The 72089-nt window shown below is 40.1% G+C and overlaps 2 protein-coding genes across 5 annotated transcripts; both read left to right on the top strand.

Moving 5' to 3' along the window:
• Positions 1-3513: 3513 nt before the first annotated feature.
• Positions 3514-42707, top strand: RASSF1 (Ras association domain family member 1). Of its 2 annotated transcripts, XM_070738744.1 has the most exons (6): positions 3514-4282; positions 16631-16752; positions 38606-38710; positions 38975-39272; positions 40399-40514; positions 41337-42707. In XM_070738744.1, the coding sequence occupies exons 1-6, from the start codon at positions 3952-3954 to the stop codon at positions 41481-41483; spliced, it is 1119 nt and encodes a 372-aa protein (XP_070594845.1). In that variant the 5' UTR covers positions 3514-3951; the 3' UTR covers positions 41484-42707. The 2 variants fall into 2 exon arrangements, with proteins under 2 accessions (XP_070594845.1, XP_070594846.1); XM_070738745.1 differs by lacking the exons at positions 3514-4282; positions 16631-16752 and adding an exon at positions 21860-22529.
• A 2568-nt stretch (positions 42708-45275) lies between these two features.
• On the top strand, positions 45276-54576 carry TUSC2 (tumor suppressor 2, mitochondrial calcium regulator). Of its 3 annotated transcripts, none has more exons than XR_011557985.1 (4): positions 45276-45554; positions 49088-49208; positions 51355-51897; positions 53555-54576. XR_011557985.1 is itself a non-coding variant. In XM_070738750.1 (4 exons), exons 1-3 carry the CDS (start codon positions 45409-45411, stop codon positions 51418-51420), a joined length of 333 nt encoding a protein of 110 aa, XP_070594851.1. In that variant the 5' UTR covers positions 45288-45408; the 3' UTR covers positions 51421-51444; positions 53555-54576. The 3 variants fall into 3 exon arrangements, 2 of the variants coding, with proteins under 2 accessions (XP_070594851.1, XP_070594850.1); XM_070738750.1 differs by having other exon boundaries at positions 45288-45554; positions 51355-51444; XM_070738749.1 differs by having other exon boundaries at positions 45316-45554; positions 51355-51414; positions 53555-53694.
• The last annotated feature ends 17513 nt before the right edge of the window (positions 54577-72089 follow it).

Here is a 72089-nt window from a genome sequence, read left to right on the forward strand (position 1 = left end):
AAAAAGTCTGGAGAAGACCTTAAGGCATCTCATATAAGAGCCGGGGTGGCGCAGCAGGTAGAGTGCTGTACTGCAGGCCACTGAAGCTGACTGTAGATCTGCAGGTCAGTGGTTCAAATCTCATCACAGGCTCAAGGTTGACTCAGCCTTCCATCCTTCTGAGGTGGGTAAAATGAGGACCCAGATTGTGGGGGCAATATGCTGGCTCTATTAAAAAGTGCTATTGCTAACATGTTGTAAGCTGCCCTGAGTCTAAGGAGAAGGGCGGCATAAAAATCGAATAAATTAAATAATTAAATAAATAAATAAACAAACAAATAAGTAAGTAAATAAATAAATAAATATGATATAACCATGATGCTGAATCTAAGGTACACCTGCCACAGGTGGCCAGTCTGCGGACACACGAGCCATCGTCCCAGCTCAGCTCCATCATGCAAGTGCGTGTGCCTCCCGCCAGCCAATTGTTAGATTGCTGTTGCGCGGGGCGCATGAGGGAGAAACACATTCGTGTGCAGGGGTCATGCACGTAAGAGTGGGGGGAGTCATGAACACATGCAAGGGGAATGTGGGGGTTGCACGTGCATGCATGGGGGCAGAAGCACGGGTTGCGCACAGATGCAGGAGGTGCAGGGGAAGTGGGTTGTCACATGTGCATGTGCGGGGAGTGTATGCATGCGTGGGGAGAATGCATGCGTGGGGGGTCATGCACACGTGTGTGGTGCACCAGGGGGATTCATGCATGCATTGCATTATGGGTGCAGGGGGGAGCATTCACTGTCAAATGCTTCCGGCACATGATGACAAAAAGGTTAGTCATCACTGCTATATAATATTGGGTATTCTTCATAACCATGGACTGGCTGCTGCTGTGTGCCCGCACTTATTACTCTGATCCGATTTGGGATTGGAGTTTAAAATAACTTCTGTCTCAATTGTTGCAGTCACATAAATGCATTGCCAATACATCATTTATTTATTTATTTGGATTTGTATGCCGCCCCTCTCTGAGGACTCCGGGCGGCTCACAACATATATAAAAACATAGTAATGAATCTGATCCAATTAATGTAATTAAAAAATACCTTTAAAATCCTAAAACACTTTAAAACGTTCATTATCATTCACTTGGTTAATCACACTAAAAACACTCGTTGGTCAGGGGTAAGAGATCTAATGGCCCCACACTTGGCGACAGAGATGAGTCTCTGAATTTTTTCAGAAGGCAAGGAGGGTGGGGGCAGTGCGAATCTCCGGGGGGAGCTGATTCCAGAGGGCCGGGGCCCCCACAGAGAAGGCTCTTCCTCTAGGTCCCGCCAGCCGTCATTGGCTGATGGGACCCTAAGGAGACCAACTTTGTGGGACCTCACTCCGCAGACTGCATTGGTTGCCAATTGGTTGCCGGACACAATTCAAAGTGTTGGTTATGACCTATAAAGCCCTACATGGCATAGGACCAGATTACCTCCAAGACTGCCTTCTGCCGCATGAATCCCAGCATCCGCCAATGTTAATCTTGTTTTCCATTCTTCTAGCTGGGGTTGGTCTCAATGGAGCCAGTGGAATCAGAGCTTGTGATGATATCTCAGGACTGTAGCCTAAACTGAAAAATTGAGAAAACATCTTTGAAAAATGGCAATGGTAAACACCACTGTTACCAAGAAAACTACACGGATGTTTTTATGAAGTCATTAAGATTTGAGCGAGATTCAAAGAAGAGTTTACCTTTAGTGGAAAATAGGAAGGAAGTTAATAGGAGACCTTATTTATATACAGTATACAGCAGAGATCCTTTCATATAAGACTGAAGAGAGACTGAGGGACAACATGTGCATGAAAGGAAAATACTTTTGAGCAATTATTTTAAGCAAAGACAAAGCTTTGTTTGCAGGCGGGAAGTATTAATAGCTAGAAGTAGATGTGGTTTCTTACCTCTTTAAGCAAGCAGCTACCCTAAACCACTGTGATTCTGGTAATCTGTTTTAAAATGCAGCTTGCAAGTAATCCACTAGCAACCATTACTTTACACTTAAAAGTTAGAAGTTTGGTTTTTAAGACTACAATACATATGTAGCCAATTCCTGTACCAACTCACAATTCTGAAAGCTGTAGTTCCAAGCATCAGGTAGACCCCAGTTTAGGAAAGACTGGTTTGGAGAACATTCATTCATTCATTCATTCATTCATTCATTCATTCATTCATTCATTCATTCATTTATTTATTTATTTATTAGATTTGTATGCCGTCCCTCTCCAAGGACTCGCCTTTGTGCCTGAAAGAAGTAATGTGCACACAAAAAGCGGTATTTCATCTGTTTAGGTGCTCAGGTGCTCCACACAAGTTGGTCTCTGGAATGCATACCTCCCAGAGACCAATAAGAGTACACAGAGTTGGCTTCCTCTAGGTCCCATTGACTAAGCAAGGCAGGTTGGCGGGGCCATTGGGGAGGGCCTTCTCTGTTGCTACCCCGACTCTATGGAATCAACTCCCCCCCATGTCCATACTGCTCCCACCCTACTGGCCTTCCATAAGGCCACAAAGACCAGGCTTTGCCGGCAGGCCTGGGGAGCATGAATTAACAACCATCATGGCCAAATTGTTTGAAAGGTTATGTATGCATGTTGTCTTGATTGTTTAATTATGGGGGTTTAATCAGGGTTTTCTATTTGCATATTCCATTTATCTTTTTTTGTTTGTTTTTTGTTTTTTGCATTTATATCCTTCGGGATTGGGCAGCATAGAAGTCTAAATAAATAAATCAAGCAAGCAAGGATGGTGGCCATCTAGCCAGCAACTTGCAGTCTAAAGTGGCCGCCCTAGGAGAAAAAGTGACTCCTTATCAGCTCAACTCCAAACCAATAGTAGAGTTTGTTTTTAACAGTATCTGCTTGGTCATACCAGGTGGGCACTTTGCCATCCCGATTTCTCCCAGGGCCATATCGCTGGCCCCCTCTACCCATAGCTGACATCAGGCCCCACCCGTTCCCAACTTCCACCCAGCAGCAGAAGTTCGCAGACGAGCCAAAGTCCAGCTTAATGACCATCAGAGAAAGTGCAAGAAGGGTGGGATTATGTCGCGACTGGAGGAGGGAGACTACAGCTTTCCACTTTCTCTATTCAATTCCCTCTTGCTAAAACTTTTTCTCTGTTTTCAAAGCCAGCCGTGCCTCCGCCTATAAACCGCGGCGCTGTTCCATGAGATTCTTTCTCCCCTTCGCGCATCTACGCCACCCTCCCGCCTCATCAAGCGGGGGGAGTTGCCTCCTTGCTGCGAGACTCCCGCTCTCCTCGGTCCTGCGTGGGACCGGTTCTTCTGCGGGTGCAGTCACTTCTTGTTCCGGAGGTGCCTTAAAGGCGGGAAGTGAGGAGGGGGGGAGAGAGCGTCGGCCCCAAAGCTTCCGAAGCTAGGCACCGCCCGCGCTTCTCTCTCCACTCCCCTACTCCCCCTCCATCCCATTGCTGGGAAGGGAGACCCGAATGAAAGAAAAGAGGCTTTTCCTCCGATCGCTTGCGAGCAAAAAATAAAGTTGCTGAGCAGCCCTTTTAAAGACGCAGCTCGAGGGAAACACAAACAGCCGCCGCCTTCCTCTTCAGACTTTTTACCCGCGGGACAAGCGCGTAAAAAGCCCTCTCCAAACTTTTTACGCATCGCAATAAAATCCCGGAAAGCTACCTCGTTTGTTGCAAAGAAGAATGGGGTGAGAGAAGAAGAAAGGGACGAAGCTCCGCTGACTGACTCCCTGATCCCCCTGTGATTTTTCTTCGGGCTGCTTCGATACGAGAAGGAGGCGAGCAGAGAGCTGGAGCGAAAACACCGCGCGGGAGGCGAGGATTCCTTTCCAACGAGCTCCGAGGTGGAGAGGATGGATACGTCCGCCGGACCCCGATGAGGATTCCATGCGGGTCCCCAAGCTCTTCCTTCCTTTCCGCCCTCGGCGCAGGAAGGGGCCATGAACCGTCCCACCGGCCAAGAGATGATCGAGCTGCAGAACCTGGGGCTGGAGGAGCAGCTGGACCTGACGCGCGGCCCACGGGGCGCGCCCGACCGCCCCGTCCGCTTAGAGCGCGCCAATGCCTTGAGGATCTCGCCCGGGAAAGTACCCGAGCTTTTAAGCCGCGTTCGCCAGATCCGCCTGCTGGGCGGCCAGACCGATCCGAACTTAACGGAGGAGCTCGGCGAAGGGCACCTCTTCCGATCCTGCACTCAGAGCCAACCCACCTGGTGCGATCTGTGCGGGGAGTTCATCTGGGGCGTCTACAAAAAACGTCTGCGCTGCATCTGTGAGTAACCGGATAAGTAACTATGCATCTGTGAGTAACCGGAGCTTAAACTTTCTCCAAGTCCCGGTCGCAGAAATTTTGGTGAGAAACAAATGGAGGGGATTGGGGTGTAAATTATGCCCAGTGCAGGATGCATAGAGTGGTACCTTAGCATCTTTACAGTTGCTCTATCTATCTATCTATCTATCTATCTATCTATCTATCTATCTATCTATCTATCTATCTATCTATCATCTATCTATCTATCTATCTATCTATCTATCTATCTATCTATCTATCTATCTATCTATCTATCTATCTATCTATGTTACAGTATATTAACACTGTTGCTCCTTTTCCATGCAACACACACACTCAGGTTGTTACCTTGTTTCCGGCTGAACTTTTATAACAATTGAGTAAGGCAAGCACAGATTCAGCAGGGCAAAATGATTAACTTTTTAAAAAAAGAAAAGTAATTTCTTGTATTAAAAGTGCAGTTTAAGAGCTGTGCAAGGGAAAAACAGATGACAGATCCCCTGAAAATATACTGCTAAAAAAATTAAGGAAACACTCAAAGAACTCATTCTAGATCTGAATGAATGAAATATTCTCATTGAATACTTTGTTCTGTACAAAGTTGAATGTGCACAACAGCATGTGAAATTGATTGTCAATCAGTGTTGCTTCCTAAGTGGACAGTTTGATTTCACAGAAGTCTGATTTACTTGGAGTTTATATTGTGTTGTGTAAGTGTTCCCTTTAATTTTTTGAGCAGTGTAGTATTTTGCATTGGCTCAAGATTTCCTTGAAAAAGCTGTGGGGGGGGGGAATTGCATTTCCTACAGACTCTGTATCCAGAGCAACCATTGAACATGGGCATGCATACAATTACTGGTAGGTCTCCTCCCCACCCCCCTTTAATTTCTTTACCCACATGGGTGATACAAGATGCCTGTGTGGTGTGTGAAAGATAGTAATACTATGGGAGGGTGCTGCTGTATTTTTTGGAGTATAAGATGTACCGGAGTATAAGATGCACCTTAGTTTTGTGGGAGGAAAATAGTGAAAAAAGTCTACCTACCAGGCATTCATCTGGCTAGCATCCTTAGCCAGCACATTATTTCAGAGGGAGTATAAATGAAAACAAGCTTGCAAGCAGGGAAGAACAGGGAACATTGTTAGCACCTCATTGGGGCTTGGGGGAAAAAAAGCTTCCAAAAAGCTGCATTCAGAATATAAGATGCACCCAAATTTTCAGCCTCTTTTGGGGGGAAAAAGGTGCATCTTATACTCAGAAAAAATACGATAATTAGGGTTTGTGCAGATGTGTCACAGTGTGGTCTGTGAGGGTCTAATGGGAGGACTGTGGAGTAGTTTCTGCTCTTCCATTGTGTGTTTGTGTATTTGTGCATTGGGACACCCAGGGTGGGCAGGATACCCTGTGCTATGAGTCATAGGATTAGGAGAGAGACAGAGAAGGGTTTAGAATGGAGAAGTCAGAACATTTCAGAGCAGATGCCCAGCTGTTTCTCCTATAGAGGTTTCTTTTTTTATAAAATGTTTTGCCACAACTCCTGGCTACATGTGGCCCATATTTAAACTCAGTCTTCTTTTTGTAGGCTTTTTGTACAAAATTTGGTCCGGTTTTGTATGGATTTGGGAGAATAATCCTGTTGACAAACAAGTAGTCTTGAGGTTGCTTCTATAATTTCTGTCTAGCATTTTCTTTTATTAGAAAGAATAAAAAATATCAATTTTGCTCTGCAAAAGCATATGAATGAAAAATATGACAGTATTATAATATACTGTAACTACAAATTAGGATTTAGAAATTGCTGTGAATTAGTAAAACCGGAATCTATCTAAGAGTACATGGCAATATATGCCGGTATATTTGCTTCATTTTTAAGCTGGGTCAAGTTGCAATTGGAAAATTGATTTGTGCAGAATTGGAACTACAGTGTTCCCTCAATTTTCGCGGGGGAAGCATTCCGAGACCACCCGCGAAAGTCGAATTTCCGCGAAGTAGAGATGCGGAAGTAAATGCACCATTTTTGGCTATGAACAGTATCACAAGCCTTCCCTTAACACTTTAAACCCCTAAATTATCCTTTCCCATTCCCTTAACAACCATTTACTCACCATTATTACTGGTACTCACCTTTGAATAAGACACTTAGTGATTCTGATATTTATAAACATAATTATTTATTAACAATAATTATTATTTTTTGTTATTTATTTGCAAAAATTATTATTTTGGCGATGACATATGACATCATCGGGCAGGAAAGACCATGGTATAGAAAAAACCCACGAAGTATTTTTTAATTAATATTTTTTGAAAAACCGTGGTATAGACTATTCGCGAAGTTCGAAGCCACGAAAATCGAGGGAACACTGTATTACGTGCTATCAAGTGCAGGAAAAAAAAGCTTTTAAAGTCCAATGAGCTCTGTATTTTTCTATAAATAAAAGTTTCCAGAATTCTGCAATCACTTGCTTCTAAAGTAGTTTTATATCTATAATTTGATCCAATCTGGGTCAGTCAGTAGAACCAAAGGTTTTGTCTTCCAAACTTTGGGACACATGCTGGAGCCCATCTTCAGGGAATTTCTCTCTAGCTAGAGAGAAGTTTATTTTTGTTTGTTTGTTTTGTTATTTATTCATTTATTCATTTATTCATTTGCTTTTTTTAAATGCTGCCCTTCTCCTTAGACTCAGGGCGGCTTACAACATGTTAGCAATAGCACTTTTTAACAGAGCCAGCATATTGGCACCACAATCCAGGTCCTCATTTTACCCACCATGGAAGGATGGAAGGCTGAGTCCACCTTGAGCCGGTGATGAGATTTGAACTTCTGACCGGCAGATCTAGCAGTCAGCTTTTAGTGGCCTGCAGTACCCTACTGTACCCACTGCACCACCTCGGCTCATGAAGTTCCCTGAAGGTGGCTTCAAGTGATTGATCCAGATTGGATCTAACATTTTGTTAAAGCACACACACAAAAAAATAAGCTTTATTTGACAAGAACAGTATGCAAATAAGAGGTAGGCTTGATTATCATTTCTAGGATTTCCCCAGATACAGATATCAAGCTGATATTTTCCCCAGCGCCCTTCCTCCCTCCTCCTCATCTTTCCAAAGATTTAGAGCAACACTGGGACTTCCCCAATCTTCTCACATTTTCCATAAGCTTCAGGAATTCTCATCATTGGTTCTAAGGCCACATTCACCAGATTTAGCCTCCAGGCTCCTAATCATCTTTGTTGCTCTTCTTTCTACGGTATTTCTAGAATCTCAACATCCTTTTTGCATTGTAGTGACCAAAACTGAATGGAGTATTCCCAGGGTGGCCTTACCAAGGCCTTATAAAGTGGTATTAACATTTCACGTGATCTTGATTCTATCCCTCTGTTAATGCAGCCTAGAACTGTGTTGGCTTTTATAGCAGCTGCTGCACACTGCTGGCTCATATTTAATATAGACATTAGAAATTCTTTTTTCTGAAAATGTAGGACTCATATTTTAAAAAAACCACTGTGGTCACTATAATAAGATAGTCTTAGAAAATAGTTGGCATCCCTAGCTTTTAAGAACAACTCCTTCATGATTTCATTACCATATTTTCTGTCAGATTACTATTTTTTCTTAAAACTAGGCTAGGCATTGAATTGTTCTTAGCCTACTCTGTTAACTGAAGTGAGAGCTAAGTTTAATTAAATTAGTTGCTATCCAGTCTGAAATGGAATATAATTGTGTTATACTTCGGTGCTCCATTTCCTATCTGAATCAGGCAAGTACAAGGGAAAATTATTATTATTATTATTTATTGGATTTGTAGCAAGGCAGAATACAGAGGGGGGTTTTTTGGGTGGGGGGGTTGTCCAGGCCAAGATTGAAGGAAGCTGTGAACTATGTCTTGTTACAAAATGATGATACAGTATAAGTAACAATTCTGTTGCAGTTTTTCAATATGTGAATGGAGAGTTTCATTAACAGAGAACAATTAATACATAAAACCCCTCCTAAGAATAACATAATATATTGCCTGGTTCTATTTATTGCACACACAAAAAAGTATGGATATGGACATACTGTCTGGATCCCTAATTTCCTATGACCTTTTCCTTTCTCTAGGTTTTGTTCTTTTTTGTTTAGTAATCGACCACGTCCCCATACCTTCCATTTTGTGAAAACTTGACAAATGTGGTCCATGATAGTCCCAGTGTCTATAACAGTGATGGTTAACCTTTTCGGCACCAGGTGCCAAAACTGGAAGGTGGGTGCACCTGCGCTCTGGACCATCAGAACCCGGAAGAGAGCAACTGGCTAATGTGCATGCACTCAGCAAGCAGATGCTCTTCTGAGTTCTGGCACCAGCCAGCTGATCTTCAAAGACCAGCTGACATGCTGGAACCCGGAAGAGAGCAGCTGGCCGGAGTTCATGCATGTCAGATGTGTGTGGAACCCAGAACAGCAGTGGTGCGCAGGCCCACAGAGAGGGTTCTGCATGTCACCTCTGGCACATGTTTTTTAGGTTGTTGTTGTTGTTATTATTATTATTATTATTATTATTATTATTATTAGATTAGATTAGATTAGATTTATTGGATTTATATGCCGCCCCTCTCCGCAAACTCGGGGCGGCTCACAACAACAATAAAACAGTACATAATAACAAATCCAATGCCCACCAATCTAATTACAGTTTAAAATTAATAAATTTATAAAACAATCCCAATGTATATAAAAACAGACACACAGTCAATCAATCAATGGCAAAACAACATGGGCAAGGGGGAGATGTTTAGTTCCCCCATGCCTGACGGCAGAGGTGGGTCTTAAGGAGTTTACGAAAGGCAGGGAGGGTGGGGGCAATCCTAATCTCAGGGGGGAGCTGGTTCCAGAGGGTCGGGGCCCCCACAGAGAAGGCTCTTCCCCTGGGTCCCGCCAGACGGCATTGTTTGGTCGACGGGACCCGGAGAAGGCCGACTCTGTGGGACCTAACCGGTCGCTGGGATTCGTGCGGCAGGAGGCGGTCCCAAAGATATTCTGGTCCGGTGCCATGAAGGGCTTTATAGGTCATAACCAACACTTTGAATTGTGACCGGAAACTGATTGGCAACCAATGCAGACTGCGGAGTGTTGGAGTGATATGGGCATACTTAGAGACGCCCATAATTGCTCTCGCAGCTGCATTCTGCACGATCTGAAGTTTCCGAACACTTTTCAAAGGTAGCCCCATGTAGAGAGCGTTACAGTAGTCGAGCCTCGAGGTGATGAGGGCATGAGTGACTGTGAGCAATGACTCCCGGTCCAAATAGGGCCGCAACTGTCACACCAGGCGAACCTGGGCAAACGCCCCCCTCGCCACAGCTGAAAGATGTTTCTGTAATGAGAGCTGTGGATCGAGGAGGACGCCCAAGTTGCGGACCCTCTCTGAGGGGGTCAATAATTCCCCCCCCCCAGGGTAATGGACGGACAGATAGAATTGTCCTTGGGAGGCAAAACCCACAGCCACTCCGTCTTGTCTGGGTTGAGTTTGAGTTTGTTGACACCCATGCCGCCCCTCTCCGTAGACTCGGGGGCGGCTCACAACAGTGACAAAAAACAATATGTATTGACAAATCTAATAATTTAAAATCTAAAATAGCAATTGTACATTTTAAAAAATCTAAAAACAAGGAACTCCAATATAAAAAACATACATACAGTCATAACATGCACTAAAACTACATAGCCATCGTAGCGGGCTTATAACATATCCTCCAAACATGTCAATAGGTGGGGAAAGGAGGGTGGAAGGGAGGGAGGGATTAATCCTGATATAATTGTATGATGTGGTTTATTGACATTTCTAAACTGTATTTGCAACATGTGTAAGTATTGGTTGATTGATTCTGATTTACCTTTATTGGCCTCTACTATCTAGCAACCAAGTAAAACAGTGTTTCCCAACCTTGACAACTTGAAGATATCTGGACTTCAACTCCCAGAATTCCCCAGCCAGCATTCGCTGGCTGGGGAATTCTGGGAGTTGAAGTCCAAATATCTTCAAGTTGCCAAGGTTGGGAAACACTGAAGTAAAAGATAACCACATTTTCTTTAAATATACCGCATCTGTACTCATTAGCCGGAATTTTATTCTGAGCCTGTCATTTTTCAGGATGTTTGCTTTGTGTACTCTGAACTTTACCCTGATTTTTTATTCCTCCACCCCCAACTTCCTTCCCTAGTAATATGGGGAAATCATTTTCTATCTCTGGTGCACTATTACACAGTAGATCCTATGCATTTATATCTCACGTATAAAGGCAGTGCTTACACAGTGAGTAAGGTGCCTTGATGAGTTGATATCTTTCTCAATCTCTATACTAATACAGTCATCTTTAATGAAAGTTTTTTGTCCCATTGATCATTTGTGTAGTTAGTAGGCCATAGTTAGGGGTGAATTGCTCCCGGTTGGTTCATGCCTGTTGGTCGTCAGAGAGCCGGCCGCAAATTAATTTATTTATTTATTCAATTTTTATGCCGCCCTTCTCCTTGGACTCAGGGTGGCTTACAACATGTTAGCAATAGCACTTTTTAACAGAGCCAGCATATTACCCCCACAATCCGGGTCCTCATTTTACCCACCTCGGAAGGATGGAAGGCTGAGTCAACCTTGAGCCGGTGATGAGATTTGAACCGCTGACCTTCAGATCTACAGTCAGCTTCAGTGGCCTGCAATACAGCACTGTACCTGCTGCGCCACCCCAGCACGAGGCTCCACCCACCCGTCCAGACACTGCCATTTGGGTTCTTTAATCCTCTGAGAATGCCCAGAATACTTTGCACATGTACAGAGGGTAAAAGAACCCAAATGGCAGTGACTGGGTGGGTAGGTGGAGCCTCACACTGCCTTTGCAATTGGCTCTCTGACAGCTGACAGATACGAGTGAACTGGGAATGTTTCACCCCTGGCCTTAGTCCAGTATAAAATGTACTGAGCATACCAATTATGACATTTACCACATTGAAAAGAGTGTATGTAAATTCCTCTGATATGATGGACGATAGGATTAAGTCATGTAATATCACTGGCAGAGAACATACAATACCCCGCAGAGTCTCTGTTATGTTTGCTGCAAGAGAGAAATATAACTCATTTGGAAGCGATGTCGTTTTTCCATATATCCAATTAAGTAGATACTAACTCAAGACTATCTTCTTGTGGTCTAAAATTTCAGCAGATATAAATAAGTCAGTATGGTATATCAGTGTTTTAAAAGACTATGATACCAAATCAGACCCATGTTAATTGAATTCAACTTTTTATTCTTTCAGTATCCAACCAGATGTTTCTGGAGAATCTATAACTGGCCTAGAATCAAAATATCACCCTCTTAAATTATTCATATTACTCAGTAACTAACATTCACAGTCAAGCTATTTTTATACTAATATAATTATATAAGTATCATGACATTATATTCTTTGATAACTTTATCCGTTATTAATTTGTTTAATTGTCTTACTGCATGGCTATACAGCATTGTGCCCGTTAGACATTTTAATAAAGTATGTACTGTACTGTGTGGCAAGCCAAATATGAAGAATCTGATAGCATATTTATATTTTAAGCTTTCATGAGCTGCTCCTTATTTCATCAGATGCATGGAGTGGCTTGACTAATGTGGTATTAATATTTCCTCTATACTTGGGAGTTCTAAAGCTCAGGAATTTAATTTGTTTTAGGACTCTGCAAGGAATATATATGCCACTTTTTTTTATAGCTAAATTTTATTCTGCATATTAAACAAACAAAACAATGGTAGAATGTTAGTTTTATCAAAATTGTATGATTAGAAATAAAAAAAACAATTGAATTTAGAAAGTTTTTGTAAGAATGATTAGTTTTCCTACTTATGCATAATTCCTGAAATTCCTTAATTTTTCTCTCCATTATTCATCCTTATTTTATATAAGTAACTACGGAAAAACTTGTATGAGCAGGAAATTGCAAATGGATTCAGTATGCTCATAACCAATCAATTTATAAGGTTTTGTTGTGGTGAAAAATTGAAGGAAAGAGTGCTTTTATTTATTTATTTATTATTTAGATTTGTATGCCGCCCCTCTCCGCAGACTCGGGGCGGCTCACAACAAAATGAAACAATTCACAACAAATCTAAATTATAGTTTAAAAATATTTAAAAACCCCATTTACTAAACAAACATACATACAAACATACCATTCATAAATTGTATATGCCCGGAGGAGATGTCTCAGTTCCCCCATGCCTGATGACAAAGATGGGTTTTAAGGAGCTTACGAAAGGCAAGGAGAGTAGGGGCAGTTCTAATCTCCGGGGGGAGTTGGTTCCAGAGGGCCGGGGCCACCACAGAGAAGGCTCTTCCCCTGGGGCCCGCCAACTGACATTGTTTAGTTGACGGGACCCGGAGAAGGCCCACTCTGGGGGACCTAATCGGTTGCTGGGATTCGTGCGGCAGCAGGCGGTCTCAGAGATATTCTGGTCCAATGCCATGAAGGGCTTTAAAGGTCATAACCAACACTTTATACCCCAATTAAAGGCAAAGTAGAAGATTTTGGTTTAGGACAAGCAAGTCAAGCGTTTAACATAGATTTAAATTAGAATGTAGTATAACCTAGAATATGAAACACCACAGCAGGTGGCAGCACCTAGCTGACCCTGTTCTAACATTGTGGGTCCTAATAAGCCAAGTCGGTTTTTTAAAGGGAGCCTTTGTAAACAAGACATTAATATACAAGCAAATAGATGTAATAAGATACAATTCTACATTTTAATAGTAGTAATTTTATTCATACAAAGTTATAAGTGCAGAAAAAAAGGCATAGAATAAAACTAAAATTGATGCATTAATATATAGAAAACTGACAGCAGAAAAAAATCTGGTGGCCCACCAAGTCTGCCCTTTGAATTTTGTTCTTTTCTTTTATTTTATTTATGTTGGGTGATGAACAAATTTACCCCAAGGGTGTTTAAACTCAGTTACTGATGATTGATCCACCATCTCCAAAGGAAGTTGATTCCAAGTTTCCACTATTTTTTCTGTGAAGTAATACTTTCTAACATTACTTTTGAATGGAAAGTTCAAAAGTAATGTTAAAAAGTATTACTTCACAGAAAAAATAGTGGAAACTTGGAATCAACTTCCTCAAATCAAACTCCTGTCAGTTTGAGGTCATGCCCTGTGTTCTTTAATTAATTAATTATAACAGAAATATAATAAGGAACCTCTAAATTAAAATGTTCATGGCATATAATATAATTAATTGCTATACATTCAAAGGAAAAAATAAATATGCATTTATTTTAAAGCAACTTCACAAGAGCCAATATAAAAAAAGCAATTTAATTTTTTTTTTTTAAATTAAGCACTGTAATCAAATTTTAAGGTTAATCCTGGCAGGAATCTACTGCAGTGAAATAGAGCTCCTAAGTGTAAAAGTGGCTATTTTAGTATGTAATAGATTCAAATGACCGTGGCATGATGCTGGGTCAAAAGCTCAGGCACCATCAGCACAAGATTAACCAGTACGGCTTTCAGATACCCAGTGTGCATGTATCCAGAGTACACTCGGTCAACACCATCAATTTGTAGCGGTGTCTTTCTTAAAATCCAGATTTAATAAATGTAATTTTTAAAAGGTAGGGGCATCGTAAGAAAGATACAAAATGAAGCAAAAGATGGAACAAAGTCTTAGAACCCAGTCAACAGGCTGCTATAATACAAATGTGATACAAAAGCTTGACTCTCTTAAACGTGTAAAAACACTGGATTCTGAAAACATTCGTTCTATAAAAATAACAGAATTTTATAATCTCCCCTCCCCATTTCCCCCCCCCCCAATCCAAACAGAAAAGTATGGATAATGATGTATTTCTGGAGCAGCTTTGGGGAACTGAAGGAGAAGGCACAGTATCATGGTGATTCTCTTCCTCTCCCCATGGGTCAATGCCAATTCATTTTTGATTTGGGGACAGGTCAAGCACTAGCCCATTTTTGAATGGGCTCTCAGCACTTTGGACTCTTCTGTCTCCTATTTAATATCTACGTGAAGCCATTGAGCGGAAGTTATTACAAGCATAGGGTGTACTATCATCATTCATCACTGTGCTCTTAGTATCCAGTGGTACTTATCCATCTTGGGATGACCAAGCAATGACTGAGAGTCTGGAAGTGGGACAACAGGCCTCGACTCAGGACAGGAATATGTGTCACTATGGTTTTTAAGTCCCCTTATTCTGGGCATTTTTCATCTTTTGGTTCTGACTGGGTGCATTTCCTAGTCAGAATTGGTGTGCAATTCGGAAATCCACCTACATTCACTGCTCCTGTTCAAAGACCAGATGGCAGCTACAACTAGGAAGATCTTTGCATAAGCTCATCTTGGGCACAGTTTGCACCCCATATTTGGACTGGGAGGCCTTGCTAATGGAGAGTCATATCTTAAGTCATTTTTCATTTAGATTAATGTAATGAGCTATACCACACGTGGGGCTATTTAAAAAAAATATATTTAGATACAGTGGAGCAGCTCAGCAATTTTTGCCATTTCTTGTTATGTTCATATAGCACCACTGCTCTTCATGCTGCACACAGGTTGCTGATTATCATCTCTAAACCCCTAAATAGCATAGATCAAATTATTTGGGAGACTGCTTCCTGTTCATTATTTCTGGTCACCCCACGAGTATGTTCCATGCCCTTTCCATCAAACAGTGTCCTTTTATTGGATACCAGAGTGGCAGCACCAGCCTTATGTAGTACCTGTTTTGTGTCACAAGATTCGGCAAAGTCTACTGTTGGTGTTTTCTTTTTTTGTGTGATTTTTCTTCTTTTGTGGGTTGTATTATTTTATCTTGGGAATCAGGGGGTTTCATTTGTGATTTATAATTTCCTTATGGCATCCGTAGGCATTTTTGTGAGGTGATTTGGCCCTATAAATTTAATAAATAAAATTAATTAAAGGTCTTAAAGATATTCTATTGTTGATTTGGACTCCTATGCTCCTTATTGCTGGACAGATCTGTAACACACAGGTCTGAAAAACAGGAAGAGATGAAACAAGATGACCAGGGTGAGACAGAATAGCCTCTATTTTATCTATGTTCCATCTAAGATAGTGGGAACACGTGCAATCTGAAATCCTGTGTATGAACAGAAAGCTATGCCCACATTGTGTTATGCAGAGTAAGAACATCTAGAAAGTTTCCATGTATATGTGGTGGTGGTTGAATTTAGAATACAAAACCTGAGAGCCAGAATTGGAGTCTATAAAGAGGATAATAAAGGACCCAATGACAACGCTCAAGGAAGAGAGCTTAAAGACTAAAAATAAAATGAGATATTCTGCAACATCCATTTTTAAACACTTAAGATTTTCACATGTGAACATTTTTCATCTGTCTGACTTCTTAAAACACCTGCTATGCATGAATTTCTTTCAGCTTGTTTTTCACAAGTGTTGTCAAATTTATTTTTTTCTGAAAGTGGATATTTCCACATAGAAGACATCTCATAAGTTCACACGCAAGAAACTATGTAAAAATGACATCGTGGGGCAAATTCTACCCTTATATTCTTGAGTACCAAAGTCTGATTGTAGATATTTCTATCAAGATGTGTGTTATATAACTTTTCTCTCTACTCCAAAGTTAATTTTGAACAAGTCTGAACCAGTTTATAAAAGATGTTGCAAACCATCATATATTATAAGATCATAAGAAAATAAAAAGCATATTTCGATGTTAGATTGCAGCCTATTCTGGCTGGTGTAAGATACAAGCACCAACTGCTTAGAATGTACATATTGAGGGGGAGGGGAAAGCAATCAAGGAAGGAAAGCGGTTTTTTTTATGAGGATGGCGCTGTGCCCTAGCACCATGTGATTGGCATTAGACATTCCTTTCAAATAAGCATATCTCCCATGCAGCATTTACAGTCCTTCTTTAAAAATAAGGCTTTTATCTTTGCAGGCAGCACAGCAGCTGCCAAAGAAAGTGATGCATTGGGATACAGAGACTCTTTCAGGCTTTTCATTTAAAGCAAGGGAGATTTCAATCTTTATTTGGCCTGCTGTTTTTCTGCCAATAATTGTCAATGGTCATGCCCTGGAGATTAGGCCTACATGATACCAAAGTATCCCTGTTGAAATGAAGATTCTAAAGATTGTTAAAATGTTTATTAAAATTCTGGGGTGTGAAAATATGAATGAATGATCAAAGAATATCTTTGAAGTTACACGAACTGCTTGCTTGATTGCTTGTGGTTGACATTTCTTCTCTATCTTATTTTGTCCCTTTAACTTCTGTTGTTTTTTAAATTTTCCATAGACTGCAAGTTTATCTGTCACTACCGATGCCGTGCTCTAATCCGACTTGATTGCAGGGGTCCCAGATATAAAAATGAGCAGGATGAAGGCAATGAGCAGACAATAGAAAAAGACACTAATGTGGTAAGAAACTTTTAAATAATAATGCAATGGAAGGAGGAGTTTTCATGGTTATATTGTAATGGCAAGGGAAAATTCCAAAATGAAGCAAAAGATCCAAGAATACATGCTTAATATTTTCTAAATAAAGGATTATATATAGCATGTGAATTTATTCTAAGTTAACTAAGAGCCACCACTAGACTAAATGGGTCCATAGTCAATACAAAGTGACTATATATTGCACTAGGACTAGGTGGCCTCTAGTACTGTTAGTCATGGTGTCTAGGGCTGCTGGGATCACTAGTTTTACAACATCACAAATTACACCTGATTTATAAGCATTTACGAACAACCCCAGTAATAAGCTTAGTAATATAATTCCAGAAAAGTGGGGGAGGGGGGGCTATCATTTTTAGATGACTGTCAATAATCCAATGGTCCTCTGTCTGGTTGAGAGAATTTTTCTAAAACAGAGGGGAAAGCTTTATTGCACTCACAAGCAATAATATTCTATTTTCAATACAATCTAAGACTCAGCAGAAGGCAAACAAGATCATAAATGTGTCAATGTGGTTTCGGAAGGTCGATTTTCATCATGTTATGGTGCTTCTGCTCTCTACAGCTGGAGCTTGATGCTGCCAAAATGACCCTGAGGTCAGGACTTGCAAAAAACAAGCACCTACATAGGCAATATCCCACCAGACCAGCTGGAAAGGTTCACTGCAATTAACACTTTGTCATCTAATGGAGCTATAGAACCATACCACTTAGCAACATCACTCATGCACTGTTCCCAGGGGAGAACAGATTAGCATCCCTTACAGAAATATATATCCAGTGCTCTTATATTTCTGTTATGCATTGTTGTATAACTTAAGCCACTGGCTTGGTCTCTTTCCCTTTCAGTACTACTTTACTCAGATTTAATTGTTTGGGGAACACTACCATTTCAGAATGCAGGTTTGGAATTTTTAAAATTCTCCTTTTAAAAGAACGCTGCGGTAGCAGGCAAGAGGTTATTAGTTTTTTGCCCTTGCATTGCTATTATACAATTATAGCATAAGGAGTAGTCATACATGCTATCAATGCCTGCAATCTGAAATAATGATCTTTCTTCTCTCTTGCCTTAAAATTGAAATTGATAGTCCTTGACTTATGATCAATCTCTTAGTGACCATTCAAAGTTACAATGGACCTCCCCAAGGCTACTAACAACCAGGATTGCAGTTTGGGCAGTTGGCAACCACCTCCCATTTACAGCCAGTTGCAGTGTCCCATAATCATATAACTGCAATTACAATTTATTGCTAGAAGGTAGCATTTATTTAGTTTGATTTTTAAATATGCTCATTGTGGATAATGGATTTGCTTAATGACCACATTTGATAACTGCCACAAAAAGAAGTTAAAAAATGAAGTGCAGTGACATGATATCCACCTAAAGATTGGCGCAACTCGTAACCCTAATTCTGGTGTCACTCTTAAGTTGAAGACTACCTGTATTCAGTATCTGTATTTGTGGTTGGTTAGTTGTAATCCAAGCAACTTTTCTGGTTTTAGTTCTTAATCATAGTGGTTGAAGTGCTGGCTTAGGAAATCCAAAGATTATGGGTTCTAGGCCTTAGGCACAAAAGCCAGAAAGGTAATTCTGGACCAGTCACACTTGGCCCAACCTATCTCACAGGATTGTTGTAGGGAAAAATAGACACGAATATTAGGAATGTTATATTTGCCACCTTGAGTTTTATATATATAAAAAAGTGGGGGGAAAATCTGGGCAATAATATACTGGCTGCCCAGTAATAACTATGGGCAATAATGTGGATTTATAGCACCATCCATCCATTTACAGTGATCCCCCGTTTATTGCGTCCCCAACCATTGCGAATAGGGTACTTCGCTATTTTTCAACCCGGAAGTCAAAAATACCATCTACGCATGCGTGCCGGGCACGCATGCGTAGATGGCAGCGGCTTCCCTGGGTCTTCCCCCTCTTGCTGGCGTCAGCGAGGAGTTTCCCCACCGCCCACGCAAACTCCTCGCTGCCGCCCGCCCTTCGCCCGCCCACGCCGTTCATTCTCGCCGCACGGGCCTGTCCACGCTGTCTCTCGGCGCTTTCCAGCTGAGTCCAGGAGCGAACTCGCTCCCCGACTCAGCTGGAAAGCGCCGAGAGACAGCGTGGACAGGCCCGTTCCTTGGCGCTGTCACTCGGGGCTTTCGTGCTGAGTCCGGGAGCGAACTCGCTCCCCGACTCAGCACGAAAGCCCCGAGAGACAGCGTGGACAGGCCCGTTCCTTGGCGCTGTCTCTCGGGGCTTTCGTGCTGAGTCCGGGAGCGAACTCGCTCCCCGACTCAGCACGAAAGCCCCGAGAGACAGCGTGGACAGGCCCGCTCCTTGGCGCTGTCACTCGGGGCTTTCGTGCTGAGTCCGGGAGCGAACTCGCTCCCCGACTCAGCTGGAAAGCCCCGAGAGACAGCGCCAAGGAACGGGCCTGTCCACGCTGTCTCTCGGCGCTTTCCAGCTGAGTCGGGGAGCGAGTTCGCTCCCGGACTCAGCACGAAAGCGCCGAGAGACAGCACCCCCCGGACCCCCAACCCGGGTTTGGGGGGTGGTAGGAAGCTCCCATTGTTGGCGGAGACCTTTTAAAACACTCGCGCGGCTTCCAGGACTCGGTTTGGAAGCCGCGCGAGTGTTTTAAAAGGTCTCCGCCAACAATGGGAGCTTCCTAGCACCCCCCCCGAGCCCCCAACCCGGGTTTGGGGGGTGGTAGGAAGCTCCCATTGTTGGCGGAGACCTTTTAAAACACTCGCGCGGCTTCCAGGACTCGGTTTGGAAGCCGCGCGAGTGTTTTAAAAGGTCTCCGCCAACAATGGGAGCTTCCTACCACCCCCCCCGAGCCCCCAACCCGGGTTTGGGGGGTGGTAGGAAGCTCCCATTGTTGGCGGAGACCTTTTAAAACACTCGCGCGGCTTCCAGGACTCGGTTTGGAAGCCGCGCGAGTGTTTTAAAAGGTCTCCGCCAACAATGGGAGCTTCCTAGCACCCCCCCCGAGCCCCCAACCCGGGTTTGGGGGGTGGTAGGAAGCTCCCATTGTTGGCGGAGACCTTTTAAAACACTCGTGCGGCTTCCAGGACTCGGTTTGGAAGCCGCGCGAGTGTTTTAAAAGGTCTCCGCCAACAATGGGAGCTTCCTACCACCCCCCCCAAGCCCCCAACCCGGGTTTGGGGGGTGGTAGGAAGCTCCCATTGTTGGCGGAGACCTTTTAAAACACTCGCGCGGCTTCCAGGACTCGGTTTGGAAGCCGCGCGAGTGTTTTAAAAGGTCTCCGCCAACAATGGGAGCTTCCTAGCACCCCCCAAACCCGGGTTGGGGGCTCGGGGGTGTGCTAGCGAGCCTCCCATGTCGGCGGGGATGTTTTAAAACACCCGCGCGACTTTCCAATGAGTCCCGAAGACAACGCGTTTGTCTTCGGGACTCATTGGAAAGTCGCGCGGGTGTTTTAAAACATCCCCGCCGACATGGGAGGCTCGCTAGCACACCCCCGAACCCCCAACCCGGGTTTGGGGGTGTGCTAGCGAGCCCCTCATGTCGGCGGGGATGTTTTAAAACACCCGCGCCGCCCCCAATCTTAGGCTCCTCGCTAGCGCTGCGGAAGTAAAAACACCCTCTGCACATGCGCAGAGGGTGTTTTTACTTCCGCAGCGCTACTTCGCGAAAACCCGCTCGTTGCGGGGGGTCCTGGAACGGAACCCTCGCAAAGAGCGGGGGATCACTGTATATGGTATTAAAATTCTTGTTCCTGTAACTGGCCAAAATAGTACATGATAGGACAATTTTTCAAACACGGTACCACCAATGGCTTAAGTAACAAAATTAGTCCAAAATCAGAGACACAAGATTCCCATGGAATTGAAATTTGGTAACTTGTATGAAATATTTTGTGACATAAGATTGTAAAAGTTCATGACATAGTACAAAATATCCTAAAAAATTTCTTATGACGATGTTTGCTCTATTCCAGTTCAGCATAGAGTAGTTTCAAGACAGACGCAGCTCTGAAAGCATTGAAGAATCTGGTGAGCTCTTGAAAGGATAACCCAAGAGATCATGGGTTATCTATAAGTATTAAAAATATGTATATTTACAGCAACGGTACTTGTGATTTGTTTGTTTTGTCAAGCACGTATTGGTGGTATACAGAGATATAATAATATTTATATTCATGATACTAGTAAAAGAGAAACATTAGGACAGGGGACAGAAGGCACTCTGGTGTACTTATGCACACCCCTTACTGACCTCTTAGGAATCGGGAGAGGCCAACAGTGGATAGTAAGGGCCACGTTTTGGGGGTTAGGTGATGATACTACAGAGTCTAGTAGTGAGTTCCATGCATCAACTACTCGGTTACTAAAGTCGTATTTCCTGCAGTCGAGTTTAGAGCAGTTTACTTTACTGTTGTGTGCTCATGTGTTTGTAATTTCCTATTATAGAAAATCAGCCACAGATTGTGTATTATTACCGCGTTCTAGGTCAGTGTTTCCCAACCTTGGCAACTTGAAGATACTGTATTTGGACTTCAACTCCCAGAATTCCCCAGCCAGCAAATGCTGGCTGGGGAATTCTGGGAGTTGAAGTCCAGATATCTTCAAGTTGCCAAGGTTGGGAAACACTGCTCTAGGTACTGCAAAATTTTCTACTTTTTAGTTTCCTTCTGAATTCTAATTTTCTTTTCTAGTTTCCTTCCGAATGCTATAGTTGGTACTAGACCCAAACAAAAAACAAAATAAAACCCTGCCCTAGGGCTCTGATTCTTGTTCCTAGCGAGCAGAATGGAAACACAATTCGGTGAAAGAAAACAAGCAAGTTTAATGTTATATTTCCCTCAAGCGTGCCGCCGACCATGGAAAAGGGAGTGGGGGAGGGGGAAGCAGAGGAAAATGACTCCTATTCCGGAGGGAGGGGAAAGGCGCTGAAGACAAAAGCCGTGACGCCAACTCGCGCGCGGGCTACTTGGCCGATGAAATCACCCCTAGCCGCCCTCAACCAAGCAGGAAACGGGCGGGGCTCCTGGCTTAAGAAACAGCAGGAGGAGGCGGGGGCTCTTATCTCGTCCAATCAGCAGGCGGGCGCGGCCGCTGTCTACTTTTCAATCCCAACGGCTGCAGGCGGCCATGAAAAAAAAAAAGAGGAGGAGGAGGCGGAGCTTCCTTCGCCGCCGGCTCCTCCTCGTCCTTCAAAGCCGGGGTTGTTAGAGCGCCTTGTGGCAGAGGGCGAGCAGGAGAGTTTAGGCGGTGCGTCTGTTTGTGGGGTCGAAGGGGAAGCTTTGGCGGTGTCCCATTCGCAAGGACTCCTCTTAATTCCCCCCAGGAGTACCCGGAGGAGGTGGAGGCGGTGCGAGGAGAATTAATTTCCCAGTTGTCGGGAGTTTAAATAGTTCGTGGCGTGGCGGAATTTTGTCAGTTGGTAGTCGCTGAGGCGCAGGGACAAAGGGAGGCGGCGAGTGGGGTCGAATAGGAGCCTCTTGAGGAGCCGCGGCAGGGCGAGAAGAGAAGCTCTCTCTCCAGCTGTTGCCCCGCTGCCGTTCTTCCTCCTCCGGCGAAGTACTGTACTGTATATATACAGTATATATATATAGGGCATGAGGGAAAGTGACGCGGCGGCCACTCCGTCCTTCGAGATGACTTGGAGCAGCACGACGAGCAGCGGCTATTGCAGCCAGGAAGACTCGGACTCCGAGCTGGAGCAGTACTTCACGGCCCGCACCTCGTTCATCCGCAAACCTCTCAAGGAAAAGGTGAAAGGCTCACAAACGTCTTTCTCTCTTGATTCCCTCAAGCCATGGTTCTTTAAGGGTATTTTAATATAATGATGATGATAATAATAATAATAATGGGAAGTGTTAAACTTGTCATATTACAGAGTTGGAAGGGACCTTGGAGGTCTTCAACCCCCTGCTTGGGGTTTTTATTCTACTTTATTCTAGCAACTTGAATGTCTGTTTGCACCCAATCAGTTATTTGTTTAACCATGCCAAAATATGCATATGTAACAGCCATGGAGTGTCTGTTTGTGTTTATACTGCTCAAAGAAATATGGGGAACACTCAAATAACACATCCAAAATCTGAATGAATGAAATATTTGCATTGAATACTTTGTTCTGTACAAAGTTGAATGTGTACAACAACATGTGAAATTGATTGTCAATCGGTGTTGCTTCTGAAGTGGACAGTTTGATTTCACAGAAGTTTGATTTGCTTGGAGTTATATTGTGTTGTTTAAGTGTTTCCTTTTTTGAGCAGTGTATTTGCTGCTGCCTAGTAACTGTTAGTTGGATGAGCGTATCATTTGAATGAAAACATATTTATTTTCTATTCTGTAAGTTATATGCCTAGCAGTAAATCTAGGAAATCTTATTTTGTATCTTAGCTTGGTCTGCATGTTTTGGCTTTTCTATGTGCTAATGCACTTATTCTTCTTTCATATGATATCAGTAGAAGCAGAAAAAAGAAAACTAAAAGTCATGAAGATAAGGAATTATGCTTCATTCAGTAATAAATCAGTAAAGTACTTATGTAAGGGCTAAGTGTAATTATAATTATAGCATGCTGCTACAGTGTAGTGATGTAATGGTCATTTGTTAAATGTTTTCTGTTAATGGGTTATTTGTTGATGGAGGACTGGAATGAAAGTACTTTTGATAATGTGATGCCACCAAATGAAATTTTTTTAAAAAGTATTCCTTTAGAGTATTTTTAGGTTATTGGAAAGCAGTTTGCGGGGTCCGTAAGCTTTTGGAGATTAATCTCTCTATTCACATATTTAAATGGTATAGAAGCTATTGACACTGCCATTTGTAGTCTATAGTTGCTCTTTGCATAGTTCTGTCCTGTATTGTTTTGTGCTTAAAGCTTGTAGGAAATACTTTGAGAATATAATGTAGTGGTTTATTGAATTTAGAAGTTTTAAGGAATGTCTTTATGGGATACCGTATGTTCACTTAATATAAAGCAATACATATTCTTGCTGCACTTTCTTTGGGACTAAAGGACACAACACAATATAGAGAATGGTTATTTTGGACTTGGGTAGGAAAATATAGAATATTTCAAATAATTTTCCTTTGTTGCTATGCTGTTGTGCCACAAAACAAAATATAGTATCTAGTTTACCTAAACAGCCAGCAAAAGCCATTAAGTTACAATTATCTGAATTGAAGGACTGTTAGAAGATGGCTTATCTTTACTCATGATAAGGTCATATTCATGTGTTAATTGTGATACATTAGCTCAATCAGACTTGTGGTTTAAAGTATGTGAACCAAGTCTGAGCTGTTCCGTTATAGTAACTGGAGCCTTCCATATAAGGGAAGATCATGCTGCTTATTCCTGGAGGCATAAAATCATTTAATTCTGTTTTAGCTTTCAGCAGATCTCATCGCATTGGCAATAAAAGGAAGCAAAATTATCTGTTACAAGACCATAAATGATGGGTATTGGGCAGCTTCATGTTTAATTGAAATATAAAAGACAATCATAATTAAGGAAATATGCTAGATCAGAGTTGTAATACAGCCTGCCTGAATTAACAAAGAGGAAATTGGTAATACAGTACATGATTCCTTTTAGTGCTCAGATCTAGTAGCAAGTCAGACTGAGAAGTGGAATTACCAACTCTAAATCCACCAGTAAAGCATCAGTGTGACATTCTCACATGATATAATGCTCCATATGAAGTTTAATTTTGTAAATCTCCAGTGATATGACTTACTCCTTCCAGAAAGAACATGTCTATCTTGTTTGACCTGTATTGGATAGAGGTAATAAATGAGAAGTCTGTAATAAAGCCTAAAAACTCTAGGCTGACAAAGAGCTTCCCTAGTGAGTCTGAAAACTGTAGCCTGACAAAGGAGAGGAATGAATAGGATTTTTATTCATGCCCCATTCCTGTTTTTAGGGTATAGTTGTGAAGTTCAAATAATGAATTCTGGGTACACAGCCTAAAAGAGGTGAACGGAGTCAGGATACAGAGAATGGGTGGGTTTTTTATTATAAGGTGCTCTTGGAAGTGTATTTGACTGAAAGCCATAGTTGCATATACAGTAGTAAGTGGTAGGAAGGGATCTGGCTGATACACAATTTGAGTATGTGATGAGAAGAATATATTCTTTGTTAATATTATGGAATTTATTATTAGATACATAAACATGAGTAGTTTCAATTCTAATCAGCCCTAGTGAACATAGCCCTTGGCAAAAAATGTGGGAGTTGTAATCTAAAGCATCTGGAATCATCCCAGCATAAAGATCTTCATAATTCTATCAGCAGTTTCAACTGTTTATCTGGAATGTTTGAGTCTGTATGAAAGCAAAACTATATTTTAGTTTATCAATAAAGTCTGAACTTGTTACAATTTTGACAAGGAAAGTAACGTTCTCCAAATGTTTAGGATTTTCTTTTTCCCTGAAGGGAAAGAATGAATTACAAGAAGGCAGAGATTATATGGCTCAGAGTTAAAAGAGCAAGGAAATGGCAGACCTTGACAAAGACTTTTCATCTGTTTGAAGGTGAACAGTTGCCAAGATGTTTCAATAATCCCAAGCACAAATCACTTTGATTTCCAAGGTAAAATAAATTATATTACATTCTGGCGTACAGTAGAGATGAAAAAAATCTGGTTTCCTTCCTCTTTGCTGGTAAGAGATGGATTTGTTCTTTTTATGCAGAGGTTTGAAATTGCCATGGTGTTAACCAGTGGCAAGAATAACTAAGGATGTCCTTGCAGGGAAAAGGATATAGAATTATCATCAATAGTTTTTCCATCCTACTTCAATCCTGGTTCATCTATTTCCTTGCAATGAAGAGAGATTTAAGTTGCTACAGTATTTAATAGATAAAATTCACATCCACCAGGTCTGCACGACATTGACAGCAATGTCTTCTAAGACCATCTGGAATTATTCTGAGCCAATGATACTTAATAGAGTGGACAGTTCTATATAGAATTAGTTCAGTCAACTAATTAAATTAAATTAAATCCTGAAAATTTAATCCATGCATTTCCTAGCTGCAGCTAGGGAAAGGAATGACAGCATGGTTTTGGACTAATAGCTCCAACTAGACTGGCAAGTGAAGACAACATTTAAGAAAATCTACAATCAGCTATAGTTGATTTACCACTTGTGACTTTTCCTGAACTGAAAGGTACTGATAATAATTCAAATTTGAATTGTTAGACTACTGCAATTCGTTCTGCATAGAGCTGTCATGGAAAATTATCTAGTAGCTACAGATGATACAAAATTTGGTTACCTCCCTCTTACTAATTAAGCAGGTTTCATTAAATGGCACCTATTTTTCAGGAGATACACTGATTGAGCCCAGTCAAAGTTTGTGGTGATTACATGCATAACCTTATTGGACTTATGCACGTTACATTCAGAATTATTTGCTCAAAGTACAATCTAAAGCTGAGAACAAGCATTTATGAGTTCCAGCCAGCAGTGCCTTTACATTCCAACACTCTGTCCCTAGAAATCAGGTAGGCTTCCAGCCATTTGTATTTTGGAAGGAAAGGAAACCAGTCCTCCTGTGCCTCTGAAGTAGTTTAGATATAACATGATAAATAATAATGCTTTTAAAAGAATATCTGTAAAAATGTAAATGTTTTGTCTTTAAAACAGTAGCATTTTGTTTTTTCTGTATCACAAAACATTCAGATTCTTGGATGGTGATTTGTAAAGTTGCTGATCAGTAAAGTTATAGCCATAGTTGTATTCAAAGATTTGAATATTAATGCTAGTGTAATCTAGGAGCATGACTTGCCATTGATTACTACTCCGAGTCTCCGGAGAGGGGCGGCATACAAATCGAATAAATGAAATGAAATGAAATTTGAACAAGCTACATATAAGGATTGTATACTATACAAAATTTACTTAAGTACTGTAAGAAGGTGCAGTTAATTCATGCCATATTAACATGGTCAATGACTACTTTCATAAAAAAGGAGTTCTCCATCTTGGGTCCTAAAGGCAGTTGTGTATTGTGTAAACAGGATGTCCATGTCCCTCACATGCTGTTCTTGTAGATGGGTGGGATTCTCTATCCTATCCAGGTCATAATTTACTTCATTGTCCCACCCTTGTGGGTTTCCTCTTGCTCTTTTCCACAGGATGAAACAACTTCCATTTTGCTCATTAGATCAGATTACTGTTCCTGAGAAATCCTCTTTGCCCTTATACATTTCAGCTTCCTGTAAGTCAGTTGTGATTTAGGCTTTAGTGGATTTCTCATACTTCATGAAAATCTCTGCAAGATAATGAGTTTATTAAATTTATTTAAAAGCTAATTGTTCTCTAATTTCCAAAACTGCAAGAAAACAAGTGGCTAGAAAGTGGCTAGGGCAAATAGTAGTTTTTTTAGGAACTCACAACACTATGCAACATTGTAAAAGTCTTTAAGATAGTTCTATTTTATGAACTGTTTATTTTATTACACCCTTTTACATCAATTTTACATATAAAAACTAAAATAGAATTTTTCCATGTTCTGATTTTCACTGTATGTGGAAAAATATTAACTGAAAGTATTATTAATATACTGTATATTATTTTACTGAGTGAAGAAATGCAAAATGAGGGTTATATAATTCTTAGGAATGATTACTGTAATGCTAAATGAGTAATGGGTTGAGGTGGAAATTTAAAAGAAGCTTCACTGCAACACGTACACACACACACACTGTTCTTTTAGAGGAACTACATAAAACTATGAGTCACTCTAGAAAGATATTGCTTTATTATTTTCCTTAAAGGAGATGTAAAATTGTTTCAGAATCAATGTACCCCTTGCACATTTTATCTAGGTTTCAGTAGCATAAGACTTCCACATTAAGGACATGAGCCAAAACATAGTTGATGAAATATATAGTGAATCTTTTATATATAAATAGGGACACTCCAATCTACCATCTGTGTGCAGTAATGAAGCACATTTCAGCATACTCTAAAGCTGATTGTTGGTTTGATGGTTGATGGTGGTATGATTGTGGTTGCATGTTTTCTTTTAAAAGCTAGATTCTTTTAGTTGTTTGGTGGTTTTAACATTTGGACTTAGGATGTTTTTCTATTGTTTTTTTTTTTAAATAATTTTATTTATTGATTTTTAACAATTTTAAAATCACACAACATAAAACAGTGCGTAGTGAAATGTGAATTGTGCCCACCACCCCGACATACACACATTCCCCACCACCAAATTGGGGGTATTTCTTTTATAATCCACTTAACCCAAGAGCAATATATCTGTCTACATATTATAGAGTGATTTTAGTTTATTTCTTGTAGCTTGGTCTCGGATTCTACTCGTCATATATCGTCTTACCTTGTCCCACCATCCCATCAGCCGTCCCAAATCAGTTTCATTATCCAAATTTATCCTTTTTTCCATAATTTCAAATTGAATATGATCCACCATGTACCTATACCAATTTTGCATTGTCCATTTTGTCGCATCCTTCCAACCCAAAACTATTACTGCCTGAGCACTTTCTATTGCTGCTTTTTTAATTTCTCTAAATTCTCCCATCGCATTGCTTTTTACTAGTACTGCCATTTCCTTAGTGATTGTCCATTGTATATTTAACATTCCATTGATATCCTCTTTCACTTTTTGCCAAAATTCCTGCACTATCGGGCATTCCCAAAACATATGCATAAACGCTCCTTTATCTTGACAACCATGCCAACAATTCCCCCTGACATTCTGCTGAAAATGTGCAAATTGAACGGGAGTAAAATACCACTTATGTAATATTTTCCTTCTCATTTCCCTAATTCTTGTATTTTTAATTTTCCTTATATCTTCTACTATATTTTCCATTTCTTGTACCTCTACTAATATCTCATTTTGCCACCATTTAGTCAATCCATCAATCGTGTCCCCATCTGACTGCACTAGCAGTTTGTATATATTAGTTGCTTGCACCTTTATCCCCTCACTTTTTTCTCTTATTATTTTCTCTAACCCTGTCTCCTCCCGCCATAATACTTCTTTATTCTCCCTTTCATTTAGATATTTACATATTGCATTTATTTGTAACCACCTTCCCTTACCTAACCACCATTCTACACGATTTCTACTTGGCCTGCCATCCTTCTCGTATAACTGTTCTATCTTAGTTATCCCTCTTCCCTTCAACTCTCCTATAACCCTATTTAAGTTAATTTCATTTTCTCTATTTATTACATAAAGCGATGACAGTTTAGATTTATATAATCCTATTTTCCCTTGCCATTTTTTCCAAATTTCCATAGTCCCTTTCATTGGGCCTATTAATTTACCTACATCTCTCCTATTCCACTTCCTAAAAATTAATTCTCTATTATTCATCCCGTTTATCTGTTTTTCCAATTTCGCCCATTTATTTTCACTTAATTGCAACTCCATTAACCTTTCCATTTGAAAAGCTTCCCTATACAGCTCCAAACATGGAACACCCCATCCCCCCTCTTTTTCATTCGCAATTAACCACTTTTTTCTTATTCTTGGTCTCTTATCTTCTTCAATCCAATAATTTAATTTTTTATCCCACTCTTTAACCTTACATACCGATAACCCCCCCGACAGCACCTGAAATAGGTACATCATCTTGGGAGCTATCATCATTTTTAAAGCTCTTATTTTAGAGAGTCTCCTTAGCTTTTTATCTTTCCAGCTCCTCATCTGTTTCAACATTTTCCTCCATGTTATTCTATAATTAATCTCTTCCATTTTCACTGGGTTTTTTAATAACCAAATTCCCAAATATTTTATTTTTTTAAGTCCTAATTTCAACCCTGATTCTTTCCTAATTTCTATCTGTTCTCTCGGATCTATATTTAAACACATAATCTCTGATTTTTCCATATTAACCGACAGTCCCGATTCCTGCTTAAACTCTTGTAAAATATTTATTATACCTTTAATCATCTCCATCGGGGTCTGGGTCAATATAATTGCATCATCTGCAAATAAATTTATTTTCATTTCTAATTCCCCTATTCTATATCCTGCCCAAGTGTTATCTTGTCTTATCTTATTAGCTAAGATCTCTATTGCTATTACGAATAATTTTGGAGACAGAGGGCATCCCTGCTTGGTGCCGTTTAATATTTTAATACTCTGCGTTCTTTGTCCATTCACTCTTATATATGCTTCATTTCCTTTATAAATCTCTTTTATAGTTTCACAAAATTTTCCCCCCATATTTAATTTGTTACATAATTTATATAAGTAACTATGGTTAACTTTATCGAACGCTTTATAAACATCTAATTTCAAAATTCCCAATTTCCTTTTAGTAGCGGTAGCATGGTGCATCACATTCATTACATTTCTAATTGGTTCACTTATTTTCCTTCCCTTCACGAATCCATATTGATCCTCTTCAATTATTTTTGGTAAAATATTTTCTAATCTATTTGCCAGTATTTTCATAAATATTTTATAATCCTGATTTGCCAAACTGATCGGACGGTAAGACCCAGGCTCTCTTAAATCTCGACCCATCTTCGGAATGGTAACAATTTCTGAAAGCTTCCATGTCTGCGGGATATCACGATTTGACAATATATTATTAAACAATTTCCCCAAATGCGGCAGCAAAACATTCACATAGGTTTTATAGAATTCCCCTGTAAACCCATCTGGGCCCGGTGCTTTGGCTTGTTTTAACCCTTTAATTACTCTAGCAATTTCATCTTGTGTAATTTCTGCATTCAAAATTTGTTTGTCTTCTTCACTTACTATTTTCCCAACCTTGAGGACTTCTATCTTCACTTGCTCCTCTTTATACAAATCTTCATAATATTTCCTCATTATCTCCTCTAACTGGTCATTACCATATCTAACCACTCCACTGGTGTCCCTCAATGCTAAAATACATGATTTTTCTTTCCTCTTCTTCAGATATCTCGCCATTTGCTGCATTGATCTTGTCCCCCAACTCTGTATTTTTTGTCGCATCGCCATTCTCATCTTATTCCATTTAATCTCATCATACACCATCAACTGTTTCTTTTTCAATTTCAATAAACTATTCCAATCTCTACTTTTCGTTATTCTTAACTGCTCTTGTATCAAATCTATTTCCCTTATCTGCTTCCATACATATACATTGTCCCCTCATGAAGGCCTTACATGCATCCCATACAATTGATTGTTTAATACCACCCACATCATTAATTCTAAAATATTCTGATAACTCTGTTTGCAATTTCTCTTTATCTTGTTCCCTAGCAGTTACAACTGCATTATATCTCCAAATTTTTTGATTTCGTTCCTGACCTATTTCCAATTCCGCCAATAGTGGGGCATGATCTGATATCCATATACTTTTAATGTCTACTTTTTTAACTTGTATATTACCTCCCCTATTCATTAATATGTAGTCTATGCAGCTAAATGTGTGATATCTTGCTGAATAATATGTAGCTCTGTTTAAAATATCTGCATGTAGATCCACCATATTAAGTCTATTTAAATGTAACATCCTGCTATTTGCATTCCCATTTGTTAATTGCATATTAAAATCTCCTGCCAAAAAAGTTGAGCCCTCCTTAAAATTGTCTAACTTCTTCTTAGTATTTATTATAAATTGTTTTGTTTTCCCATTTGGGGCATAAATTGCTGCTAATGTCAACTTCTTTTGATTTATTTTCCCTTTAACAAATATCCACCTTCCTTCTCTGTCTTTCTGAATTCCGACCTCTTCAAAATTAACCCTCTGATGAATCAGAATCGCTGTGCCTCGACTATTTTGCGTTCCTCTTGACTCAAACACCCATTTCCAATTTCTATCATTAATCAAGTTATCCCTTCCTCCCCTTCTTTTATGTGTTTCTGTCAAAATCATAATATCCACCTTATATTGCTTAGCCATCCTTAATATCCTAAAACGTTTCAAATCCGATCCCAAACCATTCACATTTAAAACCATTATCTTACACTCCGTCATAATATACCAAAAACACCCTTTTCCCCTCTTGTTTTGCCCTTGGTTTATATTTTTCCCTTTTCTTTATCCCTATTACACCCCCCCCCCCAACGTGCCTCCCCCTGTGCTCCCCCCACTGAGAGGGGAGAAGACAAGAAAAAACCTTGCCCATACCTGAGGCACATTTTCTGGTTTGCGTTCCCACTCAAACTAGCTCCTCTTTCAACCCTTTTTAATTTTATAAAAGAGAAAATTTCTCCCCCCCTCCTTTCTCCTTTAAATAATTCCTTCTTTAGTTTCTTCTTTAATTTTAAATTCTTAAACCACCTTTTTCTCCCCCTTAGACTTCCCCCACTGAATGACAAATATACAGGAATCCCAAGGCATCTCCAAGAAAAATAATAATAATAACAACAATAATAGTAATAGTAATAGTAATAATTCTTTTCCTTTTCCTCCCCCCCCCCCCCAACAAGACAAGGGACCAAACAGCATCACTTTCTGGCTCTCTTCTCACGCTGAGCCCGTGTTCTTCTCTGCTCCTTTCTGATGGCCTCCACCTGCCCGCTTAACTCCTTCAGCTGCTCTTCCCTTCGTCTTTCCTCCTCATCTGGGGTACTCCGACCATCAAAAGCCTCTTCTTCTTCATATGCTAGTGCTCCAGTTTCATCAAACCTAATCCCCAGTTGATCCAGTAAATCCTTTCCCTCCTCCAATGAACGTGCTCTGTACATTTTATTGTCCTGGAACACCAAGATGGCCACTGGGTAGCCCCAGCTAAATCTGGTTCCACTTTGATATAGCCGGCTTGCAATTGGTTTCAACACAGCTCTCGCTCTCAGGGTTTCCCAGGAAAGATCCCTCAGAACCCTTATCTCATTTCCGTCTTGTTTAAGGCTCGCCGAAGTCTTCAAAGTCTCTGCTTTTTTTTTCACTGAGGAATGCGATGATCACATCTCTCTGTCTGCCGTCTCTCCTGGGGGCTGCCCAATGAACACGCCACAGCTCCTCCACGCTGACCTGCACGCCTGTCTGTTTATTTAACGAAATACAGACAGCTTCTGTTAACTTAAAATCAGAGGACAAATCCATTCTGAACCCTCGTAAGCGCAAATTCCTCCTTCTCTGTCTGTCCTCCAAATTTGCGATTCTGTCATTTATTTGTCTTATTTTTCCATCGTAATCCATCACTTGTTTCTCAACTTTCAGTATCTTTCCAGCAGAAGAATCCCCTTCCTTTTTAATTTGTTTAACTTCTAAATCCATCTGTTCCATTTTAGTCTCAACTTTGTTGAATCTCTTTTCAAACCCACTACAAATATCCAGCAGTTTATCCAGCTTTTTCTCAATATTAGCCAGGCTAGAGAGGTCTTCTTTTTTCCCTCCCTCCGCCATTTTAAGATTTATTGTACTCACTTATCACTTCCTTGTTACAGCGAAAGCGCCTCCGTCTTTGCTTGAAATCATAAATCTTCAAATTCACTTTGATGCCGACAGATTCTTGTTTCTTCCTATATTTTTCTAAGGAAGATTTATAGTCTTTTTAAGGGGGAGAAAACTCTTTACATTTTATATTTATTCGGAGCCAGAGGTGAAATGCCTAGAAAGCAATTTGGCACATGCGCAATCGTTTTTCTATTGTTTTATATATGTTATAAGCCGCCCCAAGTCTTCAGAGAGGGGCGGCATAAAAATCCAAATAATTAATTAATAAATAAATAAATAAATAAATAAATAAATAAATAAAAAGATCCCATACCTTCTCCCTTGCAAAAGCTGATGCGCCAGTTGGCTTTTCCTGTACTGTTCCCCTTCAGGAAATGTGAGGATGGCAGGCGCCTGCAAAAATCTGATGTTCAAGAACATGCAAGCAATTGCTCCACTTTAGTACATTTTCCGCTTAAAGACATTAAGCCATGCTTTTTAAAATCAAAGTTGGTTTGATTAGGGGAGGAAAAGCAGCAGGGGGTAGAGATTTAAACTTCCCATAGTTCCATTAAATCAGATTTATTTTCCTACCTGACTGATAATTAGGTTCCACTAGGTGGAATAACTATTATTCTCCATCCTTCTCACATGTACACATATTTTGGAACTCCTGATTTGAAAGAGGGGTCTTTAAGAAATTAATTTGCTTATCTAAAAAATATCCCAGGGCAGTATATAAAGGCTATCCTACATGTTCACTCTCTAAAATATTTTCATGATTTTAATTTAATGATTCACATAAAACAAAACCATATCCTTAGGATAGAAACTGTTTAGATACATTTATAAAATGGTTGTTCTTGGATGCCACCTGAGACAGTACCAGAGAAAAATAGTTTCTCTGCAAAAGCAGTGCTTCTATTTTCACTCTTTGCATAGCAGATTATCCTGAAATTTGTGGCACCAAAAATTATTTTTAGGCATAACCAATCTAGATGTGTTTTTAATATGGTTTTTCATTCCATTGTCTGAAATTTTGTGATTTCCTTAATGATCAGGTTAAGAAAAAGAACCACTCTCAAATAAACCTTGTTAGTCTATAGCCCTGGTTCCCCATGTGGGCCCATGCCTCACAGGGAGGCAATTTGCTTTTTAATGGAGGCAATTGGAACCTTCTTTAAACCAGGTTAATGGCCTTTTAGGCTTCCTCTGTGTGAGTAGGAGTTCATTTTTGAATAGTAAGAATTATATGGGGGGGGGGATCAGGATTTTAGAGATGCTTAGAGGGGCATGGCCAAAAAAAGGTTGGGAACCACTGGTCTATATTTTGGCACCTCCTATGTTTACAAATAAAAGAGAATTGGCAATAAACAGATTGGTGATAATCCTTTAAAAATACTAGAAATGGTAAAGAGATGGCCCTCTCAGGAGTCTGGATTACATTATTTTATGCTGCTCTCATACATTGTAAAACTCTTGTTTCAGTTGGAAAAATGGCATATAATTTTAAGATTATCAATGTTTTGCTAGTAAATCCTTGAGATATATACTGTATCTTGCTAACAAATTCTACTTCCCCAGTTCTTTCTACAATTCAGCTTGTTTTTCATTATTTGCAAAATTTTGTACCCCCACCTTTCCTCCAAGGAACTTTGCGTAATTTTGTCTCTCAACAGCTGTGTAGTAAACTAAACTGATTTGCCTAAAACCACCTACAAGGATTTTAGTTTGGGATTACCACACACAAATATTATATTTGAATCTCTTTATCAAACTGATTTAATTATACAGAAACTGTTAAAAGTTTTTTTGTTGTCTGTTTCATATGTATACCATATAATTTAAGCATAACACTACACATGTCTTGCCTCTGAAGGATTCTATCTGGGGAAATGGGAGCAAATCACATAAATCATTGACTCATGTGTTTACTATTGTGGTGACATAGGAAATGATTTTCAGTAATCCTTAGAGATTTCCAATTGGTTTTTAATGATCTCATCTGGAATTCCCCACAATCTCCCATCCTCCACTAGAGAATGCCAGCAGGAAAGAAGGCTGATGCAATCAGAAGCAAATAACCGAAGAGTAGGTTTTTGTTACACTTGTAGGCAAAAGTTGTTTTATTTGTACAGTTGTCCAGATGAACATGGAATCTGAAATGTTTTTGTTAACATGAAGGGTTACATTTATGGAGTAGATTTATTATGTATTCTTACATTGTTAATTTAAAAAGACTTCTAAAAGCTTGTCTACTGAAAATCTTGTTTTTCTGAGTAATGTTCTTTTTATAACAATAGAATTACCTATTGTTCAATTATTAGGAAAGCAATGTAGAGTGGTAATTGACCAAGAGCTTCTCAAGATAGTTGCATATCGCAACACAGATTTATTTAACCATCCTGCTATCACAAGATTATAGGCAGTAAGCTATATATGAGACATCCCATTATCTCAATTAGTACAATTAAATCACCAACAATTAAATACATGATCAATCCCTCCCATCCCCACTAATTTATGGACTAGGGCTTGTTTAAAAAAGAAAGATCTTCATTGTCCTGAGTGTAGCTCTTTCTTAAGTTGGAACTGCCATAAAATAAATCTTAATTTCTGATCTGTGCTCTTGTCATTTTCTGCCAGTGCAGGTCTTAAGTGCTTTGTCTAAACATCCTTGCAGGGTGGGCTGACTCAGAATGGACCAGATAGTTCCTTGTTCCTCTGCCCAGGAATTTATCTCATTTCTGCCTACAAGTAGTCCTCACTTAAAACCTGGGACTGGGAAATTTCCATTGTTAAGTGGCATAGTCATAATACACAGTGTCACATGACTGCTGCTTAGCCACAGAAAATCTGACACCCCTGGTTGTTTTTCATTAAGTGAATCACCATGCGTCATTAAGCAAAAAACTTTCATATGGTCATTTGCAAAGTCCTGCCAGGTCTCTCATTGACTTTGTTGCAGGATGCTAGAAAGGTCGCAAATGATGAGCAATCATAATTTTGAGCGGTTGCTGAATGACTAGTTAAACAAGGGCCAACTGTACTTAAGCAAAGAGGAAAACTCCCCTCCCCCTTCTCTCGGAATAAAACTCCTATCATTTCACAAATTGAATGATTAACTTTTACGAATGTTGTATGCCTCCATATCAGGAACTTTGCTCTCCTTTGATGACTCCCCGCCCCATTGTTAACCATATTGTGAAAAAAATCTTACAGATGAATTATCTTGCTTTAAAGACAAAAAAAATAGCAGGTGTTTGTAACAATATATAAATATGTTCAGAGATATTGTTTTTCCAATATCTTGCTATGTACAGCAATAACATAAAACAAGACTTTATTTTTATAGGCAATGTAGCATGCCTTTTGCCATCCCTTTTATGGCACGATACTAGAGAAATAGGAAAAAAAATAATGGTAAGGTAGTAATTAAAACATAAATTTATTTTATATTAGTATAATTTCAACATGTTTTTGCAGAAATAAGCTTCTTTAGTTCATGGTTATCTTAACTAAATGTCAGTTTTGTAGCTGCTGGGAATTTCAGGTGGTAGCAAGATGCTGTAATTTTCAGGAGTAATTTTAACTACCACTTCTTTTGGCTTTCTTGTGGTAATAGATCTCTGGCTGGCAGCCTGCTGCATATTAATCATGAGACCAATTAAGTCTCATATAATTGGGTTTGATGTAACATCAAACAAAGGTGTGGTGTGTGATTATTTCAGTTTCTCTTGTTACGCCCAATGATGATACCAAATGATTTAGTCTTCTGCTTTTTACAGCTGATGCTGGGAAATGTGAGATTGCTTTGAGAACTACAGGCCCGCACAGTGAGGTCATTCAGGTTTTGAGTGAATAAAATATTTAGTGGAGTAAAAGATAGAATAATGACTTCACCTGAAGTTTGGGGGAGCTGGGGTTGAGAGTTTGGATCTCAATATCATATTTCATTATACTTACCCCTCACTATTTATACTATTGAACTACTAAACTATTGTTTAAGTTCAATAGAAAACTATTGTTTTCATGTCTAGATTTCCAAGAGAAGCTTAGAAGCTTCATACCAGAAGTGTTTTTGACAGCAGAGCCTTGGTTCATATGCTATTTCCATTGTAAATGTCTTTATTAGCATGCAGGTAAACTTACATTTTGAATCCAGAGAGTTTCAAAGAACAGTTTCTTAGAGATTCAGACTTAGGTTTATAATTTAATTTCCCCTTTAGATTTCATCTGTAATGGTTATCCTGGTTGAATGAGATAGGGGAAGCTGTTTGTAGGAAGCCTGAAATAAGGTTTTATAAAACTAAGTATTAAAAGCAGCTTTATAACTTTTTAAAATGAAGGGCAGTATAGCATGATCACTAGAAAATTCTGTATACAGTACATGCATATATTGAGAGGCTCTTATGTATTTCAGCTTTGCTTTGGAAGACATACCCCCTCCTTCCAAAGGTAATAACAAGATTTTTGACTTTACGTAGATTGTTGTAGTAGTTGGAAGCAGCGGCTTACCTCCAAATACATAAACCCAGTGGGAGAGAAAGTATACCTGCTTTCTTCTCTGCAAAAAGGAGGCTTCTTGGCAGAGGTGATAGCAAAAACAACTGTAAAATGATATTGGAACTTCTGTTTGAAGGAAAGGCCTCTTCTATATAAGAAACAGGAAGAAATGAGCTGCATGTGCATATGTGTATACTTTACCTGTGGGAAAAAGATGTTCCACATTGATACTATACAGGCAAGCAAGTTTCTGGAGTTCTTTGGTGAATTTCAAGTAAAATATTCTCATTATACAGTATTATTAAAATAAAGCGGGATGAGAAAGCCTTACCAAGAAATCTTTCTTTTCAAGAGCTGTGGTGAGCAGTGGTTAGAATGTAGTACTGCAGACTGTCAGCTGCCTGCAATTTGACAGTTCAAATCTCACCAGGCTCAAGGTTGATTCAGCCTTCTATCCTTTCAAGGTCGATAAAATGAGGATCCAGGTTGTTGGGGCAATATACTGATTCTGTAAAACGCTTAGAGCAGTGGTTCTCAACCTTTCTAATGCCGCGACCCCTTAATACAGTTCCTCATGTTGTGGTGACTCCCAACCATAAGTCTAGCACCAATTCTCCTAGCGGAGCTTTAAGCTGATTGGCAGGAAGGTCAGAGGGACATCCCCACTGTAAACACCTGATTGGTCAGATTGTAAAAATATGTTCCAAGGTGCCATAATAGAAGCTTTAGTTCCTAACACCATGGGAAATTTGTCTTTTCCCAGGGTCTTAGGCGACCCCTGTGAAATGATCGTTCGACCCCCAAAGGGCCCCCGACCCCCAGGTTGAGAACCACTGGCTTAGAGAGTGCTGTAAAGCACTGTAAATGGCATACAAGTGCTATTGCTATTTTTCTCCTTTGCATTTTATTTTTCTGAGACTGATAGACTAACTAGACTAATCTAAATTTATTGATTCTTCTGCAGGATGAACAGATTGACTTGGAAAAACCCATTCTGTCCCAAGCCGACATTGAGCAAAAGATAAAAGAATATAATAGCCAGATAAACAGTAACCTCTTTATGAGTTTGGTAAGTTTCAAAACAACTGTAACTCAAGGCCCCAGTTATATTTCTACATCTCAGCAAGAGAGCCCTGTGTCTTCCCTTAATCACTAACTCAGTCATTTAAAATATTAACATTGGAATCATTTCATAGATGTAATTCCTAGCTGTTTTTAGCAAACAAAATAAAAATTCCATTCAAGTCCTTTTTCCAAATGTTGCACCTATGACTCTCTTCGAGATATTTTTTTGTTGGATTGTTTGTCAAATTCAACTGTTCTACTCTTGCAGAATAAAGATGGGTCCTATACTGGCTTCATTAAGGTACAGCTAAAGCTGATACGGCCTGTGTCAGTACCTGCCAATAAGAAAGCGCCCTCAATCCAGGACACTAGGAAGAGTTCTGTGCGCAACCAGTCTGTAAAGCGCCGAACTTCATTCTACTTACCAAAGGATACAATCAAGCATCTGCATTTAATTTCTCGTACACAATCCAGTGAAGTCATTGAAGCCCTGCTCAAGAAATTCATGGTTGTTGACAATCCCCGCAAATTTGCCCTCTTTGAGAGAACAGAAAAAGATGACCAAGGTATTCGATCTTTCTTTTTGAATTTCTTCAAAAGAACCAACATGAAACTCATTGTAAATTGGATATATCTTAAGGACCATATTTAGCAGGGAATTTGCTCGGTCAGTACATACATACAGTGGGAGGATGCATAAGAAATCAAGGGCCCATGGAATCAAAATGAATCCTTCTGTGTTACAACCCTCAACTTCTGGAATTCTTCCCCACTTGAAGGGAGACATGGCAGCCTCCTTATTGGACTTCCCCAAGGCTGTCAAGCTTATTCTTTTTGAATAGCCCAGTAGACTGGGAGAGTTGGGAAGTTTTGAGGACAGGATAGTGTCTTTTCGTTTCCTTTCCTCTCCTCTCTTCTCATTATGGTTTTGCTTTAATTCTGCTGTAATTGTGAATCCACTTGAACTGGGCAGCAAAGGAATACTTTTATGAGAGGCAGTGTTTTGCTTTATTAAGCCATTAAGAATGATTGTCTAAATATCGATGTGATGGTCAAAATATTATACAGGTAGTCCTCCATTTACAACTACAATTGAACCAGGGAATTTTGTTGCTAAGCAACAAAATTTTGTTATTTAGATAATTGTTAAGTTTTGCCCCATTTTATGACCTTTTTTGTCACAGCTGTTAAGTGACACATTTTATTTATTAAGTTAGTAACACGGTTAGTAACACGAATTGGATTTCCCCATTGATTTTTCTTGTCAGAAAGTCACAAGAGATGATCACATAACTCCAAGACACTGTAACCATCATAAATATAAGCCAGTTGTCAAGCAGCTGAATGTTAATCAGGTGACCACAGGGATGTTGCAAGGGTTATAAGTGTGAAAAATGGTCATAAGTCACTTTCAGTGCCATTGTTACTTTGACCAGTCAGTAAATGAACTGATGTAAGTTGAGAACTACTTTATGAACTAAGTTCATATTGAACGAGTTGAAAAATATGAGGATGAGACAAAACAGACCATAAACTACCCAGGACAAGGTTATCTTCAAGATAAAATAAACAAAGAATTTTAATGAAAATTAGTGTTTATTTCAGAGTGTTATTGTTATTGTTAATTATATAATCAGAGCTGTGATACCTGGAAGACTCAGTCATTCATTTTCTTATTCTTTCATATGTCAGTATATATCCGTAAGCTTTCTGATGAGGAGCAACCCCTGCGCCTCCGACTACTTGCTGGTCCTAACGAAAAAACACTCAGTTTTGTTCTGAAGGAAAATGAGACTGGTGAAGTCAATGTGAGTATAGATATTGATGTGTCTAAAGTTTATTGTTGAACCTGCATGACTTGGCAGTAGGACAACCTCCATAGCTATCTGCTATCTAGCTATTTGTTATCTAGTGGCCTTTACCTTGATTTCAACAGCTAGAGAATGGCACTGGCCTTGATCTTCTAGTTCCTGTTGCATGCTTTTTAACAATAGTGTATACATCTGCAACGTACGAAGTATTGCAATGCAATATTTTTTGCAAGAAAGCTGCTCCTTTTTAAAAAAAATTATAGCATACAAAAAATAATATTGAGTACAGAACAACCAAACTGGACTATTTAACAGTTGTAATAACCTTTAGGTGACTATTGCTAAGAATCATGTATATATGAAAGTTATAGTACTATTGCGGTTTATTAAAATGAAAGAAATTTTGTGCTACACATCTGAACATTAGTGTTTTACAAGTATTATAAAGAATTTTTTAAATAAAACCTTTACATTTGCTTTGAATTTAACATTTACATAATGCTGCTTGTTTTTGGAAAACTTGAAATCAAAGATTGCCAATTTGCCTTCTGCTTTGATTCATATCATACTCCTGAACTATTTTTATGTGTTTCTTTTAAATAGGAGCCACTAACAAAAGGTATCTTTTGTGTTATGCGTAAGAAATAGAGTGGTTTTCTGTGCCAGAATCTTATGCTTGGATTAGTCCTTTATTTTAGATTCTAGAAAAATAATCTAAAAGATGATGAAATATATCTCTGTTAGTGGTTGTACTCATAAGCTCATCACTATGATAAAAACACATTGTAATAATTACTTCAATTTTCTTGCTTTTTGCAGTGGGATGCCTTTAGCATGCCTGAATTGCAAAATTTTCTGCGTATCCTGCAGCGTGAAGAAGAGGAGCATACTCGGCAGATTCTGCAGAAATATGCCCATTGTCGCCAAAAAATGCAAGAGACTCTAACTGCTCGCACCCCAGGTTGATAAAATGCTATTTCCCACACCCAGCACTCCAGCAAAGAGCAGATGTCAAAAGCAGTGAAGCCAAATGGACTGCAAATCAAGTGATCCTTCAACTGTCTGTGGGATGAATGTATCTGGAAGTGGTGGGGAAGGGTCAGCAGGGATGTATGGATCTCTTCATGAGCCTTTGATCAGTGGATATGTGTGCTCCCTTGGAGTGAGTGGATAGTAAATGTTGCATGCATGGCACATTGGGATCAGGTGAGAAAATAAAAAGGTGTTTGCAAAATGTGTCTGAAGATGGGAATTTTAGGGCAATACTATAGCACTGTTACTGAAAAAAGTGCCAAAATGTTAGTGGCACTTTTACAGTAAAAGACTTGCTGAGTTATGTTTCTCTGGGATTGGGATTGGGCAAGATCTGCAGTTAACTTAAAAACAACTAGAGTAGCTTCAAATCTAGAAATATTCCAGGAAGAGAGGTATCCATGGCACTTTTCTTTAAAATATAAATATTTTTATTTTTATATAAGGTAATTAAAGATTCCTTTTAAGGGACTAGTGTAATTCATTCAACCCTGTCTAAACTCATATTTAGTAGGAACTTCATGGTCAGTCTGATTAAGTGAAATCCACTACCTCAGCCGAAGTCATTGCTAAGGCTGATCATGCAGAGAAATGGAGACTAAAGTTTGCCTTCTCTCAGAACCATAGAAAAGCAGTTGATAAAACATTGGGAGAAAATATTCTGCCAATCTCTCTTTTATTTTGCTCTCTTTATGGAAAGATTGGAGCTAGCTGTTTAACAAATCTCAGAACTCAGGCTTCTCTTCTGCTATAATCATAGCTTTGAATACTTATTTTTATATGGGCACATGCATGACTGAGATCTTGATGTATGACTGTGGAACATCTTAGTTTTGGGCAGAACCTAGATTTCCTAGGCTGCTGCGCAATACATCTGTGGTATGGGAATTATTTTTACTGCTACAGTAAGTCTCTCTGGGATTTAGTAGTCGAGTATATTTGTCAGAGCATTGAAAAATATTTAAAAAACAAAACCTAGGCTTCTGCCACTTTGGGGGGGATCCTGTTTAAAATTGTTAACTATCTTGAACATTGAATGGATTAACTAGGATTGTTCATTGTTTTGAAAATTGAATGGATAAAACATTTTGGGGGATTGATTAGGTTATGAATGATACTGTTTATATACCAATCAATAAAAGTTTCAGGGATGAGAAATATTTGGTGTAATGTTACTTTATTGCACAAAGACAATGCATAGAAATGGCATCTGCAGGTGGTGCCACATCTATTGGTTCCTACAAACCATATTCATACTGTGTTTTATAATCCCGATCCTCTGCCATCCTTGAAACCCAAAATTGATTGATGTGCCTAAAAATTAGCTGGATTGAATAATATGTTCAGCCAAAGATTTTATTAGGTACACAAACCAGAATAATTTTATCAATGACTTATTGTGTTGTATTAACCAAGGTTTCTTTTTTTTTTAATGAAAAAGCCATTTAAAAAGCTCTGCTTAGATTCTGGCTCAAGTATTATTCCTGGAATCTTTTGTGGACCATTGAGAGACAATAAATAAAATGAATACTACATCTTATCTTTTTCCAACTAAGATAAATTTTTGCAGCATTTTTTTTTGTGCTATGTTATCCAACATTGCTGCACTGATGTACCATATTTCTTTTATATGGTGGATCTAAATCTGGGTCTTTTATCCAAATTCTGTAACTTTGAGTGTTTTTAAATAGATTGTCATAATTTTTGGACTACATAATCTTTCTCCTCCAAAAGGGAGGTGAAAATGTCTGTGCATCTTAATGAATATTGCAGAAGCCCCGCCCACCCACTGGCCATTTTTTTTACCTCTGCAAACCTTACTTTTAGACCATTTTCCAGGCCTTTTTCGGCCCATTTTTTAGGCTTTTTCTTAGCCTGTTTTTTAAAAAAAAGTTGAAAAAAAAGGCTAGAAACCAGCTCCAAAAAGCCTCAAAACAAGCCAAAAAAGCCTCAAAGCAGCCCCCCAAGCCTCAAAAACAGCCCCTCAAAAGCTTCAAAATCAAGCTGAAAAAAGCTTCAAAATAGGCAGAATTTTGAAAATAGGCAGAAAAAAGATTGGAAAAGGACTGAAAAAAGGCCCCAAAATGGGACTAAAAACTTTTTTGTTGTGGCTTTCCTCTTCAAAATTTAGGTGGATCTTATAGTCTGAAAAATATGGTAATGCTTGACATAGTAAAATATACATACAAAACATATAGTAGGCTACTTCTACATAGCTAATAGTAATTCTTTCCAATGAAAATCCTTTCTTCCATATTTACCATGGGAAAGGATCTGAGATGCTTATGTTGTGGAATTAATCACCTTAGCTGGAACCCCCATATCATCATGGATATAGAAATAGCAGTTGTGATCCGAGAACAACATCTTCCAATATGAAAGAATCCTCAAGTCCTCAATCTTTAAGGTGATGAATAGTTATAATTTGCCACACTTCCCCATTATGAAAAAATTGAGCCACTTGCCTATATCAAATAAACATGGTCCATAATTTATTGCATAAAATTTGACTTTTTAATTGTACTATACAAAATAATTTCATGTACCCTTCTTGAAGGTGTGGCCAAATGGTGTGGCTACTAAAGAAACTAGAATTTAAGCCAATTATAAATAACAATAATATCTACAGTGTTTCCTGTGTAGATATTAGTGAAATCACATGTAGGCTAGCATATGACCAAATAAACTATAAACTACCAGTACTGTATTACTAAAATTACCTTCTGGGGCAGCACAGCTTAGAAGTGTAACAATAGACTGGGGCAACCCACATTTAGCTTAAGTCTTAACACAGAGATTCAATTATGGATCTTAACTATCACCTCACCTCACCTCACTTAGGATATAAGGACAAAAAAAATAAGGGATGCCTATCCCCTCCGGAGCTTCTTAAAGGAGGTAAAGTGTCTACAGGGAAAATATTTGGGCACTTATATTATGGATTGCTAATAAACCACATCTATTATAGCTTGACTCAAAATAGCTGCCATGACCTTTGTAGGATGACCATTCCTTGAAATACATGAAATAAAATAGCATTCAAGCTAACATAAATTAAAAGCACCCTGATACAATGGATGTTTCAATATTAGATTTCTCAGATGTTTTATATGTTGTGAGCAGCCCTGAGTCTCAGGAGAAGGGCGGCATAGAAATAAATAAATGACTTTGAATTATAAATTATAATTTATAAATTGCTTGTGTTTTAATAGCATGCCACAGCCATTAGAAAATAATGCTCTGTCAAGACTATTCATAGCAGGGATCTCCAACCTTGGCAACTTTAAGCCTGAAGGACTTCAACTCCCAGAATTCCCCAGCCAGCTTTCCTACAGTTTTGGTGGCTGGGGAATCCTGTGAGTTTAAGTCCGCCAGGCTTAAAATTGCCAAGATTGGAATCCCCTGGTCCATAGCAATTGTATACGGCATCCGCTGAGAAACAAATACGGCATTCCGATCATTCCGTATCATATCCTCCCAGCGAGCCTTTCAAAAGAGGCAAGTCGCTTGAGCGCGGATAACGGGACATCTTCAAATGCCTCGGACACGATCCCCGTCCGATTTGGGTCACTCGCAGCCGCTAGGCGGTCAGCGATATCGGTTCCAGAGCCAACCGGAAGTGGCGATCGGAGTACTGTATACGCGCTCTAGCCTTTCGTAAACGCGGCGCCTCCTCCCTCGGCCCCCGCCCGCACTGGATTTTCGGAATGGGCGGTACCGGAAGTTACGCCGGGGGAGGGGCGAGTTTCCGGCGGCGCGAGGAAGGATCCGTTGCTGGCCTCCGAGGGGGGGGGGGGTCGTCGGGCGTCTGGCCCCTCCTTTCGCGGTCATGCTGCTGCTGCTGCTGTTGTTCTGAGCCATGGGCGCCAGCGGCTCCAAGTCTCGAAGCCACTGGTTCTTCGGCTCGGGCGGCCCAAGCGGCTCCGAGAGGTCAACCGGCGATCAGACGCTGACTCGAGCTCGGGGACTCTGCTCGGCTACCCCCTTCGTCTTCACCCGCCGCGGGTAAGAGGGAAGCTGGCGATGGAGGGGGTGTAGGATAGGACCGGGCGGTTTAGGCGGTCTTGCAAAGCTCGGCTTTTTCCCTGCCTGCCCCGAGCATCGGACTTCAGGTCGCTCGCGGTACGGTAGGATGGAGAGAAAGGAGATTGAAGCTGCCCGATCTCCCCCCCCCCCCCTCCACACACACACACACACTTCTCCCTCCGTCATCCGACGACCTCTGGATAGCAATAGCATTTAGACTTATATACCGCTTCCCAGTGCTTCCCAGCCCTCTCTGTCAGTATATATTGCCCCCAACACTCTGGGTCCATATTTTATCCACTTTGGAAGGATTGAAGGCTGAGTCAACCTTGAGCCTGGTGAGATTCGAATTGCCAAACTGCTGGCAGATGGTGATCAGCAAAAGTAGCTTGAAGTACTGCACTCTAAACACTGCGGCTCTTTGGGTCACTGTGAATGACCCAAAGACCACCATCTCCTGAGATGCTACTTTGTGAAGCATGCACAAGAGAGCTGAGCCCACCCTTTTGGGGCAACTCCGTGAATGATGGTGGTGGTGATGTGCCAAGTCCTTTCCTACTCTTAGCTACCACATTTTTGTCCCCTCTGCCCATGGCCTTTCAGTGGTGCATTCTTTGCCACTGGGACTGCATCCATCTGCAATAGCATTTAGACTTATATACCGCTTCACAGTGCTTTACAGCCCTCTCTAAGTCAGCATATTTTCCCCAACAATCTGGGTCCTCATTTTACTGATCTTGGAAGGATGGAAGGCTGAGTCAACCTTGAGTCTGGTGAGATTCAATGTGCCAAACTGCTGGCAGCCGGTGATCAGCAGAAGTAGCTTGCAGTACTGCACTCTTTAACCACTGTGGCTCTTTGAATCACTGTGGACGACCCAAAGACCACCATCAGAGCTTTCATTTTGGACAGGGCCGCTCCTGAGATGCTACTTTGTGAAACATGCACAAGAGAACTGAGCCCACCATTCTGGGGCAACTCCTTCAATAATGGTGGTGAAGATGTGCCAAGTCATTTCCTACTTTTAGCTACTACATCGATTTTGTCCATTTCTCCTTACCTCCGTGGCCTTTCAGTGGTGTATTCCTTGCCACTGGGACTGGATCCATCTACCTTGGTCTTCAGCTTCTTTTCTTCCTTCTTTCCCAGTCTTGGAGCCTTTCCCAGATTTTTGCTTGCTCAAAAGTGAAATAATAGCATAGAGGTGTTGGCAGAAGATAAGGGTCTATCTCTCTTGAGTTGTTAGAAATGCCCCAGGAGAAATAATAGATCATTTTGATGTGATAGAATTGGCAGAATTGTTCTGGAGTTAGGAAATAAATGACTGAAGAATTTACCTTGCTTCCTTGATATTTATATAGTGGTCTTTCGGAAAGCCTTAATGACCTAGCTTTGCCAGCAGGCCTGAAGCCCTTGACCAATGACACATCTTTTAGACCCAGCCACAAAAGATAGGAATCTTTTTATAAAAGGGATTTTAAATGGTTTTTTAAACTGTTTTTTTAGATGTATCTTGTAAGCCGCCCAGAGTCCTTCAGGGGTTGGGCGGCATAATAACTAACTAACTAACTAACTAACTAACTAACTAACTAACTAACTAACTAACTAACTAACTAACTAACTAACTAACTAACTAACTAACATACATATATATATATAGTCTTCAGAGGGGGGCAGCATACAAATCTAATAAATAAATAAATATACACACATGCACAATATATAATTCACTGCATCTAGAAAGAGGTACAGGCACTTTAATTTTGATTATTGCTGCAGAATAATTATAAATCCTTGAGAATTTTGATAATCTATTATCAATTGTATTTATTGACAGTGAAAAGTCTTCAATTTATAGCTCTCAAGTTCCAGATTGCTTGTGATAATGGCTCTTTACTCTGACATTGATTCACCATCTGAAGTGTTTTGCAGCCCATTCTGCAAAATCTTTGAAGAATACCTCATTCATAATTCAATAGTTTTTGTAGTCCAAATTTAGCTTAATTGTCAAGAGCAAGATCACTTATAGCTGTTAGCAGACAAGGAAATTATCCAGAAAGCTTTAAGATTTGGAAAAATTTGGATCAAATGCCCAAAAGGGTTGTGAAGACAATCAGAAAACAATACATCAAATCTAATGAATAGAGAAGATCGAGAAATATTTAGCATTGAAAAGAAAAGTAGGGATGAGAAAAATAGAACTTTTATTTGAATATGTATTACAAAAAAGTCCAGTGCTTCATCCTCCCAAAGAATAGAATAAGGGATTTAAATTATAGTACGGAAAAGCAAGTTCCTGAGCTAAATTTTGCAAATAACTTACTCATACTAAATGTACTTAACAATGAAACTTAACTCTGAGATTCATTTAATTTCCTTTCCTTGGTTGTGTTTCCTGGACAGCCATCTGTCAGGGATACTTTAGGATTTGTGCATTGAGTCAGCTGTTGGATTTGCTAGTCCTTCCATCTCTATAATCTTACGATTCATGTTATATCTAGGTAAAAATGGCATGGCTGTCTCCCTGTTAAATTTACTTGAATTTGTCAAATTGCACAACTCTTTGAGATATGTGTATTGTGGCTGAGAGTTCCTAAATGAACTGACTGCAGCGTTTTTACTTGTCATTTGTATATGCTGGACTGTTCCAGGTTTTTTTTCTCCAATTCACATTCATTTTGTTTCCATTAATTATTAAGAGAAAACACAAGTCTGCTTTCACTTGGACTTGCAAGTATGGAAAAAACAGATGTAGACATCTAATGTAAATATCTTCAGTTACCTGAACTTTGTTTTATTGCAGAACCCTAGACTGTTAGTGAAGAGCGTCTGCAATTAATATATTAGACTATTTAAATGTTTGGTTTGAAGCAATCATTTACCGGAAAAAGTAACTTTGAGTCTCCGGAGAGGATAAGGAAGCTCCTCAAGTAACTTGGACCCATGTCCTGAAAGTCTTTAAATGTAATAACCAACACCTTGAATTGGACCCAGAAGCAAACTGGCAGCAACTTGCAAAGCGGCGATATAACATGGGCCACTCTAGTAGAAGACCCTCGAAACTGCCCTATGCAGTTATAGCTTTTGAATGCTCTTCAATGGTAGCCTCATGTAGAACACATTGCAGTAGTCTTGACATGAGATGAACAGGGCTTGAATGGTGGAGCACAGAGACTTCTGATCCAGGAAAGGCTGCAACTTGTGCACAACCTGAAGTTATACAAAGGCTGTCTTAGCCATGACTGCCACCTCTTCTTCAAGCAGGAGCCGTGAGCCCAGGAGAACCCCCAAGGTGCGAATCAGGTCTGCCTGGAGTAGTATCGCCCCATCCAGAAGTCAAAACATGTCAGGGTCCCACATTTTGAAGCTCCATTCAGTCTTGCCATGGTTCAGCCAAGGCCTGTTGCAGCAGCAGATGCCATCTCTCTGTCTCCTAATGACAATATGATCTGTACATCATCGTTTTGCCTTTGGTTGATACCTGCTTTTCAAATGTTCTCATTTCCTTTCAGCTCCATGTATTATGATGAGGATGGTGACCTTGCACATGAGTTTTATGAGGAGACAATAATCACCAAGAATGGGAGGAAGCGTGCCAAGCTCAAAAGAATTCACAAGAACCTGGTACCTCAGGTAATGTTTATTGTTATGTTCTGGATTCAAACCAAGACTCAAAAACACTAAACAAGACGGTTTTGATCCAGCCTTTGCAATCTGGTCATCTTCACACTTGATAGAAGCTCCCAAATTCTGATCCAATATGCACCATATTAGGGAGAACTTGATTAATTTCTATACATTGCAAGGATTTGTTTTTGCATTGCTGATGCCATTGGATTTATTGTAAGAAAACAAGAGCCTTTGAGATTGCTTTGTGCCATATGAGAAAAGATGTCAACTACATAATCCTAAGCATAAACAGATCTTTAGAATATTCCGTATTTATTTTTTAAACAATCAAAATAAACCACCAGAGACTGAAAACAGAGAACATAAATGGTGTTCTGTAGAGTAGAGGGCCTTTTTGTCAGAAGGCTTCAAACTTGGCAACTTTAAGATTTGTGGACTTCAACTCCCAGAAGTCTTGCTAAATTTGAGGACTCCTGCTTTATGTCATCCTTGAAAGCAAAATTATTAATTTTTTTTTGTAAACTTGATTTGGTTTTGCTTTGACCAAACATTGCTCTTCTTTTTGTAGAGATCCATGGCATATATAAGATATTTATTTTTCTCCCTGGTCTCTCTCACTAGCATGCCCAGAAAAATGTGTAGTAAATTGGAAATGCCCTCTCTGCATCCAGTATCAGACCTCGCCTTTGAAGGCCTCTCAGTGCATAATTCTACCACCGAAACTGTGAATGCTTTCCTTTTGATACTCTATACCAGTGATAGCTTTTTTTGCTTGGGTGCCAGAAGGGTATGTATGCACAGGTGCCCACACATATAATGCAATGCCCCCTGCGCATGTGTACATAAGCCCCCTGATGCACTGCCCCATGCATGCACACAGGCCTCACTGAAGCCTCCACACTTCCGGTAGGCCCATTGGGCCATTTTTTGCCCTCCCCAGGCTTCTGGAAAGCCTCTGGAAACTCTGGATGGTGAAAAATGGCCCCAATGGGCCTACCAGAAGGCCCATTGGGTTTGATGCCCTATCTGTGCGCCCAACTGGTTTTTCTGTTTTGTACTGTGGTTCATTATATCTATAGAATAAAATGTTGTCAGCTTCCAAATAACATCCGAGAAATAAATCAGAGTCCAAACCTTGGCCTTCTCCCAAGTTCTATTTTATTGACAGAGCCATGTTAGATATGAATTGTGGTCAACCCAATATTAACGTTTCCTACAGTTCTCCATCCAGGTTAAGGTTCATTCCTTGTCCCTAACCCACAAGTTCATCACATGGATCACTCTGGTTCTCTCAACATCCACAGTACTTCCAGCTGGTGCTGAACAAAGTATGACCTTGAAACTTTTAGAAAGAATTTGTTGTGGCAGGCCAAAGTCTCTCATTCAAAACGATGGCTTCAGCTTGACACTCGCCTAAGAATACAGTTTCCTATTTTTTTCAAATGGATATTTTTGTTTTCTTTAAAAAGCTGGACATCTTTCTTGGGTAGAAAACATCTGAATTACAGAATGACGTAGATAATAGTGATTAGAACCTTTGAAGTAGTTAAAAATGATAAACACAGCTGTAGAGAATGGGGGCTAAGCAAGCTTAGCTTGATAAGAGACTTAATCCTCTTTGTTAATATTTTTTTTAGTCCTACTTTTTTCCTTGTATGTGGTTGCCAGGAGTAAAAAATGACTTCATGGGACATAATCACTCCCTTCTGTAATCCTCAATATTTGTTGTTTGCTCTGCAACCTTAGTCAAAACATTAGTCAAAATAGCTCAGGAGTGAACTTCACTAGTGCAAGTCACATTAGAAAGAATTGTTTCTCCGTGTGCTTGTCTGATCACAACAATTTGGTCCCTCTAGTGACAGAAGTAAGCTGTATGATGTAGATTTCAAGAGTCTCATTACTTCCTGGTCCTATTTCTCAGTCTCTTTTCTGTGGATAAATGACTACTTTGGAGTCATCTTTAGCCCAAATGGTATGGCATGTCTTGGCCTGCTTCCTTTGCTAATGTTTTTAGATTTTTTGGGTTATGAGCAAGACACTTTTTAGCACAATTTCATCATAGGTGGGAAGATAATTGCAATCCACTTCTTGGGAGTTAATTTCAGTGACATTTCACTCACACTGTATTCTTTTGTTGTTGTTCCTCCAGGGCATGGTGAAACTGGAACACCCTCGGATTCATGTGGACTTCCCTGTTATCATCTGTGAAGTCTGAGCCAACAGAACGTTACTGTGTGCTGTCAGTACATCTTATTTGCCCAGTTTTACTGCACCTCATGTAAATCATGCTAGGCAGCCACATGTCCCTGCAGAGGATGAATTGGGGCACGAACAGACAGCGGGCTTTGATGCAACTCTGCTTTGGAGGCAGTGACAGCAACTGCGGCACTGGGCACACTTCTGACTATCAGGCATAATATTGTCTTAAGGATGTATATTAGTGGGACCTGTGTCAGAATGGGAAGTTAGGCCTTGGATTAGGAGCCTACTCAAAATTTCCTTCACTGAGTCAACTAGAACCTTTCTGACAGCTGCTCATTGATGCTTAGGGAGCAGCCAATGTCAAATGTCTTAACACTAGAGGGCCAACTTGCACTTTTTCTGGGAACAGATATTCCGCGTGATTACCCCAATCAGCTTTTACACAAGTTGATACTGACATTTCAGCCTCTTTCTTCCAAGATGAGTAAAGGTGAGCAGCACACTTCTTATGCTTCTTTGTCCACTCACCCCACTCACCTTATAAGCATAGGCCGAAAGGCTATATCTTTGCGAAGGCAGGAAGAGCAATGTTGCACTTAGTAAGCTGTTCAGAATTGTTTTTGAAGTTGGTCGTAGGAAACAGACCAAGTAGGTTGTCCTCTCTTTGTTATATTTCCCTTGGGAGTTGCACTATTTCCTTTGCAGGTTTCATCTTTTTGAACTTTGCAAGATAGAAGGTGTGAAGTAGCATCTGGATATGAGGCTTTTCGGTTAAAAGCGCACCAAATAGATTATATCTTAGGAAGCATTTGTCTTTCAATGGCATCAATTTCCTTCCACCTAGAGCCCTCCGGTAAATGTTAGAGCACAATGACTGGAGGACCAGTGATTTTGTTGATGGGAACTGCTGAGATTCGTAGTCCAGGACCTTCTCTGGAGAGCCCCATGTCAGGAGAACAGATCTCTCTCTTCATTCTTGTGGTAGAATAACTTGTTCCCATACCGGTTTCCCATGTTGCATATGGAGAGCCTCCACCTATGGTACTCCATATGTTGTTGAATTGCAGATTCAAGCATCCTCCACCGTCCGCCATGTTCTCTGGGATTGACGGAGAGCCAAAAGTTTCCATTTCTTTCTTAGGTTATACTGTCTCTACTAAAACACCTGTACTTTGGTCAAGAGGTTTGCCATCTAAATTTGGCTGGGCATTTTCCCCTTCATCTCCCTCTGCCGGCAAATAATAACGAAATCCCGTGATCTTCCTTTGGCAGACTCCTTGGATTGGACCAAGCAGTGTCTGAGAGGGGGAGATTGCAGCACACTTCAAAGGAGAGTCCCATCTTTTCTATTTTGAAGGGCCTTACCCTTCTCCCTGATGTACGAATGTGGAATGTTTTGCTGTGGTACTGATAGCTGAGCCTAAGTACTGAAGCAGTATGCCTACCTCTTCATCCCAGGCTTCTTGCTTTCCCGATGTAGAGCTACCTGCTGCTGAGAGGTGATCAGGCAAACCCTGTTAAAGGCACTCTTAACGGAGAGGCTTTCATATGCAATGTACAGCCAAATGATGCTTGCCTGCCTGCTTGCCTGCCTGCCTTTTTACCCACCCATCGGACTTGGTATTAAGCTTTAAAACTGGAGTGTGGGTGGGTTCATTGCACATCATATTTCTTTCCCCGAGTGTGTCATTGCCTTTCTGAGCACTTCAGGCATTGCTACCTCAATGTTCAGTATAATTAGCTTGTACACAGTTGCATCGCAATGTTAATATGTTAATGTGCATCCTTTCATCTCCACCCATGCCAAGAAATCATTTTTAAGCATTAGAAGCCTAAGGAGAAGGGCCACGGGCTGCATACAACAACACTAACAGAGGTCCACCTATTCACTCTCTTTGCTCCTCTTAGCCACAAGTCTGCGTTACATATTAGGATTGATACTTGGAGCATAGTTCCCATTTATTTCCTCAGTTGCCACTGCTTTGCCATTCAGAAATCAGGTTATGAGTTTGCCAGTTGTATGATTACTTGGGAATAGAAAGTGTACAAACAGCCAATGCCCCCTTACGTAGTTCAATCTGAATTTTGTTTCACTATTAAAGCAAGTGATGTGATAATCAGAACCTGACATTTCTGATCTTTATTAGGGAAGGAAATGTCACTGCAGTGAAACAAGAGCATCCTGCGGATCGGGATGAGTTTGCAAACTTGCTGGGCCAACAAATACTCCATCTCAGCACAATGGGTAATGAATCATTGGTTGCCATCAAGGAGCTGTACTAGGCTACTTCGTGAGTAATTTGAGTGGAAGGCTGCTTACTAAGAAGCTTACTTCAAAAGTAGGTCAGAAGAAACAGTTTGCTAAGTGATGGGTCACAATTTATCTTCAAAACGGAATATTCTTCTCCCCAATCTAGAGATTTTATTCCTGGGGGAGAGTGAAAGGCTTGTTGGCAACAGTCTTTCTCGTATCTACATTTCTAAAAAATACTTGATTTATGTTCTTCCAGTGGTTATTTTTTGAGCAAGCACATGCCCTGTGATCAGAAAAGTACTGCGCTGTGTTGGGTTTCTTTCCCCTTGTGACTTGCACAGCAAGTTGCTCCCTCTTGTCTTTTTTGACTGGCATCTAAATGGAGCCTCTGTGCAAAGGAGGTCTCATTTCTGCCGAGCTTGTCTGTCTCCTAAGCGGCAGTAGATTTCCCAGGAGAATATTGGCAGCTGACATCTCTTCCGTCTCTCCAAGGCTGTCTCCTTGCCTGTCCACTGTGTCTCCAGCTGTGCAGTTGCTCTGCTGGGATTCTGCCATCCCTCTCCTCTTACACATGTGTGCAGCTCCGCTCCTCATGCAAATGGCAGCTGGGAGGAGGGAGAGGGCTTGTGGAGACTATAGGATGCTGATACTGTGAAAGCAGATGATGGTATATAGACAAAAAAACATTTGATATATATCACACTCTTTGGACTAAGCAAAAAGCTCTGTTTTGTTTTAACGGTCCTTCTGTGCGTGCGGTTGTGTAGAACTGAACCCACTGGCACTACCCTTTCTGTTCTTGTAGCACACAGAAAGGAATCCCGGAAGCAAACATGTATAATATCTATTTCCTCTGCCTTGAAGTGCATTTTGTTGAATTTTGTTAAATTTCAATAAAATTGTTTGTATATCCCAGAATATGCCTATTGTTGTGCTTCTGTTGTTTCTTCAGAAATTCAGTTACTTCTGACTCTTTATGACCTGAGAGGCATCATTTAATTAAGACCAACTGATAGTACAAGCTGCTTCTTTGAGTCTGGTAAGCTCCCGCTTGCATTATTGGCCCTAGTATATTAGTCCCCTGTCTTCCATTAGCCACGCTAATGGGGCTTTCCATTACTGGTTGGCCCTTTGAGATCTAAATAAAAGTTAAAATTCTGGCTTCCTTATACATCTCTAACACCACAGCCACCTTTAATAATCTTACTTATCTTGGCACACATTGACCATTTATTCTCTTTTGAGTTGTTGGGTTATTATAAATTATAATGGTGACAGTAAAAGGTCAGAAAGGAAAAATTGAAGTACAAGTCTGTGTTGTGGGATGATCTTTATGTGTGTTTGTGTGTGCCTTTAAGTAACCATTAATTCCCAGGGATTCCCTTCAGTTTTCTTGACAAGATTTCAAAAGTGGTTTGCCATTGCCTCCTCCTGAGGCATGAGAATAAGTGGCCCAAGGTTACCTAGCTGACTTTGTACCCAAGGTGGAACTCGGTGGTGAGTTCTAAATTAGATCACCACTAGTTCGCACCCATATGCGTGCAACGCTTTGCGCATGCACAGAAATGTCCGGGTGGATGGGTTGAGTGTCTCAGGCGGAATGGGTGGAGCCTTCTGCTGTCGCTGCTACCAGTTCTAAGAACCAGTCCGAACAAACCACCGCTGGTGGGACTAGAATTTATGTGGTCTCCTGGTTTCTAGCCCAGTGTCATAACCACTGTCCCTAAATGGCTCTCTATTGCATTTAGTAACTGATTTTAAAAAATCCTTGATAAGGTTTCAACCTCTGTGCTGTGGCTTCCTATGTAAATCAGAGGAAGCCAAATGTCCTATTGCAGTAAAAAGTGACCTATAAATTTATAGGAGACCAGTTACCCATAATACTGTATAAATCATCAGCAGGCCACCTGCCCAACTCTTTCTCACTGAAGTCTTTCAGTGCTCCACTTTGTTCAACAACTGAATACAGATAGGGCCAAGCATGACATGGGTTAAGTCAGTGATTCTCAACCTTTTTTGAGCCACGGCACATTTTTTACATTTACAAAATCCTGGGGCACACCACCAAGCAAAATGACACAAAATGACGCTCTAACACAGTACATATTATACATATAGTTAATAATATAATTTCTAAATGTATTTATACTCACTTAGGAGGCCATATACAATATAGATAACATCTCAAAGTCTACGGAGAGGGATGGCATACAAATCTAATAAATTATTATTATTATTATTATTATTATTATTATTATTATTATTATTATTATTATTGTGATGCATTGTATATCACTCTGTGGGGGCCTCTTATAAAAAGAAAAAGGTCAAATATCTATATACACCATCAGGATAGACATAACCAGCTGAGGCTAAGGCTTCGTCTAGTGGTGGCAACATTTACCTCCAGTCCTGACCAGGATTAGAAATCGGGACCATGGAGAGGAGTAGCAGCTTCAACTACTTGCCGCGGCCACACAATGACAAGTGCGCCCGAGATGTGGGTGAGAGGTGGCATGCTATTGGTTCATTGCTAGTGGTCGGGATGAATCCTAGAAGGTGATTGGTCAGTGAGCGTTCCCTCCGCCTCCACTCTTCCTGTCGCTGATAGCTGGAGGGATTGTGAGGGGAATGTTTATGTTCGGATGGAGGTGGCTGGCAGCGGGCTGGATAAATGGCTTCCGTGGGCCATATCCAGCATGTGGGCCATAGTTTGGGGACCCATGTTTAATTTCCCCACGGCACACCTGGCCATGTCTCACGGCACACTAGTGAAAAACACTGGTTAAGCTACACATTGAAGAAAAATCTGCAAACTACTATCAATTGATAATCTCCTATAGTAGAGGTGTCAAACTCATGGTCATGGCAACATCATGTAACCTATCTGGACTTTCCCCCCTTTCTCTAAACCAGGCATGGGCATGGCCAGTGTGTGACCCATCTGGCCCATGGACCAGGAATTTGACAGCCCTGCCCTATGGAGTATGGGAATATTCTGCAGGCACAGGAACTGGGTCCTATGAGTGGTGTGTCTTTATTGGCCAGGAACCTCTTTTAAAAGGCAGTAACTTATGCACAAGTTTACATTACAAGGTGGCATCATTCTGTTTCACAATATATTTACATTTGTAGGCCCATTACAGAAAATAATGTAAATCATCCAGATTTTTTTTTTGGGGGGGGGGGGGGGATGGAGAGTACAGTCTCCATAGTGCTAAAAGATGGGATTCTTTCTGTGCCCACCAGATGGCAGAGTTTAGCTTCTTTTAAACAGGCCTTCGGTATTTCTCAGAATAATTCAGTTTTTCAGATTCATTTTCAGGGTTATGACAAGGAGTGCGGTTTGGCTCATCTAGCTTAGACAATGAGTGATTTGTTCCAACTTTGTTCTGCGATATTTCACCCTCTGCTGAAAGGTTTATTTGGAATTGCAAAAAAAGTGACTCAAAGCCATCTGCTTCTGGCTGCTGCCTAGAAAATCTCACCGTGGACATACTTCTTGGAAGTGAATACAGTTGTAATCAAAACAAAGTTGTGAACAGGGCAGCACTTTTATCAGATAAACAGGCCTTTGGAGGTACAGTATTTCCTTAGCGCAGTTTCAAGCTCTTATTGTGATGTCAAATATCAGGTTGATTCTCTTTAACCCAAAGGTCCCATCTTCAGTTAACTTCCAGTTACACAGAAAAAGGCTCATTGGCATAATAAAAATAAAGCACCATTACTCTACTAAACAAATAATTATCTCAACACTCATAAGTCTGCATTTCTTTTACTACTAATTTTTTCCCCATCATTCCTATCACCCATTTCCTCCCACTTATGACTGTATGACTGTAATTTGTTGCTTGTATCCTTAAGATTTTTATTAATATTGATTGTTTCCTCATTGCTTATTTGATCCCTCTGACAATCATTAAGTGTTGTACCTCATGCTTCTTTCAAATGTATCTTTTCTTTTATGTACACTGAGAGCATATGCACCAAAGACAAATTCCTTCTGTGTGCAATCACATTTGGCCAATAAAGAATTCTGTTCTATTCTATTCTATTCTATTCTATTCTATTCTATAAGCTGCTGTTGCCATATTGAATCCAATACATTATAGCAATGATACAGGAACAATACATGCTCCTTACGTCCAACAGAACAACAGTATGAACTGTTGAGTCCAAGCTGAAAAGTTCCAGGACTGGAATAGCTTGTGAGAGTTCCAACACTTGAGACATTCAAAGGAAGGTTGGACTGCCATTTGTCCAAAATGGTGTAGGGACTCCTGCTTAAGAGGGGGATCGTACTAAATGATCTAGAATGCCCCTTCCAACTCTAATAAATAATTTAAATCAAGTAGATTTAAATTATAGAATAGAATAGAATAGAATTTTTATTGGCCAAGTGTGATTGGACACACAAGGAATTTGTCTTGGTGCATATGCTCTCAACGTACATAAAATAAAATATACATTTGTCAAGAATCATGTGGTACGACACTTAATGATTGTCAGAGGGGTCAAATAAGCAATGAAGAAGCAATATTAATAAAAATCTTAGGATATACGCAACAAGTTACAGTCATACAGTCAACATGGGAGGAAATGGGTGATAGGAATGATGAGAAAAACTAGTAGAATAGAAGTGCAGATTTAGTAGAAAGTCTGACAGTGTTGAGGGAATTATTTGTTTAGTAGAGTGATGGCGTTCGGGAAAAAACTGTTCTTGTGTCTAGTTGTCTTGGTGTGCAGTGCTCTGTAGCGACGTTTTGAGGGTAGGAGTTGAAACAATTTGTGTCCAGGATGTGAGGGGTCAGTAAATATTTTACCCGCCCTCTTTTTGACTCGTGCAGTATACAGGTCCTCAATGGAAGGCAGATTGGCAGCAATTGTTTTTTCTGCAATTCTGATTATCCTCTGAAGTCTGTGTCGGTCCTGTTGGGTTGCAGCACCAAACCAGACAGTTATAGAGGTGCAGATGACAGACTCAATGATTCCTCTGTAGAACTGAATCAGCAGCTCCTTGGGCAGTTTGAGCTTCCTGAGCTGGCGCAGAAAGAACATTCTTTGTTGTGCTTTTTTGATGATGTTTTTGATGTTAGGTGACCATTTTAGGTCTTGAGATATGATAGAACCTAGAAATTTGAAATTATAAACAACCAATTGTTTTGGGGTGTACTTTTTTTGGAAATATAGAAGTATATCAGTGTTTATTCCAATGCCAGTTCACATGAACATCCTCCAACATTTTGTTGTTGTCCTTAGTGTTTGTCCCACTGAGTTTCAGGGTCTACTTGTTTTGCACCAAACGTACCTATTAATGTAGCAAAATTATGAAAGCACGGTGTGACCTAGGATTTTCTTTTACAGCCAGCCTGAGGCTGATCAGGGCTGAGAGCAGTGGTGGGTTGTTACTGATTCGCCCCAGAGCTCCATTCTGTTAGCAGCCGCCAGATTGTGCAATTTTCATGTGACTGTTCCAGTGCTGGTCCAGCAGGTGGCGCCATCTTTTTTTCTGAATTTTTGGGCCTTTTTTGCATGCGCTGAAGCAAAAAAATCACTGAAGTTTCACGTGCACAAGCGTCCTCTCATGAGATTTTAGCATGTTTCTGCTCCCTGCACATACGCAGAAGCAAAATCGCAGGCGCCCAGATTAGCAGGTTGTGCATACAGTGCACCAGTATGCGGGTAAGTGGAATCACTCAAGATCACCCAGCTGCCTTCAGTGCATAGGAAAAGGCCAGAACTGAGGTTCCCCACTCCTAGTCCCACACTTTAACCACCACTTCACACTGACCTCCTGTGCTACCTTCAACGCATTTCAACTCTATGGAACAGGGTCTCTGTATTGACCTGCAGCATTTATATAACAAGATTTATTAAAAAATGTCTAAATGGTTATTGTTAAGTATTTAAGGTACAATGGTACCTCTACCTAAGAACGCCTATATTTACAAACTTCTCTAGATAAGAACCAGGTGTTCAAGATTTTCTTTCCTCTTCTCAAGAACTATTTTCCACTTACAAACCTGAGCCTACGAAACTGCAACCGGAAAAGGCAGGGAGAAGCCTCCGTGGGGCCTCTCTAGGAATTTCCTGGGAGGAAACAGGGCCTCCACCCTTCCTGTGGTTTCCCCAATCGCACACATTATTTCCTTTTACATTGATTCCTATGGGAAAAATTGCTGCTTCTTACAAACTTTTCTACTTAAGAACCTGGTCACGGAATGAATTAAGTTCGTAAGTGGAGGTACCACTGTATTTAGAAACTAGTTGTGATGAGGTATTTGATAGTCATGGAAACTTTTCTACATTCTTGGTTGTTTAAGCAGTAGCTATATGGTCACCATCATAGATGGTGTCATGGAGTTTTCTGTGGTGGCAATGGCCAGATGATCTTGAGAAACCTTTAATTCTGTGGCCAGTTTCACGCATTGCATTATTATGGCTTATTTGATTTGGATTTAGATGTTTTATAAGTGTAGCCACTTGAAGTTCATTAAATTAACCAAGGTTAAACAAGTTATGCTACAATAAACCTTTGCTCAAAACAGAGTTTGCAAGGCAACCAGTGGTGAGGGTCACGACAGAATACTTTTCTGGCAAGACCTTCAGCTGAAAGTTACCAATTTGATGCAAAAGTCTCTAGAGCAACTTTGGCAATTTTAAGATGTAAGAATGTAAACTCTCAGAATTCCCCGGCATGAGGAATTGAAGTCGAATAATCTTAAATTTGGTAAGGTTGAGAAACAAGGCTATAAAGTATTAATTAAACAAGAGGACAGTTGCGCTTACCTTTCAAAAGAGGAAGAATAAGGCTATGTAAAGCTCTGACCATTGACAACTCATTTAGCTATCATATTTTTGGACAATAAGACACAGGAGTATAAGATGCACCTAGATTTTGAAGAGGAAAACAAAACAAAAAAGATTTTGGGCTCTGCGCCCGGTTTTTGCCTTCGCCAGCCCCCACGATCAGTCTGCAGGCCTCCCAAACCCTCTGTGCATCCCATTTTTGTCCAAAAACCGTCCTGTTTTTGTGCTTTCTCAATCATTCAGCAAAAACCTTTCAGCTTTAAATTTCTGAAACCTTTTCCTCTGAAGACAACAAAGGTGAAAACTCTTGCAGAGGTGAAAAGACAAAACTTTCCAAGAGTTTGGAATAAATTTCCAAATCCATCTGGCCTCCAAGGTGTAGCCTCCAGAGGCTGAACTGATTTGGCAATTCCTGCCTGGAGCATTTAAAGAGGCCTCTTTGGCTTTGGTGATTATGTAGTTGAAGTTGAGTGACAAAAGGTGATTCACTTCCACACAGCCATAACACATGCTGTGTGTGAGATCACAGGAAGCGGCTGATAGGACTTTGGTGAACGCTGCCTGTGTCTGGAAAGACCCCATTTTCCGTCTGGAGGGAGGAGGTGATCTCTGGAGTTGTATCAACACCTAAAAAACAACCTTGATCACAAGCTCATTGGCGAACAAGATTGAGAATGAGGGACCAATATCATGTACAGTATATAAACATTATTATATCTTTGTATACTACCAATATGTACTTGATAAAAAAAATAAAAAAAATAAACAAACTATGAAGTTGTGGGCACTCCATCACTGGTGTTTTTCAGGAAGAGGATAGACAACCATTTGGATTGGTATAGTATTGGTATAGTATATAATATTGCTTCTTCATTGTTTATTTGACCCCTATGACAATCATTAAGTGTTGTACCACATGATTCTTGACAAATGTATATTTTATTTTATGAACGTTGAGAGCATATGCACCAAGACAAATTCCTTGTGTGTCCAATCACACTTGGCCAATAAAAATTCTATTCTATTCTATTCTATTCTATAGGGTAGTGATGGCTAACCTTTCCGTCGGTGAGTGCAGAAAGCACGTGCCCGCACACTCATAATGCAATGTGACTGCGACCTCCCCAACGCCCACGCCCCCCAGTTATTCCTGATGTTGTGCCATAGGTTCGCCATCATGGGTATAGGGCTGCGGCTTGAGCAAGAGGTAGAATAGAATAGAATAGAATAGAATTCTTTATTGGCCAAGTGTGATAGGATGCACAAGGAATTTGTCTTGGTTTCACATGCTCTGAGTGTACATAACAAAAGATAAGTTTGTCAGTGATAAGGTACAACACTTAATTATAGTCTGGGAACAAATAAGCAATCAAATCATGTTAGGAACCAATCAATATAAACAGTAAGAATCCAAGCAACAAAGTTACAGTCATGCAGTCATTTGTGGGAGGAGATGGGTGATGGGAATGATGAGAAGATTAATAGTAGTGCAGAGTTAGCAAATACAGTGATACCTCATCTTACAAACCCCTCATCATACAAACTTCGAGATACAAACCTGGGGTTTAAGATTTTTTTGCCTCTTCTTCCAAACTGCTTTCACCTTACAAACCCAAGCCGCCGCCACTGGAATGCCCCGCCTCCGGAGTTCTGTTGCCAGTGATGCACCCGTTTTTGCGCTGCTGGAATTCCCCTGCAGCATCACAAAAACATGGAAGTCCAAATGTGGGGTTTCCCATGGAGGGGAGCCTCAGGGGAGTCCCAGCAGCGCAAAAACGGGCGCTTCGGCTGGCAAAAGGGGTGAGTTTTGGGCTTCGGTTAGAGTGTAGTACTGCAGGCTACTTCTGCTCACTGCTGATTGTGTGCAATTTGGCAGTTCGAATCTCACCAGGCTCAAGAGGCTTTAGAGAGGACTATAAAGCACTGTAAAGTTGCATATAAGTCTAAGTGCTATTGCTATAGATGTTTTTGACAGAAGTATGAAAGTGGTTTATCGTTGCTTTCTTCTAGGATATTTTCCCACTTCCTAGCCTTGCATGCAGCTTGAGGATTTCGGGGTGGTCTCTCATCCCAAAGCTAATTGGGTCTGATTATGCTGAGTTTTGAGGAGATCAGACAGGTTCACATAAGCATAAATAAGATTGATGGATATTCTTTCAAGACAAAAGATAAAGAGGGTCTTTACAAGTTACAACATCAGCAAAAAAGAAGGGGAGGGTGGCAGCTTGGTGTAGTGGTTAAGTCTAGAATCCAGGAGACTGTGAATTCTGGTCCCAACTGAGGCGTGATAGTCAGCTGGGTGACTTTGGGTCAGCAGCCACTCTCTTTCGCTCCAACCCATCTCATGCGGTTGCGCTATGTATCACAACCTGAGTTACTCATACCAGGAGTCCCCAGGAGTCAGCCCACTACCAGGCCTTAGCTTATTCAGCCAGGTGAGCAGTGGGCAAACTGACATGTAATGCCCCTCGCATGAGTCCATCCATCCATTTGTGTGCCTGCCAGGTTGCCCATAAGACAATGCTATAATAAAGGCAGAATTAAAATATAATAAATAAATACATGACTTTATTTATTATGTAATAATTAAAAAACAAACAAAATATCCACAAGATACAATACTTCATTATGATTAAAAAAACAACAAATAAAATAAATAAAATGGTTTCTGAGGGGGAAAGAAAGATAGATAGATAGATAGATAGATAGATAGATACCTACCTACCTACATACATACATACATAGATACATACATACATGCATAGATAGATAGATACATACATACATGCATAGATAGATAGATAGATACATACATACATACATACATACATACATACATACATACATGCATAGATAGATAGATAGACAGACAGACAGACAGACAGACAGACAGACAGACAGACAGATACATAGATAGATAATATATAGATAATAAATATAAAATATAAAATAAATTAAGATAAAAATAAAATTTAAAAAACCAACAACAGTGGCCCTCTACAAAAATGAAGAACTACCATTTGGATTTTTCCAGGTTTTTTCTTAGCAGAGAAATCCAATTATAAAGAAAATCAAGGCAGCAGTCACATTATTAGGAAGTTGTTTCTTTTATCTTGATTTCATTTCTACGAGGTTTTATTTTTGTACAGTTAGGTGCAGCAGATGATGCTCAATGTATTATCAGTGCGATTCTCAAGCACTCTTGGCTACATAGTTATCAAGAGGAAAATACATTTTCTCCATAGAAAATGATTTCATCTTTCCAGGTAGAAAATGAGGTCATGGCAGATATTTTGAAAAATATAATATTCCCCTCAGTGAATTTTAAAAAAAAACGCCTCAAGAAGTGATAAGCAAGCAGCACAAAGGGAAAAAAACCCCTTTGCATTCAAAGCCCAAAATAAATAAAGCCAAAACCCACTTTGGCTGAGCTCTTACTAGGGCTCTGCTGCCAGATTAACCAAGGCCAAGTGCAGGCCTGTTCTTCAGAGATAAGGCCCTTATTGCTTCTAGGCTCAACGGCGGGGGTGAAACATGGTGAACCTCAGAGGAAAGGATGTCCACACCCAGGAGAGAGCGAAGGACTCAGCAAGATGTTTGCCAGGGTGAATCACCTCCTCCTACCTCAGCCCACTACTATAGAGGCAGATGTCCTGGAGACTAAATGAAGAAGACGGATCGTGACCTGTGAGGACCAAGGTCTCATTCACACCTCACAGATTCTTCTCTTATTCTTTGCCTGGCAAAACTGTCTTATGATCTTGAAGGGGTTGCATGAGGAAGGCTGTGAACATCCCTAGATCAGGACATCTCATTCTCCCCCTCAACCCCACTGCTTTTTCCTGTGGGTGGATTTGGTTCCTTTGCCTCCAGCACTTTATTGTCCAGCAAGTCTTCCTGAGACCCGAGCTTCTGTTTTTCCTCTCTCTACACCAGTGTTTTTCAACCAGTGTGCCGCGAGACATGGTCAGGTGTGCCGCGAAGAAGGAAGCTCGGGTTCCGGTCTCACAACGTTTTGCTGAGAGAGAGAGAGAGCAAGAAAGCAAGAGAGAGAGAAAGAGAGAGCAAGAAAGCAAGAGAGAGAGAAAGTGAGAGAGAGAAAGAAAAAAGAGAAAGAGAGAGAAAACAAGAGTGAGAGAGAAAGAAAGCAAGAGAGACAGAGAGAAAGAGCGAGAGAGAAAGAGAGAGAGAAAGAAAAGGAGGAAGGGAGAGAGAGAGAAATGAGCAAAAAGGGGAGGAAAAAAGAGAAATGAGAAAATGATTGAGACAGAGAATGAGAGGAAAGAGAGAGAAACAAAAGAGAATGAAGTGACTCTTGATTTAAAGCATATGATAAAAAGCCCCCGAAGAATAAGAGAGAAAAACCCCCCAGCCCTCACCTGTTTTTGGAAATGGTTCAAGAGTGTGTATACACACACACACACACGCAAGGGGGGAGGAGACAGGGATGGAAAAAGAGAGGAGAGTGTCTTAGGATGTCATTTTGGTTGGTGGTGTGCCCCAGGATTTTGTAAATGTAAAAAATGTGCCGTGGGTCAAAAAAGGTTGAAAATCACTGCTCTACACTATGCCAAGTTGCACCTTTTTGTTCCTCTTAACACACCCAACCGTTTACATCCAGAAAAGCTTGGAAAGTACCAGATTTCCCCCTTCTCTTTCCTAAACACACACACACACACACTCCTTCTTGCACTCAATATTCAGGCATTTTCTGCCATTTTTTTCTTTCCCTTTTGCCTTTTAAGTCACTCTTTCTGCGCTCTAATCCTTCTGCTTGGAGTTTGTCCAAAATGTCTGCTTATGACACTTGGGCACAAGATCTCATTTTCTCACCTCTGCTCAGCCTGAGTTGCAGCTCAAATACGTTGCCAGAGTGTAGATAGTTCCTACACGATCAAACTTGTTACTGTTGATTGGTCTTCCATTCCTTTCCAGGCCTCTTTCAGAACTTCATACGATTGTTTCTTTACAAACACCCTGGTTCTCTTGCTTCCCTAAAGATACTGGTTGGGAATTGTAGTCCCAACACATTTGGGGAGGGCTGGTTTATATTGACCTCCTTTACAGTTTTCATAAGGATTGGTTCAGAGATTGGCTGCTTATTTATTTGTTCATGGAGAATTAAAGACGGGCTTTTCTAAGAAATTAAAGTCAATTACTCCCGTTCACAAGCATTCTCTTGAGTAGCATAACCTGAATGAAAGATTTGATGGTATATATAGAAACATAGAAACATAGAAGACTGACGGCAGAAAAAGACCTCATGGTCCATCTAGTCTGCCCTTATATTATTTCCTGTATTTTATCTTACAATGGATATATGTTTATCCCAGGCATGTTTAAATTCAGTTATATAACAGTAGAAATGTACTTCTGAATGAAACAGGGCCTATTAATAATGTAGAGAGGTCAAATGCATGAACAAAGCCACTTCCAAGTATTGTTTAACCAACTCCTGATCAGCAAGACCCAACACACTGTCTGTATCAATAAAATCCATCCTGAGTAATGACCAAAAGGAAAATTGGTAGGCTGTGGAGAATTCTGGGGAAATGAACAGTTGGGCTTTGTTGGGTATTCTGGTTAATATTAATATTACTAGTATTAGCAGAGTTTAGCTGGCTTACGTTGCAGCGGATTCAGCATGGCAAGAAATCAATTGTATGGCTTAGAATCCCATTTGTTGGTAATGAATGATCACTCCTTCGTAAAGATGAAATAAACTGTAATCTTTACTTACAATTCTGCTGATTCATGCATTTACATAATGAAGGCATTTATGCTTATATTTCAGCATATATCAATAACTTCTGGATGCTTCTATGTGTGAGGATGTCTTCGGATTGTTCTCACACATGATCTCATCCAGCCTCGAATACAGCTCATCTGTTTGGAACCCATATCGCATCTCAGACATTAACACCCTTGAAAATGTTCAAAGATACTTCACCAGAAGAGCCCTTCACTCCTCCACTCGAAACAGAATAACCTACGAGACTAGACTTTCAATCCTGGGTCTTGAAAGCTTAGAACTACGACGCCTTAAACATGATCTAAGTATTGCCCACAAGATCATATGTTGCAATGTCCTGCCTGTCAAAGACTACTTCAGATTCAACCACAACAACACAAGAGCACCCAACAGATTCAAGCTTAAAATTAACCGCTCCAAACTTGACTGTATGACTGTAAAAAATATGATTTTAGTAGTCGGGTTGTTGAAGTGTGGAACTCTTTACCGGACTCCGTAGTATCATCCCCTAACCCCCAACATTAGACTATCCACGGTTGACCTCTCCAGATTCCTAAGAGGTCAGTAAGGGGCGTACATAAGCGCACTAGAGTGCCTTCCATCCCCTGTCCTATAGTTTCTCGGATATTTCGTATTTCTTCTCTACTATATCCTCTATAACCTTCATTGTGTATTATTGTATATTGGACAAAATAAATAATAAAATTAAAATAAAATAAAATAAAATAAAATAAAATAAAATAAAATAAAATAAAATAAAATAATAAAATAAAATAAAATAAAATAAATAAAATAAAAAATAAAATAAAATAAAATAAAATAAAATAAAATAAATAAATAAAATAAAAATAAAATAAAATAAAATAAATAAATGTGTCCTCAGCTGAGGACAATGGAGTACACAGGAAGATAGAAGGAGATGGAAGAAGGCTCAGCAGGGCCAAAAAGAGGATCAGAAGGGGAGGAGCATCTACTCTGCAGACGTTTATATAGTCTGTAGAGTACCTGCCCCTTTTGGCCATCAAAAGGTGACACACTGGTCAGTTAATTGCGACCTGACCATAGAGATGTGTTTACAAGACAGTGCAAGCATGTAGTAGAGTGATTAAACCCAACATGAACCGTGTCTCAAAATGCCCTCCGCATATAGTATGGCCAGCACACACAATCCTGTTAACCAGGATTTGTTTTGAGGAGACCTTGGTGCTCTCTGAGCTTGGCTGTTTTCTTGTAGATGTTTCATAACCCAAACTGGGTAACGTCATCAGTGCTAGTGATCATGTTGAACAAGCTATAATGCCTTGTTTCTCACTGCATGACAAGCTGTCAGTCACCGTTTACAAATACATTTCATAATATTACCAAAAAATTGCACCACTCATAATTGACTCAAGTTATACAATGGATGTCATCTGCAGGATGATACCATAACAAGCACGATGCCCTTCAGTTGCTGGTTTTCTTCTAGCTCCCAGTTCTTAGGAGAGCCAATGTTTTGGATGGGGAATGACAACCTCTTAGAGCCACAACTGTGGAAGGCTGCCGCCACTGTTGTTTATAGAAGCATGTGAAGTGATTGAAACCTGAATAGGGTCCTTAATTCTAGTATTTTCTCTGTGTGCATTCTTCATGTAATCCACATAGCCCTTGCCTGAATTCAAACATTGCACTAAGCCTTTAAGTAGGGTAGTTTCTATGGCTTGGTTTAGTTTATTGTTTGAACTTAGCTATTGTGTTTTGAAAAATCTGGTTTTTATGGCTTAGTGTGGTATACCAACGCAGCGAATTCGTGCCTTACTGAAAAGCCACAGTTACGCAAGTTCTGACTTGGTGCGAGGTGAAAATTCATTCATTCTCTCAGGGATAGTTTGTGGAGATGTGATTCAGAAATCGATGTTGCTTATTGAAGATTCCTTTGTTTATGCTGCCTTTTGCTACGGAACAAATGAATTCATTCTTCAGCTAGGCTTGGCTTAAAAAAACACTTACACCTACACACATGTCACTTCTCGCACTTATTTCCTTTGGGCTCAAGCAGCATTATTCAGAACTCAGAAAAAGGAGTACGGTAAATAGCAAACCAATTAAAAGTTTGGAGTACAAAAACAGAAACATAGGGCAAACTAAGGTAAGCCCACAGCATTTGCTGTAGCTTTCTATCTCTTTCTGTTCTTGGTTGTTTGAAGCACCCTTCATTCGCCCTTCTTTCCTTAACAGCCATACATCACATCATGCACAGTCTTTTGTTCTGGGTGTTCCTGGAGCCAGCTTAAGAAATTCCAGTCCATATAGGAGTAAGTTGTCAATGGGGCCAGGTTGGTGCTATAACTGCACTATGACCACCAAACATCTTGACTGATCATCCCCACCCCCCTTCATGCATAGAAGGCAGGCCTCACTCTCTGGTTCTGTATTGCAGGTCCCCATGCCTTTATTCTGCCTTCCCAGGCTCTCTGACACTAATGCAAATTTCCTTTTCCCCCTCCCCCACTTTATTGTACCTTTGTTTGTTTGTATTGATAGTAGTATATAACACTGTTTATATATATGAGATGGATGCTAATAAGAGGGAAACATTAGGACAGGGACGGTACACACACTGGTGCACTTATGCACACCCCTAATTGACCTCTTAAAAATCGGGTGAAGTCAACAGTGGATAGTCTAAGGGTAAAGTTTTGGGGGTTAGGTGATGAAACTACAGGCATTAACTACTCGGTTGCTGAAGTTCAATTTCATACAGTCAAGTTTAGAATGGTTTACTTTGAGTTTGTATCTGTGCGTGCTTGTGTATTGTTGTGGTTGAAGCTGAATAGTGGTTGATAGGAAGGATGTTGTAGCAGATGATTTTATGAGCTATGCTTAGGTCGTGTCGAAGGCGACGTAGTTCTAAGCTTTCTAAGCCTAGAATTTCAAGTCTGGATGCGTAAGATATTCTGTTGCGAGTAGAGGAGTGGAGGGCTCTTCTCATAAAGTGTCTCTGGACACTTTCTAATGTATTTATGCCCAAAATGTGGTGTGGGCTCCAGACAGATGCACTGTATTCAAGGATTGGTCTGGCGAAAGTTTTGTATGCTCTGGTTAGTAGTGTGATATTATGGGAGCAGAAGCTGTGTAAGATTAGGTTAACAACTCTAGAAATCTTTTTCGTGATGTTGTTTCAGTGAGCACCTAGGACATTTGATATGAAAATTCCAAAGTCATTTACAGAGTGAGGGTTATCTGCAAGTTTTTGTCTATTCAGCTTGTACTTGGTGTTCTGATTCTTTTTGCAAATGTGTAGGACAGAGCATTTTTTGTTTGAGATTTGGAGTTTCCAGATGTTTGACCATTCTGACATAAAGCCAAGGTATTTTTGGAGGGTAACAGTATTATCAGAGGAGCTGAAGAGTTTTATATCATCAGCGAAGCAAACACAGTTGCTTGTAATGTGATTGCAAATGTCATTTGTATAGAATAAAAAGAGTGTTGGTCCTAGTACGCTACCTTGGAGTACACTGCTGTTAACAGGGACAGGATTAGATAGGGTGCTCCCTATTTTGTTGTCTGTTTGATAGGAAAGCAGTTATCCAGTCATGTAGGGGTCCACAGATGCCATAGGATTTCAGTTTTATAAGTAATTTATTGTGACCCACTGAGTCAAAGGCTTTACATAAGTCTATGTAAATTGCACCTATTGATTTGCCCTGATTGAGATGTGTAGTCCATAGGTTTTGCAGTGTAGGGGTTGCAGGTTACAGGATAATTTTTTTCTGAAACTAAAAGGATGTCCATTGGGATATCCAAGGTTTGAGTGGTATGATGGGTTTGGAGGTAAGTTTGACAGGATAGGGACGGTCATTAACTTAATGACCATTATTAATTTAACTGCAAGGAAATTTTTAAAAATTGCAACTGCTGACCACAAACTCCTTAAGTAGCTTCTCCCTTACTTTGTGGATTTTTTGTTGTTGTTGTTGTTGTTTTACATGCCTAATTCTCACTTCTTAATAACAATGTGGGCAGAAGTGCTTTCTTACACACTGTCATTATTTTGCTTCTTTCTTGCAGTCTTTTACATAGAATAAATAACATTCATTCTATGTAAAAGACTGCAAACTTTCCACTACCCTTCTACTTCTTAAAATTTCCCTATTTTCCATTGTCTTGAGCAGCAGTCTCCAACCTTGGCAACTTTAAGACTTGTGGACTTCAACTCCCAGAATTCCTCAGCCAGCTAATATATAACTGAGACTAGAATCTATAATCTTCATTGGTACTTTTTGTACATGTGGAAGCTTGGAACATGTGAAATAGTTCATGTGAGATTAAATTGTTCATGTGAACATGTGAAATGGCCTTGAGACGTCAATTTTTTCTTTGCCTTCTTTATAAATATAATTTGTCACATTTCTCCAGTACATCCAAGATTTGGATGGCCTCTATTCTGCTATTGTTTAAAAAAGCAGTGAAGACATGACTCTTCACTCGTGACTTTGGCGGGGGAGAATGGGACTCCTTGCTTCATTCCATCTGGTCTGTTACACTTGCCATCTTTTATCTTTTATTAACTTTATTGTGATTTCTTTGATTGTTATGAGCTGCCCAGAGTTTTTGAGAGCTTGGCAGTATACGAATTTAATAATGGATTGATTGTTTGATTGATTCAAGCAGCCAGTCACTTTATATAGCCTATTATCTCACATATGAATTCTGTGTAGCTCACAATAAAGTGGATAAAACAAAGAAAACACATAATATAAGAAAAAACAGCAACCACCTAGCAGCTTAGCATTATAAAATAAACTCTCAGTAAAACTGGGCTTCATTGCACAATTGGAGCCTTAAACCTGAACACAAAACCAAGTTTTTAGGCCTTGGAAAAGGCTTAGCAGATCAGGGCTAATTTAATCTCAGATAGAATGATGTTCCACAGGATGGCTTCCTTCCTCCTCAGCTGTGGCAGCTGTCACTGCTTAGCTAATGGGATACGGGGCATGTACCTCCTATGGCACAGGAAGAAAAGAGAGACAGCCCTTTAACTAACTCCATGGAGCGGGGCGGCATACAAATCCAATAAATAAATAAACTATCTCTGTCCCAAGTCATCATCATCTTCTTCATCATCATCCTCTAGTTTCTTTCATCATTTGGTGAGATCTATGGTCTCCATTGCAGCATAAAAGATAGCATACAAAATAACATACAATTATTGCCATTCTCAGCTACCATAATTGTATATGTTGCTTATATTTCCCTCTGGCTTCTGCTGATCAGGTAGTCAATAGACCTGCAGAGTAGCAGGATGAGAAATGTTGAATAGGGCAAATAGTAAGAGGAATCTCAGTGGATGGCTGTTTGTCTAACCAAAGATTTCAAAACAAAGATTTGAAATCAAATGATTGCAATTTGGGAAGCTCAACCAAAGGTAGTTCACATGCTAAATACTTTCGTTTGGGCTGATCCCTTGCAAAATTTCCTTGCATAAATTGTTAGTTCTTGTTGTTTCACTAACAAGCAGGACTGAATCAGACTAGATGAAGTTCTGCTTTGTAATTGATCTCCAAAGTATTTGCATTATATTATTTCCCCCTTTCTGGTTACTCCATTTGCACTGAACTTGAAAGGGTGGAAGTCATATGAGCTTCCTCTTGCAGGGCTCCCTCTCATATGCTTTGCACAATCTGCTCCTCAACGCACAGGAACCGACCCACACATATATACACATGCACACATATACATCCCTTCTCATTTTGTATGAGCTCATTTCCTTTCTTTCTCAGCTCTTCCTGCTACTTCATTTTGGGCCACAGAAAGGTGACTTTAGCTGTAAGGCTTGGTGTATTCCATAATACAATGGCTGGTTATAAGCACAAAGTTCTTTCCC

This window comes from Erythrolamprus reginae, chromosome 2 (assembly GCF_031021105.1).
Source record: "Erythrolamprus reginae isolate rEryReg1 chromosome 2, rEryReg1.hap1, whole genome shotgun sequence".
In the NCBI taxonomy this organism is placed as follows: domain Eukaryota; kingdom Metazoa; phylum Chordata; class Lepidosauria; order Squamata; family Dipsadidae; genus Erythrolamprus; species Erythrolamprus reginae.

Bases quoted from the DNA above. Each gene is read 5' to 3' on its own strand.
- RASSF1 (XM_070738744.1), top strand. From the start codon at position 3,952: ATGAACCGTCCCACCGGCCAAGAGATGATCGAGCTGCAGAACCTGGGG. The intron at 38,711-38,974 runs GTAAGTTTCAAA...CTACTCTTGCAG, and splicing joins GTAACCTCTTTATGAGTTTG to AATAAAGATGGGTCCTATAC. The intron at 40,515-41,336 runs GTGAGTATAGAT...TGCTTTTTGCAG, and splicing joins ATGAGACTGGTGAAGTCAAT to TGGGATGCCTTTAGCATGCC.
- TUSC2 (XM_070738749.1), top strand. From the start codon at position 45,409: ATGGGCGCCAGCGGCTCCAAGTCTCGAAGCCACTGGTTCTTCGGCTCG. The intron at 49,209-51,354 runs GTAATGTTTATT...TTGTTCCTCCAG, and splicing joins ACAAGAACCTGGTACCTCAG to GGCATGGTGAAACTGGAACA. The intron at 51,415-53,554 runs GTCTGAGCCAAC...GATCTTTATTAG, and splicing joins TCCCTGTTATCATCTGTGAA to GGAAGGAAATGTCACTGCAG.